The sequence below is a fragment of the Glycine max genome, chromosome 7 (genome assembly GCF_000004515.6).
Source record: "Glycine max cultivar Williams 82 chromosome 7, Glycine_max_v4.0, whole genome shotgun sequence".
Lineage (NCBI taxonomy): Eukaryota > Viridiplantae > Streptophyta > Magnoliopsida > Fabales > Fabaceae > Glycine > Glycine max.
In genome coordinates this window covers 7,350,654-7,421,803 of record NC_038243.2, presented here as the reverse complement: position 1 = coordinate 7,421,803, position 71,150 = coordinate 7,350,654, and the positions used below count along the sequence as shown (strand labels likewise).

Sequence of the window (71,150 nt, the reverse complement as noted above, 5' to 3'; positions counted from 1 at the left end):
GGCCCAGGCCCAGGCCCAAGCCCAAGCCCAATCAGACCCGTGGCTCCGCGACTATGTAGACTTCTCAAAAACCTTCCTCATGGGAAGCAGCGCCGGGGGAAACATCGCCTTCTTCACAGCCCTAAATTCTCTCTCCCTCTCACTCTCACCTCTAAAAATCCTCGGTGTAATCATGAACATCCCTTATTTCAGTGGGGTCCACCGTTCCGACTCGGAGCTCCGACTTGTCGACGATCGCATCCTTCCGTTACCGGCGAACGACCTCATGTGGTCCCTCTCGCTGCCAGAGGGCGCGGATCGCGACCACGTGTACTGCAATCCGACGGCTGTGGATAACGAACACGGCGACGCGATCGGACGGTTGCCGCCGTGCTTCATCAACGGATACGGTGGGGATCCCTTGGTGGACAAGCAGAAGGAGTTGGTGAAGATTCTGGAGGCGCGTGGGGTGCGCGTGGACGCGCGTTTTGTGGAGGACGGGTTTCATGCTGTGGAGCTCTTTGATCAGGCTAAGGCATTTGCTTTGGGGCAAAACATTAAGAACTTTATACTTTCTATTACTTCTCAATCCTCCATGTGACTTCTCCTGGAATATCCACCTCGTGTGATTCTCTGGGTATAATATCATTTTTGTCTTTTATATTTTAGTATATGTTGTTTAAAATAAATAAATATGTAATCCAGGTTTTAATTTCCAAAGTTGCATTGTTATCGATGAAGACTAGAATTCTTCGAGCTGTAATGGTTTCGATCTGAATTTGTTATGCATTGCTGTATGTACTCTTGTACTCTTGTTGTATTGTTGTGTGACTTCTACATATGTTAATAGTTAAATAATTACATATATTGACAATAGCTATAAATATTGTTATATAATGTAGTATATATATGCAGTTGAAAATACCGATCGATCCTCACACTATAATTACATATTGAGAAGAGCTATTTGTTATGGAAAGTTTTACACGGATAATGTGTACATCCTAGCTTGTTAGTGTATATATAATTCAGATTTTATTGATTTTCTTCTCGGGAAAAGTAGGTAATCAATCAGATTGTATTTAATTACTAGTAACAATACATTTTTTTTTATCAGCAAAAAGTATATTTCATTGTACGGGTACCAGTGGACTAGTAACAATACATGAGTACTGGATGAGTGATTACAGTATTAATGATATTATGTCTTAAGTTTTCGTAGCATTGAAAAGTATGCATAACCTATTTCACGCCCTTAAGTAAGGGTTAATGTGGATAAGGATTTACTAGATGCAAACTTTAGACTTTGTCAAGGTAGGAAATGTTCCTTGTAATAGTGTCTTGGGTATGGTGTTGGTGCTAATCAAAGGAAGCTAATCACTTTGCAGCCTATTATTGACTAGTTGAAGCCCAGGCTTTCAAGAAAGGTAAGCATTTGTCTTGGTGAATCATTTTGATTATTTCTGTTTGAATTAGTCCTTCAATTTATATCTTTAAAATTCCTCAAAGGTGCTGAAAATCCTCCTTATCTAGTTTCAAAAGATCTTTTGCGGTGGTTGTGATAGTACTGCTAAAAAAGTAGCTTGGGTTACCAAATATAGTGATTTGTGGCTAGGCCTAAAAATTAAAGGAGACTCGAGAGTTAAAAAATTCGAGTGGTTTAATTTAAGTCTTCTTGTTAAATGGAGGTGCAGGGTGCTTTATGAGGACCTGCATATGCTTTATGGTGCAGTGTCTTGAAGGCTAGATGCGGTTTGATTTTAGTTAATTTGCAAGTCTCAAAGTCAAAACCTTCTATTTGATTGAAAAACATTTGTAAATTAGGTTCCTATAAAACTTGAGTATTAGGACCAGTTTTAGCTAGGTAGGGTTGAAGAGAAACAATTAGGAGTGGATCGTAATAATATTTTTTTTGGGAGAAAACATGTGGCGGTGGCTAAATTAAAAGACCTTTTTACCTAGACAATTTAATGCTACTATATATAGTATGTCAATTGATAAATACAAGAAAGTAGATGAGATTAGTTATTGGTCATAATTAAGACGGTTGGGATAGGTGGCTAAACTGGAGGCATAAATAGTAAATCTGTTTTCTTCTACCAAGCGTATGAGAGGAAGTTTGATGTTTTGATGTTTTGGTGTTTAGCATATGAGTGGAAGTGGCAGTTGCACAATTTTCTTAAAAAAAAAAATTCTTCCAATTTAATTAGCCTATGCTTTGCTGCAAATTCTATCATCTTTCCAAGATGTTTGGCATATGGTAATTTCTCGACTTCAGAAATGTTTTGGAAAACATGTTCCACCATATAAAAAGTACGTATACTAGCCTTCTTTTGGCAATTATGTTATTGTTTTCCCACGCGATTAAATGTTTTTAAGAAATTAATTCTATAGGAAATTCACTGTTTTTGCTAGCTCGTATACCACAGAAGGTGATTGCATTTATTGTATACTTGCATGTTTGCTCATTGTTGTACGTTTGGATGGGATTTTTTATGATTTTGCCTTCAAATGTAAAAGATCACTACTTGTAGCACAGGGGACTGTTAATGTAAGCCAAACATGATTAATTAACTATGGGTGGTTTGTAATAACTTTTTTTATAAGTTCTTATAATTTAGTTGCCATTATTTGCTTTTTTAGTTGCTTTATTTCTTATAATTATGTAAATGCCATTTTAAAGATTGGTCATAATTCAATTAGTTATTAGATTCTATATTAATTGTGTCAATTTATTTTATTAATTGACAAATAAAAATACTTTCAAAGGTCTTGTAAAAGTAAAATTAAAAAACTTATAATTAAACTGTCAAAATGATCCAAATCAGATTGCAAAAATTTAATTTAGTCGATTGAATATTGATTCATCTTTTGGTAGTTGCTTCCAAAATCTAGACACATTCTTCTTTTTAGCCAATTGATATGTCATTCCAAATTTTAAAGAAGATGTCAAAATCATATGATAGATTTTAATCGTTATAAGTAATATCATAAAATTGTGACAAATAACCTTTCTTCTATTTGATGAAAGAAAATTGTAAATTAGGTTTCTACAAAACTTCTGAGTACCAGTTTTAAGGCTGAAGAAAAAAGAATTAGGAGTGGTAATATTGTTACTTTTTTGGGAAAACATGTTGTTAGCTTGGTTCTTTGTAGCCAAAAAGACCTTTTCCCTAGACTATATGTCAATTGATAAATACAAGAAAGTAGATCATGAGGTTGATTATTGGTCATAACACGGTTGGAGTCATGACTTCTTTTAGGAAGAAGGTTTACTCACTAAACTACACTAAATATTTCTTCTATTAATGTGCTACGTAAAAGATAAGGCTGACAAGAGGAAGCTGGACTATTAATAATAAAATAAAATTCCAAGTTAGCCTATGCTTGGTTGCAAAATCAATTCTCTTTCCAACCTAAATGTTTGGCATATGATAATTTCGTTTCTTCCAAGAATTTTCGGAAAAGCATGTTCCATATATAAAAAATAGTACTAGCCTTCTCTTGCAGTTTTTGTTACAGTATTCACGCAAGATTAAATATGCTAAAAAAGAATGTATTGTTTATTCCATAGGAAAATCACTCTGTTTTTTGCTTATTAATTGCACAGAATATTCCTTGCATTTGTTCTGTACTTGCAGGTTTGCTCGTTAAGTTTGGTCACTGCTGTATGCTTGTATGGGATTTTATATGATTTTGCCTTCAACCGCAAAAAAATCACTATTTTATTTGCAGCACTAGGGACTGTTCAAATGCAAAACAAAAGCTAAGTAGAAATTAACAAGTTGGTTTAATTCTCTGATATATGTTTCTTTGGTTTCCTTGGATTTTTTGGAATAGTAAAATTTTGAATATCTTGAAAAATATATATTTTGACCATTTTAATCCAACTCAATAAGATATTAAATCATTTTTGGTATATTATGATTTTTGTGAAAAACTTTTAATGTAACGATAAATTTTATCTAATTAAATGGTATAATAATTAATCAAAATTATATTGTAATTTAATCTATTTTCATTATTTTTAAATGTATAATATATAAATGATAATTACAATCTTAAGAGTGGATTCAAATTATATGTCCATTCTTTGTAATTCACGATGCATGCATGGTCTTATTATCCGACTCTTGCATGTTGCTTCTAATGATGAATATTGATAGTGTATACGAAAAAGTTTATATATCCCTTATTTGTGTGTTCCAGTTCATGTCTCACAACCACAAAATTGACATATTATTTTAAAGTATCTACTTGCATTCAGTTTTCTTACATTACCCCACGAATAGAATTATATTCAATGAATTTTTTTTTTTATTAGTGAAACAAGAATAACAACATAATTAGGATCAGACAAGTGATTTAGATTAATCCTTAAAAGAAAAGTCTAATATAACTCAAATAATGTTGACTTATTGGCACATGCTGATCGACATGGTTACAAAACTTCAGAATCATAATAACAACATTCTTAAAAACTTCAAAATTGCAGCAAAGACTCAACCAAAAAAACTTAACAAAACTACAAAGCTTTACAAACCAAGCAACTCAACCAAGAATAAAGTCCTTGGCAATATTTATAATTGAACTAGCCCTAGCAACGTCCACCATGTCAATATTATGGAACCCTACTTGGTCAAACCGAGCTTCCACCTGCACCCCACACTTGACCAACATGGTCACAAACTCCTGTTGTCGATCCACCATGATGTCCCCATTGTACCCAACAACGAGGCACTTCCTCAATTTCCTCACATTATCAAGGTGCGGTCCCTTCATCATAGGGTTGCAATACCTATGGTCACGGTCTGTCCCCTTAGGCAAAGTCAAATTCCACATCACATCCAACACCGGCAAAGGCAACGTTTGGTCTGTCGCATATCTGAGCTCCGACGCCGTTCTCTTTTCCCCTCCAAACATGGGTTGGTTGATCACCAACCCACGAATCCTTAAAGGATCTAAATCCAAGTCAGCAACCTGCATGCATAGTGGCTCTATATTATTTCTAGTCCTTTGTATAACAAACAAATGAAAGCAATTTTGCTTCTATTTGTAAGAAATATAGTCCTATTTTAAGATGAATTAATCATGGGTATGGCAAAAGAACTCAAAGATGCTTGTTTTATAAACTATTAGGTGGAGGCAAGAACAATTTGTAAAATATTCATACTCGCAAATACCCAGACTTTAAAATTATTAAAATACTATGAATTATATATAAAATAAATGACTCAATTTATTTTTTGTATAAATATATATGTTTCAAAAATATCTACTTTTTAGCTTTTTTTATAATTTTTGTCTAACATTTTGAATTTTAACAAATATTCACGCACGGATTATATGATATTTTAGAAAACAAAACTTGTTCTAGATATCATTTTACAAAACTAATATCGCATTAAATATTTCTATGAAACTATCCTTAATTAATATTTAGTGAAAATAATATATGATAAAATTAAATGAATCCTTGGTTAAAAAGATAAATGATATATTAAAAAATAACTTAATGTATTTTATGAAATTTAAAAATTAATTATATTTTTTAATAGCTGTAACAAAACCTTAAACACTAGAAGAGATGAAGTATATACTATAAAATTCATGAAAATCTTTTTAACATGTAGCAGTGTAGGACACTAGAAGAGATGAAGTATGGAAGGACTACTACTTATACTTGCCACATATTTCACTCCACTCATTGTCTTTCCTAATTTACTAATATTTTTATTTTAAATTATTCTTTTAATTTGTAATGAAGTCTATTAATGAGATACTAATTCATTTTTCATATAAGTAAATATATTCAGATGGATCTTAGCTAAAAAAATTATTGGCTTATAAGAAAAAAACCTGCATGGAAACGTTGAAGGCTATGTTTGCCCCGGAGTCACAGCCATAAATGTAGACCCTAGAGGCATCTCCATAATCTTTCAGCCACTGCTCTCCGTTGGGGTCGTTCATTTGTTCTTTCACCCACAAAACCGCGTCGCGCGCGTCCTGGTACATCGCCGGGAGACGGTTCTCCGGAGCGAGGCGGTAGGAGGCGGAGACGACGATGGAGGGGAAGTCGCTGGCGATTTGCGTGCATTTTTTGTGGCAGCCGGGGGCGGCGGGGCTGAGGAACAGGAAGCCGCCGTTGTGGAAGTAGATCACGATGGGCAACCGCGCCACCGTGTTGTCGTTGGAAGGGAGCCTCGTTGGTCGGAAAATTCGAACCCATGTTTCTTTATTGGAGTCTAGGGTTATGTCTTTGCTGACGGTGGCGGTTCCCGGTGATGGGTCGGGGTTGGCGTCGACGGTCGGGGTCTTGACGGCGCGCGTGACAGTGCCGTCCGGGTTGATAGTGATGCCAAGGTGCGTGTAGGGATCGAATTTGGACATTTTTTTTTCTTTCTTTGGGTGTGGTTGTTTCGTTGAAGATATAATGGAAAATGTTGAAACTGTGAGTTTTAGGTTTTAGGTTAATGACACATGCATGCAACCACGTATGGTGAATGATAATTTTTCTTGGTGCGATAGAGTAGGTCAGCCTAACATGTGTAACGTTTTGCACCAAGTGAATGGACAAAATGTGTATGTGTGTGTAGAGATGCGCGTGAAAGGTTTCCCTGTTCCTACGCAAAAGGGTGTAGGTGTATCGTGGAGTTGCTAAAAAATTGGGGTTGGTGGTGTAGATTTCATATTACTATTAAGTTTCAAATATATTTTACAATATTAACATGATAAGATTAATTTATGTAAGATATAATAGAGTTATGATGAAGCTGGTACGCTCCAAATAGAGTGGATTAATGGATGTAAAGAAGAGAAAGATAATTAAGAAGACAAAAAAAGATAGGGAGATATATAACATAAAAATGCCATAAATAAAGTGATTAAAAAGGAGAAATATAAAGAAATAGAATGGAAATGAGATGAAAGAGAAATAAAATATATTTTGATTATATTTCATGATAAGTAGTTATCCAGAAAAAAAATATTAATTGGTAAATTTAAAAATTAAAATTTGTTTGACATATGATAAAATTTATTTAATTAGAAAAATATTTATCCAAAACAAAAGAAATGATTTGAAGATATAACAAATTTTATCAGTTCTTGTATTTTAAAAATAAAAAAATACTTAATTTATACTTAAATTTATCTTTCCATCTCGCTTTCATTTTATTTTTCTTTCTATTTTCTATTGCATTCTTTATCGCAACTATCAGTTTTACTATCTTTTTTTTTCTATATGCCTCTAAATAGAGTATAATTTTACCATTGCTTAAACACAAAAGATGACGCATGCATGCGACATGTATCATGTATGTAATTAGACACCAAATTTTTTATATATCTGAATGTTTATAATTTATATATATATATATATATATATATATATATGTATATATGTATATACACTAAAATGTAAATTTAAGTTCTTTAGGCCCACCTTTTAAAATGTGGATTTAATTTTCAATAGTTAATTACTTCTCTGTTAAGATTTTTATTCCATCGATATCTATTGAATATTATTTTTCATTTAGTAAGTATTGCTTTTGTATGTGATCAGTAAAGGGGTCGTACATTGATAACTTTTTCAAAATCTACTGCAAAAAGCTTGGCTTCATTGCCAGTGATTCCTCCCCGCTTTACCTTCTTTATATATTTCTTTCTTGTATATACACTATTGATCAGCCAAAAGGAAAGCCCATTAATTTGCTTTTTAATAATTACTATATCATACATATACACCATGCATGTAAAATTTCTTGAGAATGACAAATTAAGAAATCCAAGTTGTTCATTTAGTGGCAGCGACTACTGGTGATATATACAATGGTAATTTAATGATTGAAACATCACTGAATGTTGAATGATGTGATATATTAGTGGAATTGGTACAATGAAATGGATTTGCAGTTTAAGTACAAACAAAAATCTATATTCTCGATCACTTTACTTGATGCAAACCAGAGAAGGTAATTGAAGGTAAGCTGCCCTTGTAGTTTTCTATCAATTCTTCTCCAATACCTCGTGTGTGTATATATAAGCTGAAGAATCAAATTATATTGGTCTAATAATTATTATATTATTTTATAATTTTTAATTAAATAATATTTTTTAAAATTTAGTATTTAATTCAAAGTTATTTTCACATAAATTATATATATATAATTTTATATTAATATTAATTTAAATATATTTGTTATCTTATTCATATAAATTAAAATTGACATAATATAAACATTTTAAAATATATTAAAATATAAATTATTTAATTACTTTTTTTCCGTTCTTAAATTTTAACAAAATTAACACAAACAATCTTAGTAATATGTAAATATAATTTAATTATAATTGAATCAATTTATAAAAAAAATATAATAATTATCAAAGTTACATTTATCTTTTATATATAGAGAGCTCATCCTTGTCATACATGCTATATATACTTAATTAGCACAATCCCTGTGGATATTTTTCAATGCAGTGCATGAAGATCTTATTCAATAAAAGCAAAAATTCTCTTCTTGCTCACTTAAACATATTAAATACTAGTTAAATTATATGGATTGATTTAACATTTTATTTTGGATAAGCCGCCAAATTATTATTAGAAAGTAAACATTTTACGACGCACATTCTAAAATAATCATTTGTGACCGTTTTAGAATGTAACGTGGTAACAAACTTGTAATAATAGTATATGACAGTAACGTCTTAATGACACAAATGTTTTCTCCTTCGTATGTACATTCAACTCGTGATTGGATTGAAACACGAGATTACTAGCCTAAGAAGGCAAATATAAGGTGCTCAAATGAGAGAATTGATCTTGTGCTTGTAGTCTGAGCTATGTTGTGAAATGAAAGAACAAGAATATCTACGTATGGAGTTAAAAAAAATGTCATTGGAAATTGCTCTTTTTGAGTTCTTGGATAGATATTTTGCCCATAGGGATAGAGACTATGAGGATCGAGAATTTTGTAGTTCGGTAATTGAGGGGAATATTAAACAACTTGAGTATTGAAAACCAAAGAATTGGATGCTGCAAAGGAAGGCTTTAAAAACTATACTCAGGAAATCAAAGGCCAAATTCATTGTGATAAAGAAGCAGAGTTTTAGAAATGAAAGACCAAGGTTTGGATTCTTATATGTTTCTCCATGTTATTAATTTACACTAAATTTTTACTGAAAGCTTTCAATTCAATTTGTTGTAATCGTATAAAACTTTCATATATAGACCAATAAGTAGCTGATATGAGCAAAAGTGGATTCGGTTTAGTAAGCAAAATCTTGAGTTTGAATTTGTGGATTAAAAAAATGTGATTAGAATGAGAGACCTTATTTAAAGTGGTTACTAAAAAAAGTGGTTAATCTTGTGAATAGAAAAAATTATGATGGAAAGAAAATATTTCACTAAAAATGATTAATCTAATTTTCAATGAAGATTAATCATTAATAAAATTGATGAATACTATAGACTAATCTCATGATAAAAAAAAACTATTATCATAAATCCTATTGTCCTATGCCCATATCTACTTTTATTATCACAATTCTTGTTAATGCATGTTTAAGGGAAGGCAACCTAGATGTTTGGTGCAACTCATTGAAGAAGTCCTCAGGGGACATTATTCAACATTTGAAAATATTTTTCAATGGTGGTGGTGATAGTAGTTGTAAGAATGATGATAGTGATGATGATGACAAATTTTTTGTATCCGTGTAATAGTGACGATGATAGAAGTTGTTATACTATAAGGGTAATAATAATAGTGACAATGTTAATGACAACAATAGTAGTATTGGTAACAATATTGATGGTGATGGTAGTAGGGATGAATTGTGAGAGGAAGAAAAGATAAGAAATACTATCTTATCTTGTTTTTCTAGCCTAGCTCCCAACTTAGGATAAAAAATACTATACCAATAGAATAAGATGTGTGATAAGATAAACAAATCATATCGTATTAGTGGACTAAACAATTAGTTATATTATATGATAGATTGATATCTTGGACACCAAACATATTTGTATTTTTCTCTTTTTCTTTTCTTATCATATCATATACTTATTATATTTATCATTTTTTTATTTCTTTTCTTTCTCTTTCTAAGTGTATATTAACATGAATATTCAAAGAATATTTTGCTAAAAAAATATAAATATGAGAAGTGATATAGTGTGATTATATATCATTATTGTTCTAACATTTAATTGTTTTACTTTTTGGGCGACTAGATAATTCAACCCCATACATGCATAGCAAATTAGCAACAACCAAGTCATTAGATACCCAGTTTACTATATAGCATAAAGAGGAAGAACTTGAGAAAGAGATGATGGGATGTATGAGTGAAAATAAAAGAGAGAAAAAAAAATAGAACAGAAAGAAAAAACTATAGAAATAACAAATAATGGAATAGAAACTGAAAAGAGATATAAAAAAAAGTTAAAATAAGATTTCAAAATAAACAAATATTTCTGAACAAATTCTATTATAATTAAAATTTAAAGTAAATAAATAAAAATCTATAAACATATAAATTATATTTTATATTTAGATAAATAATTTAAGTTGTAATACAAAAGTTTTTTAAACTATTGTCAATTTCTTTTAAAAAATAAAATTCAATATAGAGATAGAGATAACATGGATTGATTGGTCAAATATATAGTTGAAAATATTATAAAGATAAAGATCCATATAAAACAAATATAAAGATAAAATTCAATGGTTAGTTTTGTGAGAAACTAAGAATAGTGTGTAAAATACATTCACAAAAAAGATGGAATAAAATATTAAAAATTGAAAATGTCTAATTAAAAGAGTAGGGAGGGTGAGTTTTCTATTTTTTAATTGACTTGCGTATTCAAATTTATAACATATCTATTTCAATATATAATTTAGATTCTTTTGATTGTTTAATTCTTATTTTACTTTTTTTACTAACAATATATGTGAAATAAAAGAATAAAATATATAATAAATATAATAAAAAATTTCCAAAAGTTTTTTTGTTTCAAAAATTTAAAATTTATAGCACCGTAAAAAATATATACAAAAGAATAAATGACATACAATACTCTTTAAATCAAGGGGTTTAGTTCTGTTGTAAAATCATGATATATTTAATTTCTACGGATCAAAATAAAATACTCTTTAAATATGAAAAAATACAAGTTAATTATTTATGAATAATTAAAAATTATTACAAAAAATAAATTATAAAATATGTTTTTAAACCCTCAAAATATTTTAGAATATTAGTTTTAGTCCCTTTAAAATTTTTATATGTTTTAGTTCTTACATTTTGATAAAAAAAACACATTTTTTTTGTCTTTAATAAGAGATTAAAATCACACCCGACTTTGATAAATATAGGAACTAAAAATATATTTATATTTTTATAAATCCTTGTAGCATTATTTTTTATTTATAAAATCAAGCCCACTTATAATCATTGTAACATTTTTTATTTAAATAAAGCACATTTTTGTCCTATTCTAGTAAGTAAAATACTCCTGAGTATCCTTCATCAAATAACAGTAAAACAAGATAAAGATTAGCAATAAAGATAAAGTATAAAAAACAAAAGGAAAAGTATTACATCCAATATGCTATTATACATCCAGTAAGATAGAGAGATAAAAGAAAAAAATAATATAAATATTATAAGTTACATGAAAATAAAAAGAGAAATAGAAAAAAATTATAAGTATTATTGGGGAATTAGAAAATGTGGATGTATTATTATTTTTGAGTGTTTGATTTTATGTTGGAGAATTAATTTTGAATCTAAAATTAGTTTTAGATATATTTTTATATGTTTAATTTTATATTGGACAAAAATTTAGAATTAATTATAGGTTCGAAATTTATCTAAAATTAAAATAATTTTAAATAATTTTTGTGTTGAATCCAAAATTTTGTATTTAATTTTATTTATAACTTAATTTTATAATAAAAATATCTAAATATAAATCATTTCACATCAAAATTAATTTTAACTAAAATTATTTTTTTTTTCCAAATCTTATATTTAAATACACCATTCCATACCTCGTACGATCCAAACTTTCCACAACTTTATAAAAATTCAATCTTTTTTTTAAGAATAAAAAGTCAGTCTTACGAAATCACATTACCAAACTTCTCCTCCAATTTTTTAATATATAGTTTGAGTTTTTAATATTTTTTTTTGTTATAAGTAACTTTCATATTTTATATCCATAAAAAAATTTATATTTGATATTGCATTAAAAAAAAACTTTCATATTGGTTTCACCAATAATAACTCGAACAATGTGTGCTTTATCTTCCAATAAATAAAAATATTGAAAAGAAAAAAATTAATAATATTTCTTTATTTATGTCACAGTAAAACCTATCTTATGAAAAATATTTAATGTATACTTGGAACTTGGAACTACCTATTTACAAAGTAATATTAATTTATTTTTGTCAATTTTCTAAAAGAGTGTTTTTAAACTTATTTCTCGAAAGCAAACTAAATAAAATCCACACTTATCATATTATTTAATAATAATTAAAAATAAAATTTAAGAAAATATATATTAAAAATAAAAAATAGGATGTACACAAACAATATTTTAATAACAGATTACTATGAAATATACTAGCGGAAACATGGCCTCATAGATCATAGAGTCTATGCGTCTGCATTTTTGTGTGTTGTTACGGTGTTTTCATGTGCTGAAATTAACATATTATTATGTATTGATGTATGTGTTAATTTTATTATTTGATTTAATTCATTTTGTTTCTTTTAATTATTATTTTTTTGATTTATTTTTTGACCACTTACAATTCTGAAAACAGTACGTAGAAAAAAGTCAATTTAAAATTAGTTATCTTTATTATTTTTCTAAAGAGACTCAAGAGAAACAAATAATTAGAAAAAAATGTTGAAGAAATTGAAAAACTTTCAGGAAATTGAATTGGAAACAACTATTTCTAGAGTAACACATAAGTTTTTTTTTATATAAAAAAAAGGTTTTCAATTTTAAAAAATATATATTCTTTCACTTGAAAGTATATATTCTATAAAAACATCTTATTTAAATTGAGAATCTTTTTGGAAAGAGCAAAAATAATAACAAATAACACTACAAACTCAACAACTACACATGAACAATCCTACAAAATCATTTACTGAATTTTGTCACATGCATTACTACTCGTTATTTAACAAAGAAATTGAAAATAAATCATAATTCTTTATGGATTAAAAAATTTGATTTCAAATTAGAAATTAACAATGAAAAAATTAAAGAAAAAGATTCCAAATTGAAAAAAAATTTGATTGTTATGATTTAGCAATATATTAAAAAACATTTATTAATATAAAAAGAGATCATAAAGTTGACAAGATAAAATAAAATAGATGAAGAAAAAGATAAAATATTACAATAGATGATGAAGAAAACGATAACAAAAATAAATGAAGAATAAAAAGAAATTAGAATTTTTTTTTATAATAAAAGTTGATTTCAAATTTAAATGAGAGTAAACTAAGGGGGTGTTTGGTTTAGTTATTTTTTGTTTTCATGAAAATGTATTTGGTGGATTTTTAAAAATATTTTCAGTGAAAATGAAAACAAGAAATAACAATCTCATTTTCAGTCGAATACATGAATCTCATTTAGGGTAAAATGGAAACGCGATGACAATGAATGTAATTTTAAACAAATATAAAAATACAAAAAAACAAGAAATCAATATATCATAAATTTTCAGTGTTTTTATTTCATGAAAACAAAAAATAAGAAGTCAAACCAAACATGTTTTCAGAATCTTAATCTTTTGAAAATGAAAATAGTTTTCAGTAAATGAAAATAGAAAATGAAAATACAAATCAAACACACCATAAGGATTTCAAGTTGAAATTAAAATTAAAATAAAAAAAAATAAAGGAAACTAAGATTTTCAAATTGAAAAAACATTTCTGATTATTATGAGTTAGTAATATATTTTAAAACAATATTGATTAATATGAGAAAGAGAAACCAAACACTTGATCAGATAAAAAAAAATAAAAGAAATATGACAATAGATGATAGAAAAGATTAAAGATATAACAAGATAATTCTTTGCTACTTCTTTCTTGCTTGAAGCATAGAGTATGCTATCATTGGTGATCATGAAAGTTTGAATTGTATCAAATGTGTTAAATTGTTTTCTAGCATTTATCAATGTGACACTTGGACAACACCTAAACAATAGTAAAAAAAATGGATCTTGAATGCATTGTTATAATTAACACATAATATTTATTCTTTTGAATCTAAACAAAATGAATTTTCAGAAAACGGAAAAAAAATGAAAATGTAATAAAAAAGAAAAAAATACAAATAACAAAAGTGAAAGACGAATGAAGAAAAAGAAATAATAACATTATGTCTTAACAAGTTGATTTAAAGGAACAAAGATGTCTATATAAAAGTGGAGATAAAAACAATTTTTAAATGAGATATTTTCTTTATCCATAATATAAATATGTGATAAATTTATTACCTTTAATGAGAATTATCTTAAAAAATACATTCATAATATATTTTTTTTTGTTAAATTATAATATCACCAAACTTGACTAATTAGTATTAAATTGTAAACTGAATGTATAACTATTAAACTCAATTAAAAATATAAAGATTGTTATCTTATTAATTTTCACTTGTATTTATTAACTATCATAATAATTTAACACAAATATTAATCAGTGTCCTTAAGATATTAAAAGTTAAAAAGAAAAATCTTTCTATTAGAATACATAAAGTTATGTGATTTATAACTTTTTTTTTTATACTTTTCTATTGTTTTTATAATAAATATTATATTCTTTTAGATTTTTAATCAATCTTCTAAGAATACTTGTTAAACAAATGATAGTTCAAAAATATTTTCTATAACAGTTTTAAGTCCTCCTCGATCTTGGTTCCTCCTTAAGGTTATATTATATGAAAAATGAACTTAAGTCATGTTTTACAAACACTCCTTATGTGTTGTTAACGAAGTTATTTCAATATTTTTTTTAGGTAACGTGTTACTCGAGTATGATAATTTTTTATACTATAAAGTATAATTTCATGAAAATTAAAATCTTATAAATAATTAGTAGTATACTTTGGATATTCATTAAGCATTAGCTACTTTAAAACTCTCTTAAGAAGTTAAGAGTATCCTTTACCAAATATCAATAAGATAAGATAAGGATTAGCAACTAAGATGATTTTTTTTCCCATTAAAACCAAAATTTCCACAAAACTTTTTATATTTTTATATAAAGTCAGTCACACACTCCCATTCACAAACTTCCCCTCTTAAGTTTCTCTCTACAAGACTCTCTTTCCTTCCAACCTGCAACCCAAACTGCCACGTCACCCTCTCCCCGTCGCGACCCGCCTCAATGAACGGCGGTGGAGGTGACTTGCCGCCGTCCAACGGCGGCGAGTTCCTCCTCTCTCTCATCCAACAGCGCCCCCACCAGCCCCACCCCCACCCGCCGCCTCAGTCTCCGGCGATAGATCCCGCCGTCGCCGCCATCGGTCCTACGATCCCCGTTGCGCCGCCGCTGTGGCAAATCCTCTCCGCCGATCATCCCCACCACCACCACCACCAACCTCACCCTCACCATCTCCCACCACCCTGGTCCCACTCTCTCTCTTCATCTCCGCTTTACCCTCCGAACTTCTTCGGGTTGCCCCATAATGCGTTTCCCCCTCCTCGGACCCACTTCCCCATCACCCCTAACTCCGTCGCTAACGGCGTCAACGCTAACATTAACCTCGCCCATGATCTGCGAAATCTAGGTTTTCCAATTGAAGAAAGCCACAACAACAATAATAATAACAACAAGGTCGATGGTTTCGTTCATCATCATCATCAACAGCAGCAGCAGCAGCATGAACTGAAGCTGCAGTTCGGGTCTTTACCCACGGTTGCGTATTCCGCCGCCGAAGTTTCCTCCAATGGTGGTGACTCGTTGCTCAATTTGAAGTTCAACAGAGTGGATCACCCCACTTCAAATTCGAGTGGGAATGTGGTTGTTCAAGGTAACCATGATGCTGTGGAGAGAGAAAGAAGAGGACTTGGGGGTTATAGGGCTGGTGGTTCGTTACCCCCTGAGACAAGTAGGGTTCCACCAGGGTTTGGGAACAGGACTAGAGGGAAGGGTTTGGAGGGTAGGAATGAGAATTTGTATGATAGGAGGGAAGGTGGGAGAATGGTGTCTGGTGAGAGGAGCAATGTTAGAGGCAATGTGGGCCATAAAATGGGGCTTGTTGATCAGCTTGATCGCCCCGGGCCGCCGGCCGGGAGTCACCTCCATTCGGGTTCGGGAAATGATGCTGGCATTGGTGAAGTTGGTGGTAGGGATGGTAAACATAAGGAAATTGGGAGGTTGAGGATGGAGGGTGTTCCTGAGTCTGGTGGAGGGGGTGCTGATGTTGATGTCCTTGGGGAGCAGTTGGCTGATTCCTTGTTGGTAAAGGATGAGTCTGATGACAGGACTAACTTGAGGCAACGCCGTCGAGAGAAGGTCAATAGTTATATTTATTGATGTTGCTTGTAGCTATGGATTGTTAAATCATTCTTAAAAGCTAATTTTTCAACTAAATTCCATCAAGTACTTTGAGAACTATTATTTGTTGATAATACAATGGAGTTTTTTTTTTTTTTTATTAATTTAAATTTGCTTGAACGCTGAGGGACCGTTTGTTAAAAAACCTAGATAGATTATTGAGTTTTACAGTTATCTACCTGTTATCAAATTATGAGGTTCATGTGGTTTTTATTTGTTTTCTCATAGTGTGAAAAGTAAAGGATTCTTAAATTATGAGGGTTACTTACACTTGCAGCATTTATTATCAGGATGTTAGATTGTCGGATTCAAGAGGGCAGCAGATCATGAGCCAGCGGGGAAGAATGTACAGAAGGCAGATGATGTGTCGAAGGGACATTGATGTTTTTAATGTTCCTTTCCTTGCAATATATGGGTCTCTAATACCTCCTGAAGAAGAAAAACTGAAGCAAAAGAAATTAGTGGCGTTATTGGAGAAGTTAGTTAGCAAAGAATGGCCAACAGCTAAGCTTTATCTCTATGGATCATGTGCTAATTCGTTTGGTGTTTCTAAAAGTGACATTGATGTTTGCCTTGCTATTGAGGAAGCAGACATGGAAAAATCTAAGATTATAATGAAATTGGCGGATATTTTGCAATCAGATAATCTGCAGAATGTGCAGGTGAGAAGATTGCTATGCTTTCTTTATTGCTATTGTTTATCTTGGTAGTTTGTATTCATTGACATATATTTACTTATATGAAAACATGTTCATTAACTGTTTAGGAAAGCAGGAGCTGCTTATAATCATACTAAGAAAATTTCATAAAGGAGATGTAATGACTTTTGTCTAATATGAAGAAAAATTTAGAATATTTGCTACAGGGAGATTGACCTTGAATTCTGTCGTAGATGATGGAAAAATAGTCTCTATTTGGTAGACATTGCTAGGGTTTTTGTTAGTTATTGTTCACTAAATACATCCCCACAGGCAATGAGAGTATATGAGGCTTAATATTTTTGTAATGGTAATGAGAGAATATAAACATGGGGACAAACAACAATGAATCCATACAGTAAGGAGAGCCTGCTAGCCTCCTTGCATATCCAATAAAGAAACCCCTGACTCTAATGTAGTCATTATCCAAGCATTAAAAACCTAAGGTTACTTGATTATGTATTTCTCATTGAAAAGCTAATAAAGAGGTTTATTGAAGGGAATCTTCTGACATTATTTTTACTATATTTTCTTGGCATGGATGTTGGACATAATATGGTGTTTTTTTGCAGTCTTTGATGCTTTGATTACTTTCTAACTTATGGATTGCTTATAAAGTGCCCATCTATAGACTTGTACAGAAGCTATTGGCCTCACTGATCATTGCTATTGTCTAGACCAACATGTTCTCTCTGTTATTCTTTCCCTATTTTTTTTCGGTAACCACCGTAATTAGGGTGTCTTTGGCTCCCCGGTGGAACTTGGAGGTATCCCCACAAGCTTTGGTCTTTGGGCTAACTATGGGACTAATGTTCAATCCAGGGTTAGTCATCATAATTCTTTGCCTCTATTGGAGTCTCTTCACCGTCTTTTCTTCCTTAGCATCTCTAATCCTTTGTTTGGTTTGATAGGTGTACCCCATAGAAACTTAAAAGGAAGAAAAAAGGTTTCAAAAACTAGATGGTGTCTATTATGGTGAATCTTCATCTTTATAAATTTGGTTGAAGATTGCATGCTTGATGTTCTAGTGTTATTTAATTTCTTGTTCGTTTCTGATTTGGAGGAATGTTTATTGTTTTACTGATTTTAGTCATATTTTATAGTTGTTAAATAAGTGCTTGTGTACACGCGTAACAAGAAGGCACTTTCCATAGGAAGTTTCTTGAATGCTGTGTACTGTAGGTTTTACCAATGTGTTGGTATGCCAAGGATGTGTTGAGGGATGATAAAAAACTCGGATACGAAAGAAGAAAATGATAAAAGATAGGATAAAAGGAGTGAGAAAAGAAAAAGTTCTTAAATTAATTAATTTTTGATATGAAATAGAACTTCGTGAGAAAAAAAATAAGATTTGGATATATTAGGAGAATTATGACATGGTTAAAAGAGTTGTATGATGAGTTAAACATCATGGCCAATCTTTTGAAATCTAGAAAAAACGGAGAAGTAATAACCAAAAGAAAAGTGGATTAATAAATTGGGAATATTACACAAATGATTGGTAATTGACTGACTGAAGTTTTCCTAGAAGAAGCTAATTGCTGCTGGCTTACTGCTTTTGGAAACATTCATTTGAAGTAATTAAATTGAAATGTTCTTGGGAGTCCTTAATTTGAGTTTGTTTATAGGCATTGACGCGTGCACGTGTTCCCATAGTAAAGCTCATGGATCCAGTGACAGGAATATCTTGTGACATATGCATTAACAATCTCCTAGCTGTTGTGAATACCAAGCTTCTTCGGGATTATGCACACATAGATCCAAGGTTGCGTCAGCTGGCTTTCATTATTAAACATTGGGCTAAGTCAAGAAGAGTCAATGAAACTTACCATGGGACCTTGTCTAGCTATGCGTAAGTTAACTTCTGATACTTTTCTTGTTTAAAAAGATTTTGCTTTGCCTTTATCTAATTTAGGCAAGTAATGTTAATATTCACAAAAATCAAAATAGACTTGATTGAACAATTGAAGTTCAGATAAATGTGGTGACTGGATATTATTCGTAAAAAATAAAATATGATTTTAATTTCAGGTATGTTTTGATGTGCATTCATTTTTTACAAATGAGAAGACCTGCTATCCTTCCATGCTTGCAGGTGTGTACTTCAGTTTTCACTCTTGTATTCGAATATTGAGATATATCTGTATGTAGCCATTTTAGAAAGTCATTGTTTATGCTATTCATGTTTCAGAAGTATCCTTTATTTTTATCTGAACATAATGGTTAGTGTGTCCATTTTCCATAGAATGAGAAAATTAATTTAACCAAGATTCTTGGTTTCTTTTCATTTTCCATGCAATTCGATGCAAAAGCACTTAAGAAGTTTGTGCTGTAGCAAAGCTTGATAGTTGTTATTGGAAAAACACTTTTTTTCTGAGGAAACTGCTTTACCAATGGCATGGCTAATAGTATTATACCATCGGAATAACATTTTTGCAGTATTCAAATCAAAGATAATTAATTCTTCCTCATTAAGAATTCCATCAAATATCACTTGAATAAAGTTTGTACATCATATAGCTAATTTTGTAAATGTATTTAATGATTGAATACTACTTTCTATGTAGGAGATGGAGACAACATATTCTGTAACTGTGGACGATATTCATTGTGCTTACTTTGATCAAGTTGAAAAACTTAGTGATTTTGGTCGTCATAACAAGGAATCAATTGCTCAACTTGTGCGGGGATTTTTCCATTATTGGGCATATTGTCATGATTATGCAAATACTGTTATATCTGTACGCACTGGAAGCATAATCAGGTAAGAGAACTCGGTATCTGTGAATATTTTCTAGTTTCCTTTTATGTTCCATTAGTAACTGTTTGCCTTTTCTTTTCTTTTTTTTTTTTTTTGGGGGGGGGGGGGGGGGGGATACTAACATCTAACATTGTTAACAAACTCAGGGATGGGGTATGCTTTGTTGATTTAAAATTTTCATGCTGACTTTATAATCTAGACAAGTGTAGGGGTTCAGACAAGTTGTTTTTTCATTTAATTGAATATATGATGCTCTTTTTTGGCGTAGCAAGCGAGAGAAGGACTGGACGAGAAGGATTGGTAATGATCGCCATTTGATATGTATAGAGGATCCTTTTGAAATATCTCATGATCTAGGTCGAGTGGTAGATAAACATAGCATCAAAGTTCTCAGGGAAGAGTTTGAGCGTGCTGCTGAAATTATGCAGAATGATCCAAATCCATGTATTAAACTTTTTGAGCCCTATGTTCCCAGTTAAATTGACTATTTTGTTTTGAATATAGATTTTATAGGTGAGGTAATGGACACTCAGCTGGTAAGGCTTCTTTTGCCTCACATCTCGTATATTAACTAGTATCATGTTTATAAGTGTATTTATTAGTTAGGGTTTTAAATATGCCATCTCAATGTAAAGAACTTTTTGGCTTCTTTGATCTTTTATTTGAAAGGCAAGAATTTTCTGTTACGTTGAACGAGCTCCAAGGTATTAAATGGCTGGTGAGTAATTAATTATATAGTCACAATGAAATTATTCTATCAATTTCATGGTCTTCTGGTACGGGTTTAATTTGTATGGCATGCATTCTGGAATTGGAGTGTGGTTTTGGTGTCTACAAGAGGTTAATTAAAATATCACCAGAAATTTTTTAAAATGTTAACTTATTGCCCTATTTTCCTCTTATAGGTGCAAATGTTAGGCTCCAAAAACAAGTTGTTGGCTTAAGAACCCCTTGATATTGATAGCACTGATTGAAAATGTTAAGTAGTTACAAATTATAGAAATATAACATCAAATATCACCTGAAAATTTTAAATATACCAAAGTTAGTGGGCATACAACGAAGATATCAAAGACCAGATAGAATACTGCTGCTTCATATTTATACCTTCAAAGGGCATAGTCTAAGTAAAGACAACTCAAATAATCGTGAAACAAGACTTAGAAAAATATGAATGTAGCATGTCTTTTTTAAGAAGTGGCCTTTGGTAGTGTGGCTCCTGGAATCTTTCCTGAAAGAATGATCTGACTTCTGCCTTGACTTGTAGTGGGGAGTCAATCCATATGCCATCCACATAAAGACCTCTTAAAGAGTTCTTCCTCCTCTTCCCAGTTGATTAATGAGTGGAAATATTTAGAGTTAGTATCTCCCTCCAATAACCATTTGGATCTAGACTTCTGCATCAATAAGGATTCATTTTGTCTGGATACCAACCAAAAGATGTCTTGCAATTCTATTATTCTTTGTTTCTCACCATCGGTCAAAGGTAGAGCTTCCTCCTTAATATCCAAGGCATTTAGTTCAACCACTGTATCTTTGATTCTCCTCTGAATATCTCCAAAGTGTACCCTGCTCCACTCTTTCAAACCCTCTTTGGTCCCTTTTAATTTCTCCTTCAGTACAAATGCACCCCATCCTATTGTCTATTGTTCCTGCCATAATTTCCCAACAACTCCTCTGAAAAGATTTATCAAGAAACCAATAGTTCGGGACTCTGAACGGTTTGGGCCCCCAATTAGTGATCATATCTGTCAGTAGAATCAGGCAATGTTTTGGTATGTTTCTGTCCATAATGCACTGTGTCGCTACCGGCCAGATATCAAACCAACTTCTGCTTACAAGGAACCTGTTGATTCTGCTCTTAATCATCCCATTAGGCTTGTACCAAGTGAACATTCTCCCAACTGATGGTACATCTTCAAGTTCTGCTTCCGAAATAAAGTGATTAAATGCTCTACATTCTGCGGAGGAAGAAGAAGTTGACACCATATTATTCTCTTGCCTCTCAGATTCCCTTCTTATGTTGTTAAATTCCCCCAAAATACACTAGAGTTTAGAACTAGAAGCTCTTCTTCTCTGGATGATATTGTTCCATGCAACTTTCCTTAAGGACAGTTTACATGTGCATAGATCGTTATCAAGGTGATAGAGTGTCGCCCTTGTAACCACCTGCCCTCTACCTACACAAAACTATTGCGAAAAACCCAAGATGAGATGTCAAGTGAGTCTTTATTCCAAATACATAGGATACCCCCTACTCAATTAACTGCTGGCTTATGTACCCAACCTAAATTTCCACTCCCAAAAAGTGTTGAGCAAAGCATACCGTTCACATCCTTTCCTGAATAGCCAAAAAGTCCACCTCCTTATTGATTACTAAACTACTAATTACCCTCCATTTGGCCTTGTCACCTAGGCCTCTCACATTAAAAGAAAGTATCTTCATCAAGAACCAGAGGCAGCACCTCCAGTTTTGCTAATCTTCACCTTTTGAATATATTCTTCATCTTTGAGTTCTAAGGTAGCTAGCAGCTTGATAATTTCTCTGTGGTCCACATCATAAGTGACCTCCATCAAGAACATCTTGTTTCTTCTTTTGATGTCTTCATCTTCTACATGGCCATCATTTCCAGTAATCACTCTAGTCAACCTTTTAATTGCAGTAAATCTGTTCCCCCCTCCATTGTTAGTCCTTTGTTTTAATTCACTAGAGGAAGAGGAAGATAGCACTTGTGATTTGGTTTTAAAAGGATTTCTCTGTGCCCCTTTCGAAAGAGAATCCCAAATCTTCCAAACCAATATACTCGTTTGAGGTTGCACCAACAGGAGAATTAGGATTGGTAAGGGCCTAACAGGAGACACGTCCCCTATCTCACGTGCATCAATAATAAGAATCAGGTCCACTTGCTGAATGTTCCCGTTAATCCTTAATGAGGAGTTGCGCATAATCAATCCTCCTCATATTATTTGTTTCTTCCTCATATTATTTGTTCCACACATTCAATGGGACACCGAAGCACCTCACCCAAGATAGTCTGTGTGATGTGAGAATGGTTGGGCTCCATTTCTCTACTGAAGGAAGCTATCATCTGCCTGTTGCAACATATCTTCAACTTCTTTTACATTCAAACCTTTGATTAGTATCAAGTCATCACCAAGGTAGGACATTTCGATGCCTTCAGAGCCACCTATAAAGGCTATATCAAAATCTGCTATTTCTCTCAATCTACCCACCATACAATCCTCTAACTAGTGATTGTTTTCTTGTACATTTATAGTGCATCCATTCCACCTCGCTGCCTGTTTATACTTAGCTTGAGAATCTTCATGCTCCACTAGTTTTGGTAACCAGATCTTCTTAGGTTGTACATGTTGCATTTTGCCTTGAGTTATGTTTTCACAAGACATGGAACCCTTACTATATGTTGTGTGAATGTATATTTGCTTCTCTGGGGAAACGTTGATTTCCTATTGTTGAAAGCAGGTTGGTGGTAGGAGGTAGATTCCTCCCCTGCTGGTCCATAGTTGGAGTCCTTTTGCTATTTGTTTTGTTCATACTACTACTCCTTCATAATTCCTTTTCCTTTTCTGTATTTAGGAAGGTTAACATGCATCTTCACCTTCCTAATCCAAATAGTATCAAGTTGTTTTTCAAGCCAAAGCACATTGGAGACCTCCAAGAAGCAGACAAACCCATATCTATGACCCCCTTTGTCTCTTCTATAAGCTATAAAGATGTCCCAAACTCTCCCCCACCTTTGGAATACCTTCCATAGATCAAACTTTTCAAAATCATCTAGAAATCAGGAGAAGTATGTTGTGATGTTACTATTTTGCTTCCCATGGGGTTTCTGACGTTCACTACCCTGGTATTGAACCCCAATCACATAACCTCTCACTCTCTCTACCTCTCTCTCTCTCATGTGACACATTCTTACTTTCCTAGTAGTACACTGGTTTTGGGTTTTCATGTAGTAATGTTAATTTGCACAATACAAGCAAAATAACGAAAAAAATCCCAAACCTTATTCACATATGCCCGCATGTATGCAGAATTTTAGATTCTGAATGTGCATTATTAATAATTAACAATTTGCCTAAGTAGAGAATATATGGTTGAAATTCGAATAGAAAATGTGACAGCAAGAAACATCACAAATTTCACTAAGTATATACATTTACCCAATATATGTTTTCTCAAACCAACCAAGTAAAACAATTTATCCAAGAAGGATTCATCGAGGGGGTAGACAAAAATGTGAGAAACAATCAATACTGTGTTTTGTTCCACATTTTATATGTGATTTTTCATATCTTGAATGTGATTTTGACAAGCTAATAATTATAAGTTCCACGTCCGAAACGTGATTCCTATCAATGAGTTGGAGTGTCCAAGCATGCACTAAATCAACTATATGATTGGAGTAATTAGAGGCTTGTTAGAGAAAAAAGCTTCTAAATTGCGTCCCACAAGTTGACAAATACCATCATGAGACTCTAACGTGGAAAAACCTGCATGTGGAGATAGAACTACATTATCCAACGAAAAGAACTCTTCACACACAAGAGGTTCATTCTCAAACACATCCAAACCAGCACCTCCAATTTCCCTTTCCATCAAACACCTCAACAATTCCTTTTCATATATCAAAGCCCCTCTTGCCACATTCACGATAATTCCTCCTTTTCCCAGTGCCAACATGACTTCTCTGTTGATCATGTGCCTCGTTTGGTCATTAAGAGCACAACAAAGAACAAGTACATTGTTGTTAGTGGCAAGCTCAACAACACTAGAATAGAAAGGGTAGGAAACAAAGGTTTTTTTGCTCCTAGAGTTGTATGATATCATGCAACCAAAAGCCTCAAGCCTATGTGCCACTTCTAAGCCAATTTTTCCCAGACCAACAATTCCAACTTTCTTTCCTGTCAACTGAAACAGACATCAATTTTATGCTTACAATTAATGATTCAAAATAAAGCATAAGCATGCATTTAAACATAAAAAAAAAATTAACATTGCATGTGATAGTCTTTATTTTTCACTTACTTTTTCTTCTTATCTTTTTTATATACAAGTGTCAAAAATAGACTGAAATTGAAGTTTACAAATTTAATTTAAATTAATTTCATTTTGCAAATTGAGTTTGTAAGTAATTCTCATTTTCGTTTTATTTCGAATCGAGCTTCAAACTTACATTGAAGTAAAACTCGATTTATAATCAAATTTAACTAAATTAAACAAGAAACTTTATTAGTTTTACTTTTGAGCGGACATTAAGTTCTCCAAACCAAGCGCGCCCTTCCACTTTTGTTGTACAAAACTGATTTCCACAACTAGCATTCAATGAAATTTCATATTCACATGTTATTTTTTGATCATGAATTCATGATTGCTGGTGTTTTTATAAAACTATATCTACTGTGTGGGAGAGTATTACCAATGCTTTCTTTTTTCTCATTTTTTGTTTTGTTTTTAGCATATGGTAGACTTAAAATATCTATTAATTTTATTGATGATTAATTTTTTATTGATGATTAATTTTCATAAAAGAATTTAGTTGGTTATCTTTAATAAGTCTTACCTTTTAATTATATTTGTTTTATTTATAAACTTAAACTTAAAATCTTGTTGTAAGAATTTGAACTCATTTTACCTTAGATGAACGTAATATTAATAGTATTTTTGCATCTCAAATTCGACTAGATACTAAAATTTCAAAATCGAATAAGGTCCTTGTCCTCGAGTTAATTCTGCTTGGTGCAGAGTCAATTTCAAATTTTTGTCATCGACAAAGTTGATCTGATATATATTCAAATTTTCGTGGTGTTGCGTTGTATCTAAATATTCATCCCAAAGACCACTACCTTTAAAAAAATCAAGAGTAACGATCTCCTCCTGGACCTATAGAAAACAATAAAACGAAAAGTAATTTTCACTCTCAAATGAATCATTACTGGATAGAATAAATAACATATTAACATTGAAAGTTTTAGAATCATATATAATAAGACAAAAAATATTTTATAGACGAAATGAATTATTTTTTCTTTTGATTTTGTTTATCACTAATAAGATGTTATCCAATGATGCTCATTTGAGTAACTCACTTTAAATTTTTAAGTAGTCAAAAGTAAGTTTCACTGTACCACATCACTTTTAAACAATTTACCAACATTTTGTCTTAATACTAGTTAATAGTGTTACTTTTTTTTTACTGCAATAGTACTACCCTTAAACAATTCATATTCTTAAACTTTTTTTTTTTATTTACACTTAGTTCATTAAAATATTATTTTTTAAGTAACAATTTCTTTTATTCATAAGCAACAACTCTTTTTATAATAAAGGAGACTGAAATTTAAGCAACCCATCCTGCTAACTAAGTTTACAATTTAGTCTTCTTTTAATTGTTATATTCTTTTTGCTTCGGTTGATGTTGCGTTGTTAATGGTGAGGAAAAAAGAGAAATAAAAATGACACATAAAAGAGACAAATAAATGATATTGGATGGATTCTTTTTGAAAAGATAATTGTCATTTTTCATAAATTTCGTAAAAAGCTGAAAATTAATCACCGATTCGCAAGTGGAAAATTACGAAATTGCAAACCTTAAAAATAGAAGCAAGTGGAAAATCCCGTGAAACTACCAGAATCCGTTCTCTCAGACACCGATTCGCCGCGGAAATTTTCATCATCACGTCAATCAACAAACCCACCGCTAAGTCGGCAACGTCCTCAGAGAACATGTTTCCGGCGCCGGCGACGCGGACTCCCAGGCGGCGACACTCCTCCAGGTCGACATGATCGGTGCCGGCGCTGGCGGTGACGAGAAGGCGGAGCGAAGGGAGGAGGCGGAGGACGTCGGCAGTGACGGGGTAGCCGCCGTCGCAGAGCACGGCGGCGACGGAGGAACAGTGGTGGGCGTGGGTGGCCGCGAACTTGTGCAGGGGAAGAGAAGAGTGGTTTAAAATATGAAACTTTTGGGAAAAGGGTGGTTGGAGAACAGAGGAAAAACCTGGGGGACCGTGAATTAGGACTTTGGGGAGATTAAGGTTTTTTAATTGTTCGTCCCTTGTAGTACACTGGTTTTGGTCTTCCATTGATGGTAGTGAGTCAAGATGATAAGATAGAGTGCATGAATGAGGTCTTGGCTTAATATTGAGTTTTTGTGATTTTGGGGTGTCACTTCATGGGCAAATTGACCAAATTTATTAGTTTTAGAAATTATTTCTTTAAACGCAACTTTTTACAAACTATTGTTGGAGGGGGTCTATTTTTTCAAAGCGTTCTACTATCACTACGAATAAAACACCACGTGACAACATGATATGCGTTTCGCCATTGGTGTTAGCGAAACATGCTGCAATTTTTTTTCAGTGTGGCATGGGTCTTGTCACTGATGTTGGCGAAATAAGCTTGATAGGGTTTCGCTAGTGCCACTAGCGGCACTAGCGAAACAGGTACAGGTACGGAAAATTAATTTTGCTTGTAAATTTAAAACGGGTGTAACTTTTGATAGAAATGTTCGCTTGAGGTCCATAATATGTCAAAATGCTCAAAATTGAACGAGAATTCCATAGGCGAAGGGGATTTGATCAACTCATTTTTCCAAAAAATACCTCTAAGTAGGTGAAAAATAGGATTTAAGATTTAACCACCCGATTTTTCCAACTCATTTTTCCAAAAAATACTTCTAAGTAGGTGAAAAATAGGATTTAAGATTTAACCACCTGATTTTTCCATTATTAGAGAATAACAAAACTTGAACAAAAATAACTAGTGTGTGATATTTTTGTCAGGGGATTCCTCGTTCAATTTTGAGCATTTTGACATATTATGGACCTCAAACGAACATTTGTATTAAAAGTTACACCCGTTTTGAATTTACAAGCAAAATTAATTTTTCGTACCTGTACCTGTTTCGCTAGTGGCACTGGCGAAACCCTATCAAGCTTATTTCGCCAGCACCAGTGACAAGACCCATGCCACACTGGAAAAAGTTGCAGCATGTTTCGCCAACACCAATGGCGAAACGCATGCCATGCTGCCACGTGGTGTTTTGTTCGTAGTGATGACAGAACGCTTTGAAAAAAGAGACCCGTTTTGAGAAATAGTTTCTAAAACTAACCTAGTTTGATCAATTTGTCTCACTTCATGCAATAACCAGATGACATAAAGTAAAACAAGATAAACACTCTTTTATGCATATGTAGATGAAAAATTCATACAAAATAGCATTTTTTTTACTGATTAATTGACAAGCATTTTAATGTTAACAATCATTTTTAAGTATTTTGTTAGGAGATATATATTTTTAAGTTTGTTATAGTAAAAATTAATAAATTTATTATAAAATATATGTGGTGATTTTTATACGTCATCTAATTATAAATAATAATGTATTATAAATTTATTGATTTTTTTAATAAAAATATATGCTAAAAAAATATTGCTTGTCTAAATAAATCTTTATTTTTTAAGGAGTTAATCACTACTAGAGAAAGCATTTTCTACATCGATTACAATTGACATATTACATTGGTTATGAGACGTCATTGTAGGCTGTGTCATAAAAAGTAGGTGGGCCTACCACGATAGTTTAGGGAGACCGTCTTAGAATCTTAAGGGGATGAGTTTAGAATACACTACTTTCTATATCGGTTCTACGTAAAACCGTCTTAGAAAGTATTACGTTTTAAGACGGGTGTCAAAAGGAGACCGTCTTAGAATATAGTTCTTTCTACATTGCCTTAGAAAGAATTTTGTTTAATTCTATTTTTTTTTGTTGAGGCCAATTCATTAAACCTTAATCATTGCAATTTTGTATACAAGGAATTAGTAAGAAAAGCATGCTCACTGGGGCTGCTCATTTCGATGTGTGACTCATATATTTTAAGTGATTTTGGTCTCTTTGGCTGTGGATGTTTGAAGACATATTTTTTCTGTAAAAAATAAAAAAAAAAGAAATAAAACCATTGAACACATTAGTGCACTAGTACATGACATTAAAATGGGATGAGTTTAGAATACACTGCTTTCTATATCGGTTCTATGTAAAACCGTCCTAGAAAGTATTACGTTTTAAGACGGGTGTCGAAAGGAGACTGTCGAAAGGATATAGTTCTTTTTACATTGCCTTAGAAAGAATTTTGTTTAATTCTATTTTTTTTTGTTGAGGCCAATTCATTAAACCTTAATCATTGCAATTTTGTATACAAGGAATTAGTAAGAAAAGCATGCTCACTGGGGCTGCTCATTTCGATGTGTGACTCATATATTCTAAGTGATTTTGGTCTCTTTGGCTGTGGATGTTTGAAGACATATTTTTTCTGTAAAAAATAAAAAAAAAAGAAATAAAACCATTGAACACATTAGTGCACTAGTGCATGACATTAAAATGAAAAATTTAAGTAACCATCACATAGTATTTTGTACATATAACTGGAATTATTACTATTAATAGATATTTCTTTCATTTCATTTGCTAATAGTTTAACACTGCTGCCTTCAACATTATTCTGCATTCGGCCAATTATGAAACATGGTTAAATATTGTAGTATTGACTATTTTTATTTTTGGTTATAATTAAGGAGATAAATTATATACATCTATTATAGTATTATCCTTTTGGGCAAAGGAGTGGGGATATTTCTTCCTAATATAAGAAAAAAGCGAGGGTGGCAATGGCTTAAAAAAAAAACTACAAAACTTTCAACATCATTGCATATCAGCATTAAAAGTTCTGTTGAAACCATGATGAGTACTACAAAGAGAGGCCATAGATACACTTCTATCCCATATCTCTTCCGAGGAATCATAGTATATTCCGCTGTATGGAATTTCACCAGGAGAAAACTTAATCCAAGCAGGGATGGATTCCAGAGTACACTCTACAACTCACAAACTTGGCGGCTTTGTAAGTGCAAACCCAGTGCCCCACTGCATCAACTCATTGGGATGATATATAACTTGTACTCATGCTCACTTACTATGATCGGACAAAACTATCATTAATGCCATTCTTCACTCTTCAATTAAAATTCATGTTAAATACATTCTCAACATGAAATAAGAACCAAATTGACAAATCACAAGGAACTGAAATCTAAGCATAATCATGAAAATCATGATTGAAGATACTTCCAACGTCATAATTTTTGGGATTTAAATGCCTTGTTTAATTCTGGAAGTTGAGCTTAATTGTTCATCTAAATTCTTTGTTATGATTAAATAAACTATTAAATTTGCATAGCATGTTGTATATATATATGCCAATTACTCAGAGGGGGTGCTGGCTTTTGATAAAAGCTGTTATAATTAACATAATAATATATGTGAATGTAGAAAATGATTGAGACAGAGATGTACAAAATAATATATAAGATTCTTCACGGCTCCCTTGGAAGTGGCTTGGCTCCGAAATACAAGCGGCATATAAGATAGAAGTTGAAGACACCTCATTCCATTCATATCCCTGTGTTGGGCTAGTTTTTCATCCATATTCAATAACCAAATAACAACATCTGTTCTACAAAAGACTCATTAATTCTTGAGACAAGAAATATAAAGCACAAGATATCTCTTCTTTTACACACACACACATATATATATATATATATATATATATATATATATATATATATATATATATATATATATATATATATATATATAATACTACCTCGCTCTTGATCTTATTTATAAAAAAGAAATTATAGTATAAAATATACTAAACTTATTTCTTATAAATAAAAATAGAGATGATATATAACACTCTATTCATTGCTAAGTGACAACATTTTATAAGGAATGAAAGGTATAAAAACTAAAAGACAGTGACGTGAAAGAAAAATAAAAATTAAACCTTATCATAGTTTATACTCAATTGGGATATATATATATATATATATAAGAGGAGTGAGACACACACGTACCAAAAAATTGTCCAAGAATACTAGCGTGAAGAATGAAATGTTTGTCAAATCTAACAAAAAGCCTTCGAATGTCACCCTGAGCATGTTTGGCCATATACTTGACCATCTTAAGCATGCCTAGTTTGGCAGCCCTGAAGAGAGGGGTTTCACCTGAGTCATTTATAAAATAAAAAAATAAAGACTCTATTGCAATAAAGAAATGAAGGAAAAAGGCTCAACTGAGATTGATAGTAATAAAATAAAAAAGGCTCTATTGCAATAAAAAAAAAAAGTAAAAATGAAGAAAAGACTAGTGCAATAGTCCTGAGTTGAATAATAGGGAATTCCTCCAACATAAATCTTTGTATTTGTATTAGGAACATCACCATTGTCTTGACTGAATATATATCACGGAACACATAAACAATTAAAACAAAAATCTCACACTCACATTAAACAGTAGCTATTTACAATGTATGAGTTTAGCAGCCACACCCGGGGGTTTTTAATACAAACACACTTTTGCCTTTTTAATATATTTTTAATATAAGTTGTTTTAATATATTTTTTAATAAAAAAAGTTATTAATATATTTTTTAATCGTAATTTTCAATAAAAACTTTGTTTTTACCAAAACAACACATAACAAGAACCTGTAGTGTAGTGTATATTGACATAAACTATACAGTGACACTTAATTTTCCTACCTCTACCCCATCGGGGAAGCAACGCCAATAGAAGTCTGGGCGAGGCCCGCCAACTTCATTTTTTATTGCATCGGTGAAGACCTCAGTTATCAGAAAAGCAAATTAAATAACAAACCTGCTAGCAATGAAGCACATTAACACCAATTCACCAATTTCTCAACTAAATGCACATGACAGAAAAGACACCATTCACTACGAATTAATGATTCAGTTTTTGCTGTATGTGATCCTCTATGTGTCCAATAAGCATATCAGAAAAATTACATCACCAATCCTGGATATAACATGAACAACACCAGACAAAAAAAACAGTGTTCAGATCCTGAACATAAAAGACTATAAAGCATAATTACACCATACAGCAGAGCATAAAAGCAACACCAGCTGCCAAAAAGTTCAAGCAAACTTGAAATTATTTAATCCAACCAAAAAGGCCTCAGCCGATAACCAATCAAAACAACCAGGCGCACATTAAACTAACAAATTGAAGAAGTTAACTTCAACATGCAGCTAGTCCCTCCAACAAATATTCTAGCTGTGTATGGTAATTAGACTATTAAAAACAACATAATTAATTTAAGTAATTGAAGGAAAGAGAAATAGGTAGTAAAATTTCTTTTATTTTATTTTTGTCTCTCAGATTAGAAGGTTTTAAAAAAACTCCAAGAGTTAAAGCTACAAGCAATATCCTTAACATGTTATAAATAGAACCTTAGACTGCACACATTGAGTCTATTGGCATTTTGGCACGTGATAAGCTTCTCCATCTGGTTTTGGCTATAAAATTTATTGCAGCTAGACATGATTCTATTGGCATTTTGGCACATGAATTATATGATGTTATTGGTTCTGTTGCTGTAAAATCCCTTCTCGCTGCGTTATGGACGTTGCTGCCATCCAGGGAAAATTTCCAATTCCCACCGCATCTGATTGGAGATTGTTAACGCTAAAGTAGCTGATTGTTAATGCTAAATTGCTTAAATTTAAATTGAAACAATTTGTGTTAGATGATAATATCATTATAATTTGTTGAATGTTATTAAATTTGGATTGATCATTGATTGAGTTGGAATACTAAATCATTGAATTTAAATCCAACGATTATAAAAAATAAGAGTACAAAAATATATTATATAATTAATTTTGATAGAGTATTATTCGATCTGTTCAATGTTATTAAATTTAGATTCATCATTGATTCGATTAGAATACTAAATCATTGAGTTAGATATCACTCCAATAAATCATTAAATTCTGAGTCAAGAAGCAGACCCAACTAATCCAAACCGAGTCCAATAATATCAGTTCTGAAACATTAGACATTCCAAAAAGTGAAACATAACACACCCTGCATGCTAATAAAAGAATAATAATACATAAATAATTATTTATTGATTTATTTTAAAATTTAAGCATCTGATTAATATTTATTTTGGTATCATATCATAAAAGTAGATATAATAATTTTTATTCTTTCTTACTTTCTTGTCTCTACATGTAAGATAACACATGGACCATCAAACATTTTAGCCCCCTTCCGTGCCCAACTTTCTCTCAGACCCGAAAATGAAAGACCTCTTCTAATGGCAGAAGAAGCACACAACAGCAACTCCATGAATGCCCTGCCAAAGGTTCTCGTTCTGGGTCCCCCAACGTGCTTCATAACCCTCCAACCTCTCTACTCTCACAAGTTCCATTTCCTCAACCCCCACACCTCAAGCCTTTCACTGCAACACTTCCTCCACCACCACCACCACCACCCTTCCTCCGTCTCCGCCGTTCTCTGCGGTGCATCCTACTCCGTCACCGCCAACGTCCTCTGCCTCCTGCCCGCGCTCCGCCTCATCGTCACCACCAGCGCCGGAACCGACCACATCGACCTCGCCGAGTGCCGCCGCCGCGGAATCCAGGTCGCCGGCGCCGGAGAGCTGTTCTCCGAGGACGTCGCCGATATGGCCGTCGCCCTGCTCACTGACGTTATGAGGAAAATTTCGGCGGCGGATCGGTATTTGAGGACTCAGCAGAATCACGACACTACGCCTTGGGATTTTTTCACATTCGGCTCCAAGGTTTGTGCTTTTTATTTTTAATTACTATTTTTTAAGTGATATCTAATTTGATTTATAATTGTTTGATATATAGTCTGTTTTTTTTTTTTTGTTTTTTTTTATTTTATAGATTGTGAGTCTGTATAAAAAGTTAAACTCTATGAATATTAAATATTATGTTTTATAAAACTTTTTATCTTTAATGTTTTATCTACTGTGGTGGAAATGCTGGCTAGAATTTTCAAAAAGAAATGATTATATATATATATATATATATGATGCCACTGAGTAAATTTGAGATTTGATATTTACTCAATTATGAAAGGCATACGCCAACTATGTTGGTAACTGGTATGAAGTTTGTAAAAAAATAATTGTAGCTACGATTGCATGACAAAAATATTTTTGAGAAGACAGGCTCAAATCATAGTGTCGGCTAAAACTTGAATTTTTTGTAATTTTTGTCCACACTATGATTTTGCAATTTCTAGCTGAAATTCAAGTGCACATTTTGAATTTTTGATATAGATTACATGTTTATTTTATTATAATCAATCTTATTTAACTTGAATAAAATTATCATGAAAAACAATAAATGTATTTTGTGTCTGATGTGATCTTATTATTACTAATTTTAAAGTGAGTTTATGTTTTGTGAGCTACATTTAGTATATACATTTGGATTAATTACATTTTAGTTTCTTAATTTTTTTTGAAATATGATTTTTACTTAGCTTTATTTTATTAAGGATTTTAATCCCTAAACTTTTATTTGATCGATTAATGTTTTTAAATTTTTTAAAATTTCAATTTTTAGTCTCTAAACAGAAGTTTAAACTCATTATTTATATTTATTTAATGAGATTTTAAAAATTAAAAATTTCAAAAATTTAAGGATTAAAAACTTTAATATAAAAAAGTTGAAAGATTTTAACCAGTCAAACTTTTGTTTAGAGACTAAATCAAATTCTAAAAACATTTAAGGACTAAAAACTTAATTAATCCAATAAATTTCCATCTATTAAAAGTGATAAGCGGGAAAATGCTTATTCTTACGTTAAAGTAAAGTTGTTTTTTTAAGGGACAACTCAAAGGTAGGTACATTATACCCTTGAATAATGCATTAAACCATCGCAAAAGAATTTAAAAAATGCATGAACAGTGGTATTTATTGGAGGGGAGGGGGTTGAGGGAATTTCAATAGTACACAAACTATTTGAAGCTTCATTCATATAAGGAATAAAGGATTGTTGTTTCAGTTAGCAGGTAAGCGAGTTGGGATTATTGGACTGGGAAGCATTGGCATGGAAGTGGCCAAGAGGTTGGAGTCTTTTGGTTGCATTATCTTATACAACTCTAAGCATAAAAAAGCTTCAGTTTCGTATCCTTTCTATTCTAGCATGGTGGATCTTGCAACTACTTGCGACGCTCTTGTGTTATGTTGCGCACTAAATGAGCAAACAAAGCACATAATTAACAGGGAAGTCATGTTGGCATTGGGAAAACAAGGATTTATTGTCAATGTTGGAAGAGGGGGTCTTATTGATGAAAAGGAATTGGTCAAGTGTTTGATGGAAGGTGAAATTGGAGGTGCTGGTTTGGATGTGTTTGAGAACGAGCCTCATGTTCCCAAAGAACTCCTTGCAATGAATAATGTGGTTTTATCTCCACATTCTGCTGCTTTTACTGTGGAATCTATGATGAATTTGTGTGAACTTATGGGAGGCAATTTAGAAGCCTTCTTCTTAAATAAGCCCCTAATTACTCCTGTAATGTTGCCTCAATAACTTGTTCTTTTGATAACCTAGTATCGTACGTGTGGTACAATTTTATGACATTCCTGCAATGATTCTGATTAAGTTTTAAATGAATTTGTTCTATTCCAAAAACCATCTCTGCAAAGTGCCTTGGCAAGTGTATTTCAAACTCTGTTTTGATCAAGGGAAGGAAATAAAGCAAGCTCTATTTGATCAGTTTTTAAGCTCATTTTTATATGGAAACTCTATTGTGCCGTTACTCTGTTGCTCATCTTCCTATTCTAGTTATATCATGGTTGTCTCCAATAATAGTTACAAAAGTTATTGATAACAATGGCTGGACGATAGTAATCTGAAACCAAATTTAATTGTTGGCAACAAAACTAATATTGACAAATAAAATATCAATTTGCAACCACATTTATGTATTTTTAATTAAAAATATATATATATCAAGAGAGTCTAACTTAATTAATTGAATAAAATACATGAATTTGTTATAAATTTCTTACTATTTATTTTCAATTTTTATGTTTAAAAAATATAAATAAATACACCGACAATGCTTTTGTTGCTAATTATTTTTTAATATTTCACTTTTTGATTCTCTTGCAGTATGATGAAAGTAGTGTGCTTCAACATGCATAAAAAGCTGTTGTTCTAGCAAATATGGTTTATTTAGAAACCTTATACCTTGTTTCGTTTTTAATATATTATACTTTAGATTTTTGCAACATGTTTTAAGGAAAGTAAGTATTCAAGATTTCACATTGACTACAATATGATAGAAATTCGTTTTTAATATATTATATTTTAGATTACTGCAACATATTTTAATGAAAGTAAGTCTTTAAGATTTCACATTGATTAACAATATGATAAAAATGAATTTATCTAGAAATCTGATTCCTGGTTTCCTTTTTAATATATTATACTTTAGATTCTTGTAACATGTCTTGATAAAAGTAAGTATTCAAGATTTCTCATTCATCAACAATATGATAAAAATAATTTTATTTAGAAACCTTTATACCATATTTTGTTTTTAATATATTATAGTTTAGATTCTTGCAGCATGTTTTAATGAAAATAAGTATTTAAGATTTCACATAAATTAGTAATATGATAAAATTAAATTTTTTAGAGTTGTATTAGATTCAAATTTAAAATTCTAAGATGATAACTATTAGATTTTATCCAGAGATGAAACCAAGAAAAATTGTTAGGTGGGAGGCGGACAAAAATTTGCCACATAATAAATAAAATTAATAATGACTAATTTTTACTCTTAAATTTTATAACTACTTTTGATTGGACTAAATTTTTCAATGTAATTATAAGTCATTGAATAATAATAAATAAAGAATTGAAGAAATTTTCATTGGAGAACAGTAGAAATTTATAAATCATTTTTCAATGTAATTATGATTCCCCTTTAAGTTAAATTATCCCATGATTCTCCATTTCTCCTCCACACATGGTCGAGTTGGGACTCTAGTGGTGCTAAAGTCGAACTTAATCACTCTGTTTCTCTCGTTACCGTTCTCTATCTATGCCCATCTCTTCAGGTAAGCAATAATTTCTGTTTGTTGTTTATATGTCGTTTTACACCACTTTCTGCTCTCATACTCGTTCATCGATGGGTATAAATTAGTGTGTTGAAATTGCAAAACAGAAAATGAAAAACTGGTGTTGTGAATTGAGGCATCGTAAATTGACTCTTTAAGTTGTCCTCAATGACCAAACTTAAGGCCACTCCTATTCTTCTATTCTGTTATTAAAATTGTCGGAGTATTTCTTTGTGGTTATTGTAATATTCTCATTTTATCTCTTAATTAGAGAGACAACTCCATGGCCATGAGTTTCTTGTCAGCATATAGAATACAATGGTGCTTAATATCATATTGCTAAATTTTGGATAGCTTTAGTTTTACCATGTTTGCTACTTTTGTTAGTTTTGTAAACACTACTATCAATAACTATTCCATCAGTCTGAAATAAAACATCCCCCCATAACATGTTTTGAAAACAAAAAAAAATGTAACGTTAGCCTTTACATGGTGAAAATACGTTAGTTTGATTGTGTTTTTTGGTTATTATAGCCTGTTAGGTTTCACATCTAGGATGTGATTTTAAAAGAGCTAGCTTCCACATTCTAAATGTTATTTCTTACTTCTAGTTTGTTAGGAATAGTTGTTAATTGTCATAAGATCTGTAAAGTAAATAGAGCCTAGATAGTCTCATTGTATTTTTTTTTTCAAATCAATCAATTGCACAATGAGTTACTTTTGTGGAACTCCTTTGCCATTCTCTAAGCTCCATGTCTGACCACAAGGTGTGATATGCATCTCAAAATTCTGATACTATTAGAATAAAATTGAAAGGAAGAATAAATATTTGGAGTGTTTGATGGTACCATTTTACTGGAACTCAATCATCAAAGGCAATGGCAAACAAACAGCACAACCACAATGATAACAACAAGGAGCTTCAACCACTCCTTGTGCTTGGTCCTCCTTTCATGTTCCCAACCTTTGAAGCTCAAAACCTTCACAACTACCGTTTCCTCAATGCCTTTTCCTCCCAAATCCCTCTCCACCAATTCCTCGCCGAGCAAAACGTTGACCCTTCATCCATTCAAGCCATACTCTGCAGCCCTCGCCAGAAGATCTCCGCAGACGCCATCCGGCTCCTCCCATCACTCAGCCTCATTGTGACCACTAGTAATGGAACCCGCCACATAGACTTGGCTGAGTGCAGCTACCGTGGCATTCAGGTTGCCTCTATTCCAGGAGATCAATTAGCCGTGGATGTTGCTGACATGACTGTGGGGTTGTTGATTGATGTCATGTGGAACATTTCTGCAGCTGATCGACATCTTAGGAAATGGGGTCCTTCTAAGCCCTGCAATCTTTCTTCTGGTTCCAAGGTATCACTCATTTTTCTGCATTATGTGCATGTTCTTTTCATATTATTGTGCACATGTTTCTGATGTTCTATTTTGATGAATATTTTTTATAAGACAAGTATTAGTAATACCCTTACCAACACACTTTTTCTAACACATTCAACTAGGTAAAAAGGTTCTCTCAGGTGGAAAAAACTTAGATTCTCAAGTGTTATGATCTCATGAGTGGAAATGTCACTAGAGAGGATTCATTCCCCACTACATTATTAGTTTTAAATTTATTCAAAACTAAAAAATCATGAGTTACACCATTAAATAGGTAGTGTAACCTACACAATTTTGTGATTGTCAATAAAGAATAAGTAGTGAGTTGCTAACATTTCTCTTTTAATAATTTCAACTAAAATAAACTGTGTTAAGAGATGTTTTGTGGGTAGAGGATAATCAATATATTTGTTTTCCATATATGACAGTAGTGTTGATTAGAATTGACAATTAAAACATCAAATTCTGGAGCATGATTGATAACTGGCACTCAGCTTTGAGTTTCAGCTAGAAGGCAAGCGAGTAGGCATTGTTGGATTGGGAAAAATTGGCAGAGAAGTTGCTAAAAGGCTGGAGGCCTTCGGCTGCAGAATTATGTACAATTCAAGAAACCAGAAGCCATTTGTCTCGTACCCTTTTTACTCTAATGTTGTTGAGCTTGCTGGTAATAGTGATGTCCTTGTGCTTTCTTGCTCATTAAATGAGCAAACAAGGCACATAGTCAAAAGGGAAGTGATGTTGGCATTGGGGAAAGAAGGAGTTATTGTGAATATTGGACGTGGAGATCTAATTGATGAAAAGGAATTGGTGAGATGTTTGATGGAAGGGGAGATAAAGGGTGCTGGCTTGGATGTGTTTGAGAATGAGCCTAATGTTCCCAAAGAGCTCTTTCCTTTGGATAATGTTGTCCTTTCACCTCATGCTGCTTCATTGACTTCACATCGTATATATGATGTTTGTGAACGTGTAGCAGAGTGTCTTGAAGCATTCTTTTCAAGTAAACTACCGGAGTACCCTGGTCTTGGATGACTAAATTCATCTTTAAGGGCATTTGTATGAGACTGAGTTATGATCTTCTTCTCTCTCTCTCCTTTATCTATATTTATTTCACAAGTAGTTAACCATGTTAAGAAGTAATTAAAATGTCTAATAAAAGTTAATTACTTGTGAATCAAAATTAATCATATTTATATATTTGGACATGGGATGTACATTTGAAAAATGTACAACTATCAATATTCTATTATCTATTACACTTATCACTTTTTCTTTTTTGTACCTTTTTTATTCTTTTATTCTCTTTATCTCTCTCCATTTTCCATCCCAATCCCACCCAAAAATGGGGTGATGAATATCAGGACTCCCTAAGCAAATGCGAGAGTGGAGTGATTTTATGTAATATAATTTACAAAATGTGGATTATTTAAATGTAAAATACAAAATTTGAATAGATTAAGTTGCAAATAATTACTATTTTGTAAATTCCTTTTAATAAAATTTATGGAATGTAGTTTAAAAATTATTTTCATGATATTTCATAAATAAATTGGGAATATCTCAATCTTCCGTTTCTTTCACAATCAAACGCACATACATATCCTCTGTAATGTAGGGGTCAAACAATAGTTTATCTACAACGATGAACAGATCTAGTTTTTATATATTAATTCAGAACACATCTTTTTAATTGTTTATTATATATAATATATAATTTAAATTAAATTTACATCTCAATGATTCTCCTCCGCACTTGGTCGAGTTGGGAATGTTGTGATGCTAATTCAAACCCAATCACTCTCCTTCTCTCCCTACCTTTCTCCGTCTATGCCAATCTCTTCCGGTAAGCAATTAATTCTGTTTGGTTTAGATGCAACTTTTGTTATTAAGGACGTTACATGCATCAAACTTTACTTCATTGTTTGAAAATGTTAGTGCGTGAACCGTTTGAGAAAATGTCCAGCTGGGAACTTCTGCATTGTTTGGATATGGTTTTTCAACTTTTTTAGCTCTCATACATATTTCCTCAAGGGTATTAAATTTTATTCCAGTTTTTGCCAACTCATTCATGGAATGTGGATGTGTATTACATATACATGGCGTGTTAAAATCTGAAAACAGAAAATGGAAAAAATATGTTTTTGATGAAATGGGGCTTCGTGAATTGTCCCAAACTGACCTTAACAATGCTATGCTATCATAAAAAATTCCACTAGTCTGAAATAAAATAAATCCCCATAATGTGTTTTTGGAAAAAGGAAGAAAATAAAGTGAAGTTAAGCTTTTATGAAAATACATTAGTTGGACAGTGATTTGTTTTTAGAATAATAAAATTGTAAGGAATAATAAATATTTCGGTAGTCTTTGACAGTACCAGTTTCCTGGATCTCAGTCAATAATGGCTATGGCAGAAAAACACAACCACATTGATAATAAGGAGATTCAACCACTCCTTGTGTTTGGTCCTCCATTAATCTTCCCAACTTTTGAAGCTCGAAACTTTCACAAATACCGATTCCTCAAAGCTTTCTCCTCACAACTCCCTCTCCACCAATTCCTCACCGAGCAAAATGTTGACCCTTCATCCATTCAAGCCATACTCTGCAGCCCTTCACAGCAGGTCTCTACAGATGTCATCCAGCTCCTCCCATCGCTCTGCGTCATTGTGACCAGCAGTGCTGGAACCGACCACATAGACTTGGTTGAGTGTAGCCACCATGGTATTCAGGTTGTCTCTGTTCCAGGAGATCAAGCCAAGGATGTTGCTGACATGGCTGTGGGGTTGTTGATTGATGTGTTGTGGAAAATTTCTGCCGCTGATCGACATGTTAGGAAATGGGGTCCTTCTATGCACCGGAACCTTTCTTTTGGTTCCAAGGTACTTCTCATTCTTCTAATTTATATGCATGTTCTTTTCATGTTATGGTAATATGGTCTATGTATATTGTGCAAATGTTTCTGATGTTCTATTTCTATTTGGATGAAGGTTTTAAATAAGAGGAGTGCTAATAACACATTCTTTAACACAATTCTTCTAATACATCTTCTATTGGTAAATATTTATTGGAAAGTACAAAATCTTGAATGGGCAATCATTAAATAGGGAGTAAGACCTACTCAATTTTGTGATTTCTAATAAATTTCAATCAACAATAAAGAGTGTTGTTATCATTTCTTTTTCAATAATAGCATCTCTAATAAAGTGTGTGCGTGTGGTGGGATCTTGTTTTGATGATAGAGGACAATCAATACATTTGTTTACCTTATATGACTGTAGTACTCAATAGAACTGACAAATAGAACATAAGATTCGGTAGCTTGAATGGTAACCAGTAATCAGCTTTGTGTTTCAGCTTAAAGGCAAGCGAGTAGGGATTGTTGGATTGGGAAAAATTGGCAAAGAAGTTGCTAAAAGGCTTGAGCCCTTTGGTTGCAGAATTATGTACCATTCGAGAAACCAGAAGCCATTTATCTCGTACCCTTTTTATTCTAAAGTTGTTGAGCTTGCTGGTAATAGTGATGTCCTTGTGCTTTGTTGCCCACTTAACGAGCAATCAAGGCACTTAATCAACAGGGAAGTGATGTTGGCATTGGGGAAAGATGGAGCTATTGTCAACGTTGGACGTGGAGCTCTAATTGATGAAAAGGAATTGGTGCGGTGTTTGATGGAAGATGAGATAAGGGGTGCTGGCTTGGATGTGTTTGAGAATGAGCCTAATGTTCCCAACGAGCTCTTTCCATTGGATAATGTGGTCCTCTCCCCACATGCTGCTTCATTGACTTCAGATGGTTTCACTGAAGTATGTGAACTTGCAGCTGAGGCTCTAGAATTGTTCTTTTCAAGTAAATTACCAAGTATTCGATTGTTGGATGGCTAAATTCATGTTATTCTATTTTAGAGTTTTTCTTTCCATTTCCATTACCTATAAACTAAAAATATGTCTTACCCATATTTTATTTTTTTGGCAAAATCACTTTATATTAATAGTTATGAGTGTACTTCTTACCAAACATAGAAGTTAGCAGCCAACAAAATTCAGTGTCCCATTTCTTTTGATAACTCTATAACTACAACAATTGATGTCATCTACTTGTGCATTTGAGAGACACTCTTGTCATGCATGCATAATAGTGAAGTTTGTGGCTTTCAAAGAAAGCTCAACTGATGTGTGAGATACATGTAAGCTACAAAAGCTGTAGTCCTACTTTTCTTGCCTTAATGAAACTGATTTGTTTCTGCATGCATTATGCTCATCTAGTGGAAGATGTTATAATACTCCAAGGCTTTGACTGAAATAAACTTGTGGTCAAACTAGCTTATAAGCTAACCATTTTGAGCTTGTTTGGATATTTTTTCTTTGTCAACATTTTCCATCTCAAATGAGCTTGAACATCGAAGAATCAAACTTATTTAGACAACAAGTCAATGCTAGTCAAGATGATTTCACACCAGCCTAAAGTTAAAGGACCAAAAGTTAAATTTTGAGGCAGAGGAAAACCTTCTTGGCTTAACCAACTTCCCAAGTTTTGCAAAGGTACTCATCCTAAAATCACAAAAGTCATCACCTTTACGTGTTGGTGTAACTGTAACTCCATATATCTTAGGGCACTTATTGTCCATGGCCTAAAAAAAAGGAACAACATCATGTTGGTGCAATTGCAAGCCTTAAGCGGCACTCGCTGCTTGGTATCACAAGACCACCTCATTCTTAGGTTGATGACTTTACAAGACAACCCTTTCCAGGATGGTGGGTTCACAAGACCACCTCCTTCCCAAGCTAGTGGGAGAAATATCCTTTCCAACTTTGTTGGTTAACTAGTCTATAGGGGCATTTGCATTGCTCCCTAAATTCGTAAGAGCAAGTGTACAGCTTTTCATGTTGGTCTTATACCGTGGCTGTAAGTATACTAGTTGCCCACCTCATGAGAGCAAATGATACCTGATGCCAACACTTGCATGTGAAGATAAAAGATACCAAGATGAAGAGGCAGCAAAGTTAGACACACATCCGATTTCGTCATTCAAGCAACTTAGGATACATAAAATAGACAACAAGAAATCAAAAAGGTAAAATGCTAATTATTATTTCATTCAATACTAGATGCCAAATATACATTTGAGACTGACATCCCGATCTATAAAAGGAACAAAAAAGTTACAATGTTTGTCAACATCCCAACATTTCAAGTTTTCCTTGACTTAGATCAGGATTAGCAATGGGGGCAAGCCACTGTTGGGAGTAGTAGCCCAACACAGGAATGCCCAAAGGTTAATGTTGACATTTGTGCATAATAAATATCACATTTCAACTTTAACGTTGGCATACATTAGAACACGTTGACATACATAACTTGACACCTCATACTAACATATGCTACCAATTTGAGGGACAATTAGTGAGTTCATTTTTTTTTAAATGTTATGTTCAACTGTAATGACCAACATTACCTTATTGACCCCGCCATCATCATTATCTTCTTTTTCTTCTTTGAATTCTTCTTCCTTCCGAAAACCTAACACTTTCACTTTCAAACTCAACCTTATGAATATCAATTTCAATGTTTTATCGGAATCAAACGTCACCAACAAACTTCACAACCTGGCTTCCAAATTCATTTCTCTCTTGAATTAACCTAGTGGATGAAGAAAATGAAGAAAGTTAAGGAAGAATGAGGTAAGAGAAGAGGGATTTACTAATTTGTGGATTTTTCTTGTTCTTCATTTTGTAGCGATTTTTAACCTCAGAAATCACTCACTCACATAGTCATGAATGAAACCAATGAAAGAATGATACGTAGATTTGGACACCTAACCCTATGTTCGAGCAAAAAAATAACAAAAATTAACTTTTTGAAGAAAAAAAAAACTCAAAATTTTGTAAGGACGAATTTCGAACATTTCAATATTTATAGGAACGAAAAATATATTTTAGTTCTAGGTAAAAAAAATAACATATTTCAATTTTACGAAGATGAAAAACATACCAAAATTTTTGCAAGAACAAATTTCAAATTTTTCAATATTTAGAAGAACGAAAAATATAATTAACATTTTTTTTTATGTATTTGGCCACTCCTAGTAAAACATCTTATTGTTGTCATTGTTGGCAATCTTATTGATTGATATGAGATCTTCAATATCACCGATTATTATTATATTCAGTCACTACAAAACATGATTGCTCATAAATTTGGGAAAATTAATTATATGCGGAAGAATTTTACTTAGGGTCAATATGGTGGAATGAAAGGAAATTAAAAGAAAATAAATTGAGATGAAAATTTTGAATTAAAATAAAATATAAAAATATAAATTTTATCTCATTTTACTATATATTCATTTACCTTCATTTTTGCTTTCTTTCAACTCAAACGAAAGGAGCCTTAATGTAACCGATTCTACCACTGTCAAGGACGAAACCGTATCCAATTGATTCATAAAGACTTAACTTAATATATAAAGTTCAAAATGTAAGATGTAAATCCAACGTGCACTATCTTTTAGGGAACAATGATATTGATATGTATACTTTAAATAATTTTGAGCTTATCTCTAATCATTTATATTTTCCCTTTCTTCTCTTTGACATGTTGAGTTAGGAGGGCTCGTCGTTTCTGCTGTGCTTTTGTTTAAGCCTCGAGTTATACAACCTACGCGATTCATTATGTGTACTCATGATAACAGCCCTTAATAAATTAAGATTAATTTAAATACTTTTTTTTTATGTGACAGTAATCCAATAAAATTATATTTCCATCAAGAGGAATAATGATCAATATATAGGATAACTATTATTATATAATTATGAAAGGGACAAGATTAATTAGCCTTAATTAATTGCATTTTTTCAAATTAAATAACGGTATATTTCCTTTCCTAAGTTTTGGTATTATATATCTCTAATACTTTGGAACGACGTTAAGATATAAGTATATTTTTTTTTACCAATTATGGCATATACATGAATTCTTCTCTTGAATCATGAACAGCTCGATCGGTCTTGCATTGCTAGAAACAAAAGTTTGCTGCTATAGTTAAAGATTAATGGCTTATATTATTTGCATGCAGTGTCCAACTCGTTATTAAAGTGACATTTTGTCGTGTTGGATATGAAAGCAACCAACTGAGTCCAAATGAGTCCAACCCCAGTCGGTGAGTTTTGAATTTGTGTGCGATGATTTTAACATAAGATATTCTTCTTACTGTGCGGTCCTTATCTGATGGAAAATAATTCATTATTAATTAATTGCATCCTACCATGTGAGAGTATTTTGAAATCGCATTAATTACATCATACATGGGTTGATTTGGAGGTTTTGTTTTCAAGTTGGAGCATATATATATATATATATATATATATATATATATATATATATATATATTCACTACTACGAAATAAATTTCAGACAACATCAATTAATATATAGGTTTTTATATAGTTTGTAGTATATGGGTCATAATTGATCTTATCTACGAGGTATAGGAACCTTTACGTAATTAATTTCTCACTTCAATTAGTATTGCGTGCAGAAAAAAACATAATAACATGAATAAATCAACACACACAAGTAACTTCTTGTTTGCGAGAACAAACGTTTAATTTACATGCCATAAATTTATGGACTCATACAATTTTTTGGATAAGCATTTGGACTGATTCAAGACTTATATGAAATCATTGAAATACAACGCGACAGTGAAATATTCTTTAAAAGTAAAATCATAAAATATGAATTGGAATGTGATTAGAAAAAATGTGAACATGATTCTTTTGGATAATTCATACTAAAAATCAATTCCTCACGAGTTTGGAAAATAAAAAAATTTCAGTTTTATGCTGATGGTGCGTGACAAACATATACACACACGTCTATGATTAGTATGGACCGATTGGAGGTGATTGCTCTAACTGATTGAAATAAGAGGGAACATTTTTTGTCCCTAACATTCAAATTTGCTAAAGGAAGAAAACATTGGGAATTGATTTAGTTTTTCATTATTTGGACTATCTGATTCGATTGAGATTATTTTTAAAGGTATATTATACCTGACCCTTAATGAGTGATTTCTTAGGTAATGTTTGGTGAGTCAGTGAGTGGATGGGTCAGAACAGAACACTCTATTTTCTGTTTTGTTTACTTTGGTTCTACTCTTGCTAGCATGAAACTAAAATATATCGCTTTTGAGTCTTAATTATACTTTATTTTGCTTTTTTTCTCTCTCAAAACGCATAATCTTCTATGCAGTTTCAAATTATCTAGAAAATAAAATATAATTTGATGTTAATAACTTGTATAGCTTTGTTTAGTAAAAATTACACTTTAGATCCTAGCATACTTTATTTCTCTATAGAATTCATTAATTAAAAGGAAATTCCATTGAATTTTGTTAGAAACTTTGAATTCCAAATATTTTTTAAAAAAGAAATTCAAAATAAAACTATTAAGTCCCCAAAAGAAGTTGACAGCTACGTCAATATATGATTGGATAAATTGCTTGCATGACATGCCAGCATTGTCCGTCAATTGGCTGTATATGCATTTGGAGCATGTTGAATTAAGAGTCAATTAAATTAATTAATGTTTTTGGACATTTCAAATAAAAAAATCATATAATTCTGATGACAGAAAATGCAATGCAGTTTATTATTAATTAATTAAAAGTTCTACATACATGCATATCACATAACTACAACATAGTTCAAGACAACTAATAATGCATAAGTAGTGACAACATCGAATAACTTCACTACACAAATCAACTCTCTTTATTCCAAAGAATATGGCCTCAGTTCTTCTTCCATTTGCACCATATAGGATTCTCCCAACACTAACACCACAACTAATTACTGATGATTAGCCCTTCCCTTTTTGATGTTTCTGTTATCTTTTTCTTCACAAGTCGACCCACCAAAAGCACCCTCTTTTTCACTTTATATGATGTCATATCTTCCTCATTCAAGCAGATGCAAGTTAAAGCTCAGTTTATAGATTTTGTTGGCCATGGAACATTTGTGGGGGCACCCCTGTTCGGATTGTTTTTTTCTAGTAGCCATCTCGAGAAAGCATCAAGTGTTTTTGTGTCAGATCTGTAGTGTTTCTGTGTAAATTCAAGAAGGCTTGGCCATGTGAAATCTGGGTATGTTCTTGAATTTTCGTAGCTGATTAGATCTTTTGGAGGGGTGACCACTTTGTCTCTATTTGGACATAGGAAGAAAGCAAGTGATTTTCTCACAATTTTGTTGTTTACAACTGCTCTATGCAAGCAACTCTTGAACATCCCATTCGATAGAGCCTGAAAGATAAGTCACAACACATTATCATATATTTTTTTCAACTTTTAACACCAAAGCTTAGAAAAAATGCATAACAACTATGGTATGATTGAGAGATAACTATAATTCTAACATGGTATGATATAGTTGACAGATAATTATAATTCTTAAGTTTGTGGTCAATGATCTGATTTTCAAATTTGTGTAATAGAATAGCATATGTTTAAAAAAACTAACTCCTTAAATAAATCACAGTATCATAAAGGATTAGTTCCTGAGTCTCGGTCAGAAGGTCAGACATACTTAAAGTTCATCCAAAAAATAAAAAAGAATGGTTGCATGATATAACTAAGTAAATTCATCTTAATTAGTGAACTTATCATTGATGTATATCAAGTGTTGTAATTAAGTTCATTAGTAGAAGGACATCATAATGGACCTACAAGACATATCAATAATTAATTGAGTGTCGATTATCATGCAAAAAACGACATGTCAACCTTGTAATTATATTATCCATACCATAAATGTGTCGCCAATATTGACAACGAAAGCATCTTCTTTAGGAGCGACAGAGTACCATCTTCCATCAACAAAGACTTGGAGGCCCTCGACTTGATCTTGGTGGAGAATGGTTAGGGATGTAGGGTCACAATGAGGTCCAGTTCCTAAAGCTAACTCAGGTTTTTGGCATGGTGGGTAGTAATTCAACCTCATAACCGACTCATTTCCTTCGAAGAAATCTCTGAAACATTCCCTGCCAACTCCTAGGCTCATCCCCAGAAGCTCCATTATCCCAAGAGAGAGTTTGCTCATGGCTTCACAGTATTCTTGGAACACACTCCTATTGCAAATCAATGGAAACATATATAAAGTACTTCTTTAAGGAAAAAAAATAAGGTCTAATTACTTATTTAATCTCTATAATTGTTTTATGAACTTTATGTTTTAATATCATCTCTTTTATTCCTTATATATACTCTTTTTAATTCCTATAAATTTAGATGGAAGAGACTAAAAGGAATTAAAACGGCATGTACGGGGATTAAACATATCATGTGCAAACATAAAAGATAAAGTTAGTGAAATTGGCCAGGAGAGGGTACATCAATGATTCATCTGTTTTTTTAGTCTATATACGTGTGCTTGATATGTGTGTAGTGTAGATACTAAGAGAGATGAGAAAGGAAAAAAAATGAACAAAGGCAAAGCATAAGGTATGTGTTGCTGCTAATAATTAATTCTAAGTTTTTTAACTTAATGGATTTTCATAAGATTTATCACTGGTTTAGCTTTCATAGCAATTCATATGATTTATTTAAAAACGAAAAAAAGAAGCTTGTGGAAAAGAAGAAAAGTTAATAACAACAATACCCTTAAAATGAGCTTTAATATCGTTTAGAGGTCAGAAACTCAGCAACTGAGTGTGTAAGAAAACTGCATTCTATAAATCTTACCCAAATTGCTTGAAATCTTCCCCCATGACATTAAGGAAATAATCCTCCACAGTTTTTCTGGATTTATCTGCAGAATAATGGAAAGAAAGTGTTTCCTTCCAAGGAAGTTTGGAGGAGAATCTTCCAATGAAGCTATTAGCATAGCCACAATGTTCTCCAATCTTTCTCTGAGCCTTCTGCTTCTGTGAGAGTTGCATGCAGAAGAAATCATCTATGAGCTTATGAGCTTGAGCTATGAGCTTGCTATCAACTCCATGGTTGACAACAAGGAAGAAGCCATGCTTCTTGCATGCCTCACTCAATTCAGCACAAACTGTTGACAAAGCTTGTGGATCTGCTGAGAGAAAGCACTTCAAGTCAATGGGTGGAATTTGGAGTTCTGGTGGTGTTAGGCATGGTTTTTCATGATCAGGCCATATGAACTGGGAGGGTATGTTGGATTGGTTTGGCATCAAAGATCCATCAAAGTGTAGTTTCTGTCCTTCCATGATGTTGTCATGATTTTCTACGGTGTTTTGAGGTGCAATTAGCATTGAAGGATGAGGAACTAGCATGTTTAATTAATTTGAAGTGCACAACAACAGCTAAAGTGTGTGTATTATTTGATGGAATTTTTGTTTGATATGTTGTAAGAGTTGAAATTTGGAAGTTTGAAAGAGTGGTTGGAGGTGTGGAGAGAGAAGGAGGAGAGATCAAAAGAGTGTTAAGAATGAATGGGAATTAGACAAAGGAAGAGGTTAATAAGGGTGGTGAAATAGAGTATTGAGAAAGGCCAAGAGAGGATTCATTGGGGAAGTCGGGGAACAGATATGAGAGAATCTTATTAGTTTGTTTTGCTAGATTGCTATCTTTATCACTCTCCCTTTCTGAAATGTGTCCGTTATATATATGGAGATCATACGTGCCACTATTCACATCATACAAGTGGTTTGCATTAGTGTTTTTTTTTTATTGGTTGGGAGTATTTGGGTCAATAGGAGTGAGTGTCTAAGAGAGAATTGCTGGCATTTCTTTTTTTTTTTTTATGTTAAAGTTGAAAAGCATGATTAATTTTTGTTTTGAAAATTTTAACTGATTATTTTTAATAAATTATCTTTTTCTCAACTACATTTTTATTTAATCAAAGACTTTATTTTAAATATATGAAGTCGATACTGTAAAAATTCTTAAAGGGTTTCCTAGACTATCAATTATAGAAAACCAACAGGATCTTAAAACCTATGATTCTCACAAATAATCAATAAACAATGATGTGTACCTTTCTTCATAGGAAGACTCGTATCTTTCTCCATAGGAACTTCTATCTGGTGTACTTTGATTTCCTTGAAAAATGAGAGAAATAAGATTTCACTTTCTTTGGTCTTTCTTTTCTGTCTCTCTCCGTTCGTGATGACTATGGGTGAGAGAGAACACTTTTCTGGTCAGGAAGGGAACCTTATTTCACGTTAGTAGGTATTAAACCCCTTTTATAACCACTACTCTCATCAAGTAGCAGTTAATTTTAGAAACTTCTCCTATTAAGCCCAATTACAATTTAACTCTTAATCGTTAATTATTTATTTATTAGTCCCTACATAAGTCACATGCCTCTCACATGAGACATTAATTCTTACATTCTCCCACTTGGCTCATGTGACATTAATAAACATTATGTACTAAATAAATAAATAGATTAACTAACATAATGCGCATTAAAAATGACTAAATTGTTCTGTACATTGGGTACATCATAATTTCATGATTAAGAATATGAACCAATTCGAGTCATGGCGGTTGTACATCATCTAATCGATATAGTCCCTTCCATATACTACAAATTAGTCTTCTTCTTAATATGACCATTAGTTAGGAGTACATAATTGGTCCAACATAATGTCTTCATTCAAGACAAAACCTGTTAACATTACTCTAACACAAACATGCATGCTAACATAGAGAACAAGTAATCAGAAACATATCATAATTGAGCTCAGAGTGTCAGCAAAATTACATAAGGTAAATTACACTTAATGATTATCAATAACAATAATGCCCATACTTTCAACATGTTCTATAATGTCTTGGGCAATAATCCCTTATTCAAAGGGTCAACTATCATAAGGTTTGTGCTAATATGTTCTATTGACACTCTTTGTTTCTGAACTTCTTCCTTCACGATAAAGTACCTCAATTTCATATGCTTAGCACCCTTAGAGTACTTGTCGTTCTTACAAAAAATATTGCTGCGGAGTTATCACAATACATTTTCAGCGGCCTAGCAATACTGTCGACAATTCCAAGCCCTGAAATAAAGTTCCGCAGCCAATTAGCCTGAATTGTAGCCTCAAAACATACTACAAATTCAGCTCTCAGATGCAACAACAACTGATGCATACAAAATTACTTTCATTTGTTTTCGTTTCATATCATTTCTAGGACATTGTGTGAGACTAACTCTGTTTCATTTCTAAATTAGAATAGGCGATGTTAAACACCTTTCCATCTTGAATCTCTCTAGCACTTTATCGATATATATACTTTCTGAGATAAGCCTAACAATCCTTGTGATCTATTATGGAATATTTCTATCCCTATCACATAGCTTACCTCACCCATATCTTTCACTTCAAAGTTTCTAGAGAGAAATTTCTTAGTCTCATGAAGAAGACCAAGATCGTTAGCTGCAAGCAAGATATCATCAATATACAGAATTAGAAAATAACCTTACTCCCACTGACCTTCAGATACATACACCGATAAATAGTATTTTCCTTAAATCTAAAGAAAATAATGGTATCATTAAACCTCAAATACCATTGGCGGGAAGCTTGCTTTAAGACTGTATATTGATTTCTTTAGTATGCACACCATGTGTTCATTTCCTTCAACTGAGAACCCCATTGGTCGGTCCATACAAACATTCTTCTCTAAATCTCCATTAAGAAAGACAGTTTTCACATCCATTTGATGTAGCTCCAAGTCATACTGAGCTACTAATGCCATAATAATCCTAAAAGAATCCTTTCGTGAGACGGGTGAAAACGTCTTTTTATAATCAATGCCATCTTTCTGAGTAAATCCCTTAGCAACAAGTCTAGCCTTGTAACGTTCAAGGTTGCCATGAGAGTTACGTTTAGTCTTGAAGACCCACTTACAACCAACTCTCTTACAACCCTTTTGTAATTCTACAAGGTTCCAAACACCATTATGTTCCATGGAATCTATCTCTTCTTTCATGGCATTTAACCGCTTCTCAGAACTATCACAACTTACAACTTGTGAAAACAAAACTGGATCATTATCATTAATGCTTAAGTTTGTTTCTGTTTCATGTAGGTGTACCACATAATCATTCAAAATAACTGGTCTCCTTTTCTATTTGAGACCTTCTTAATGCTACTTCTTGTGGTTCCTCCATAATAGGTTCATTATGCATCATGGGTTCATTATTGTGTTGCTCCTCTTCATTAATTTTGTAGCAATAATTGAAGAAACAATCACCTTACTGTTAGAGGCACAAGCTAAAAGGACTTACACTCTAACTTCTTTAATTTCCATTTCTCGTGGAACTGTACTCCCACTGATTTCATAATTTCCAATAAACCTTGCATTTCCAGTTTTGACAATTCTCATACTATGATTAGAACAATAAAACATACACCCTTTTAACTTTTCTGGATAACCAATGAAATATCCACTGATTGTTCTTGCATCCAATTTTCTTTCTTGCGGATTATAAATCCTTATTTCTGTCTAGCAACCCCAAACATGCAGGTGCCTTATACTAGGTATCCTATTTGTCCACAGTTCAAAAGATGTCTTTGGAACTGCCTTACTAGGAACCCTGTTCAACAAATACATGGTAGTTTTCAAGGCATACATCCACAAAGATACGGGTAAAGTCTAATTGATTAACATACTCCTAACCATATCCATTAAAGTTCTATTACGCCTTTCTGATACACCATTTTGTTGTGGTGTACCGGGAATTGTGTATTGCACACAAATGCACGTTTCTGAACAAGCTTAGCAAATGGACCTGGGTATTGCCCAGTTTCATCATATCTTCCGTAATACTTATCACCTCTATAATATCTAATAATTTTCACATTTATGTCTAATTGCCATTTTACTTCATTGTAGTAAATTTCTAAGGCATCGATTGCCTAAAAAATCTCGGTCAGTAAGTAGACATAATCGTAACGTGAATAATCATCAATAATGGTGATAAGGTATCATTCCTTTCCCAAAGAACTAACATCAAAAGGTCCACAAATATCAGTATGCACAATTTTAAGAAGCTGAGTGCTTCTTGTAGCTCTTTTCTTTGTATGTTTTGCTTGTTTTCCCTTAATACAACCCACACAAATATTTAGATCCATAAAATCTAGATAAGGAAGAATTTCATTCTTTATTAATCTTTCCATCCTTTCTCTAGAAATGTGACCTAAACGTTTATGCCACAAGAAAGCATATCGTTCATTCACTAAACTATGTTTAGTGCCAACATTATGATGCAGAGTCAAAACAGTTTCAGCATACAAACTGTCTAATTTCAATTTATATAAACCATCATAAAGGATACCAGTACCAATGAGATGATTATGCTTAAATAAATTGAAACATTCATTACCAAAATTAAAAGAGTATGTAGTAACATTAAGTTTAGATAATGAAACTAAATTCCTAGATAAATTAGGTACATAAGGAGTTTCCAGTAAATCTAAACGATGTCCAGTGTTGCGTTTTAAACAATAAGTCTCAACTATTTCCACTGGAGCTTTCACTTCATTCCCCATGACTATGGGTGAGAGAGAACACTTTTCTGGTCAAGAAGGGAACCTTATTTCACGTTAGTGGGTATTAAACCCCTTTTATAACCACTACTCTCATCAAGTAGCAGTTAATTCTAGAAACTTCTCCTATTAAGCCCAATTATAATTTAGCCCTTAATCATTAATTATTTATTTATTAGTCCCTATATAAGTCACATGCCTCTCACATGAGACATTAATTCTTACAGATACTACTTAAACCACTAAAGCAGTACATAAGGGAGTTGAATTATAAATATTTTATTGATAGACTATTTTCATTTTTTTATTTCTTTTTGTCATTTCATATTATCAATTATATTAATCACTTATTTTTCATCTTCGGTGAGTTTGTTTAATTTTTTTAATAAAATAAACTGTTTGTCAATTTTTTTGTAGTATTTGTGTAAATTATTTTTATTTAAAATAAATAAATTTTTTTTCATAAATAAATGTTTTCTATTTCTTAAAACATTTTTTAAAATACTTATTTATAATTATTTCTTTTAAGTTTAAACAAACTTGCAGGTTATTTATATCAATATAAATGAAAAGTTGCTTTTCTTTTTTAGTTACAATATATTCCAGTAAAAGTAATCATGCATTAAAAATTATGAAGAATAAAAAAATTCACGTGAAAGTGTGAGATAGAATGCAAATAATTAACTTCCGTGATTCTATATTCAACGTATAGGACAGAATAATAACAATAATATTCCTGCTCTCATATATATTAAGTACTAAGAGAAAAACCAATGATCCTGCAAAAGATACGCAGATTTTAAAAAATAGTAAAATATAAATGAAGAAAAAAGGTAAATGGATAGGATATGATGCAAAATTTAAAATCAATAATAATTAGAAAAACCTTTAGGAAGGAAGATCTAACCTAGAGTTACAGCCTACAGATACCAAATTACAACTAGGATCTGGTGGGATCCGTTTGCAAGTGAAATATATATATATTAAAAAAACAAAAGATAAAATTTATCATATGTGGAAATTAATATGATACACAGAAATAGATAGCTTTCATAAAACTGAATCTCCGACTGAGACTCATGTCTGCTTTGGACGTGCCAAATAATAAGTAACTTATGCCAAGGTTTTGAAGGATTTTCTTCTTCATTTTGCTTCTGCATGCATTTTGAACCTCTAGCCTTCCCAGCAATATATAACGTGATGATTAGTACATGAATTATTTAATATGTTGGAAAGTAAATATAGAAATATTTTTTTATTTATTTTTAGAAATAGAATAAAAATGCTTTTTGAATATAAAAATTCTTTAAAATTTTTATTTGCAAATAAAAGTTAAAGGTTTAGTGTTTTTTTTATATTTGTGATAACTGAAGACTCTGTTAAAAATTTATGATAACTCACATTGTTCTATCAACTGAATTAAATACCTTAACGGTTAAAGATTTAAGATTATCCTTGTAGATCAATGAAAATAAAACTATTAAAATATTAATTATAAAGTTAATAACTGTTTTTTTTAAAAAAAATTGTTGCCATAATTGTCACCACGATATCATGTTCCTCTACATTTGTCATCTCTACAATATGTGCTATCATGTACCTCTATAATAGTCACCACTACAATAAGAGTTATCATGTACCTCTACAATTGTCACCCCTAATCTTACTACTATGCCACAACTATCACCTCAACTACTAAAGTTTCTAGTACTCTTATGTTCTTAAAAAAATTATAAATTCATTATTATTTTATTTTAATTAAGGGTATTTAAAAAATAGATTATATTCTTAGAAACATTTCATTTGAATATATCAAACTTGAAAATAAATTAGTTAAAAAACAATATATTATATATTCCTAAGGAACTAAGTTAACTACTAATTAAATATATTTAATAAAATTTTGTAAAAGTTCATTCACTTTCCGAACAAATGATTTAGTTTAGAGTAAAATAGTTTTTTAAATATCACTTAAAGTTGATGTACAAATATCTTATATATGTACACGTACTAATATATATAAATATTTAAATATGAGATGTTATAACATGTGATGTACGTTCTCCTATTTAATATGGGATCCACACACATGTATAACATGTTACTTACTATGTTACCACACATGTACGTACTTTAATATTATAAACATGAACATTTAGAAAAAAAAAATTTACATGCCAAATTTTTTTCTAATATAATGATAATTTCTGTAGAATTTAAACAAGCATCCACAATTGGGGTTACACTTATAACTATATACATATTATTATAGGGCTACTTCACCATTTCCAAAGTAATTTGCGATTTGGCCTCGCTGGTTTTGTCCTCGTGATTTGTTTCATATATTTTTTATCCAGTAAAATAAAATAAAAGTATGTATTGTAATAAAAAAAATAGGAACAATTTTTATGATATCACCCATTTTTTTAATTAGGAGTTTCTAAAATAATAAGAAGTGAATAAATCTCACAAAGAAATTGTTAAGGACAAAAGCGAATAATTTCAAATGAAAAGAAAATTAGTGAAACAGTAATACTAATATTGTTAATTCACACGTCTCTAGTTATTTGAAATTATCATAAATTTGAAAGGATATCATATATATATATATATATATATATATATATATATATATATATATATATATATATATATATATATATATATTCCACAATATACATCTCCTCGGGGTGGTAAATGAATATTAGTAATTATTTTCAAGGTGGTAAATGAGTATTAGTAATTATTTCCAACTTGACAATAAATTCCTGAAATATACTAATAGGAGCCCCTTAATGGATATATTTGCCACTTGGAGCCTCCTAACAAAGTGTTGTAATTATAAGATCATTATCCAATTTTTCTTTGATGGATTCTCTATCAATCTCTATATATTTTGTCCTTGTTGTCACAAAACACAATTTCATGGGTCCTTTATATTTAATTTTGAGGTCATCGAGAAATTTTTTTATGTCATGTGCCATAGCTTGAAATTCTGCTTCAACACTAGACTGAGCTATTACATTCTGCTTCTTACTCCTCCATGTTATCACATTCCTTTCCAAAAACATGTAATGATTGGAGGTGGATCTTAAATTTATGACTATCCTGCATTGTCAGCATCAATATAAATCTCTATGGATAGTGTACATGCCTTCTCTCCTAAATGACAGTCCTTTCCTTGGACTTGCATTCAAATATTGGAGGATCCTATCAACTGCCTGAAGGTCGGTATCTATTTCGAGGGGTCATGCATAGATTGACTGACTACACTAACAACATATATAGGCAATATCAAGTCTATTGTAAGATAGACATATTAGCTTCCCTACCAATCTATGGTAAAGAAACAAGGTGGAGTTTCTTCACCTTCAATTTTGTAGTTATGTTCAATGGGAACCCTGAGGTCTTACATCGTAGTTTTTCTTGTTTCTTTGATATGATCAAGTGCATACACTTCCTTAATTTAGGAAATAAAGATGCCCTTTACAGAATAGGTAACCTCTATTATGAGAAAATACTTCATTTGATCCATGTCATCTACATACACTAGAAGAAGGGCGATTTTTCTATCAAAGAAATGTATTTGAAGAAAGTACGGTCATAATTGGACTCTGATTGTACCCTATGGATGTCATATATAGCTCAAGTAAATTTCTAAACCACTCTACAAAAATTGGAACATTTCAAGAACACTGAGAATTGATCAAACCGATATAAAGTCAACAAAAATCGATCAAGAATCGATATTAAAAACCTAGTTTGAACCGTTATTGTTTCAAACAAATATTTTTTTAAGTTTTTTTTTGTAATTTTAGTTTTAAAATAAAATATTTAAAGATGAATAAAAATAAACATTTAATAAGAATTACAAATAGGTATAAATTATTTTAATAATTATTTTTGTTATAAAACATGTATATAATTTACTTATTTATATTAATTTATATTTTTTATATCTTGATTTCTTATAATTTTATATTGTATTAATTTATTATTTTATTTTACTTATTCTAAATGTAAATTTGTTATTGTTAATAAAAGTTGTCAGATTTTATTAAAATTTAAACTTAGCTATTATGATATATTTGATTTATGTGTACTTTAAATGCTAAGAATCTTAGAAATTATATTATTTAATGAATTATTTAATTATTAAATCTTATTAAAATTTATTTAATTATGATTCAATTACGGTTGAACTAATGAATCTTCAATTAGTATTTTGACCAATTCATCTGTCGATCCAAACTTAAAAACATTGATTAATTAAAACAACTCTAAGCTTGATATTTTTAATTAATCACTTTTCTGCCTTAGTATATGTAATTGTGTTTTTTTTTTTAGGAAAAAAAGTTTTATATCACTTTTACACTCCAATTTGGATAGACAATACATTTTTATATTAAATATCATATATCATTTATTAATTTATATTTTTTTCTTCTCTCTTTATATATATATATATATATATATATATATATATCTTTCTCCATGTGTCAGTTATAATTTGGATTTATACCATCATTTTCCATTTTGATATTGACATTAATAGTGTATTTCTTATTTCTTTATATGCAAAACTTACAAACGATTTTGCACAGAAGAAAAACGGCTGGATTAAGATGCAGAAAAGTGAAGAAAACGCAAAATCGACATCATTTCCTTTTTCACGATATCGGTTGATTATACATTTGTCTCATTTTCTGCCTAAATAATCCCAACATGAAGAAGCAGCATATTCGGAGTTTCGGACCTTATAGAGTTATTTCATTATACATGCCATATTCATCGATCCCAACTTTGTGCTCTAGCCACTGAATCTATGCTTGTTCAATAATAAGAAGTGGCATGTACAAGCTGGGATATGATATGATCGATGATGACATGTCGACCAGAAAAAGCTAGCAATTCATGCATTTGCAGCCAAACTTTGGATAAAGAAAACTCATGGCTATTCTTTACGTGGAAAAAGTGGTTCAGAAACACAGCTATCGCACTGGCCCCAGTTTCTTGGCTCAAGCTGTCAGTCTCTCTATTATAATGCAAGAAAAAAGTTGTCGAACATGACAAGATTTCTGTCTCAGTAAAGTTAGCATTATTTTATTTTTTTTCTATCACAAGGATCTACCATGCAACATAATTTGTTTCCTGCAGATAATAGTTTTTTCTTCTCCTTTTTTTTGCCGACTGTACGTAAAATAGCACTAAACATATTTGAAACAACAAAATCAGCATAAATCATAAGTAATAGATAGCTCAATCTTTTAAGTATGCTTAGTCAAGTATATGAAAATTGTTTTGGTAGCAATAGCATGTAAACTTTGTATACTTCGATTTGAAAACGTATACATGGCAGGACCCAAAAAAAGCCTTAATTTGGGGTAACTTTTTTTCCCAAAAAAGGTAAAAAAATTATCAGTACGTTTATGAAAAATACTTAAAAAGTAATTACTTTCTGAATCGTAAACATCCTCAAACGAGCCTTAAAAGGTAATAAGAAAAGGCTGATTGACATGCCCTGAACTTGTTATCATAATGGTTACGTTGGTGATTCAAGTCAATCTTGGCCACTTATTTATAATACATAGAACACCTCCACATGTTGTAAGTATTTAATTTGAGAATATACATGGACGAAAGAAAAATAAGACATGTATTTTTTTTATAAAAAAAAAAAACAGATATATAGTATCTATCCATTATGTTACTTTATAAATATCTATTTCAACAATTAATTTTATTAAATATTTCTAGTTGATTACACTAACTATATTCCATAATTAAGTTTCTAGCTAGCTAGAAATTTATAGGCACACTAACTATATTCATAATTAAGTTTCTAGCTAGCTAGAAAGTTATAGGCTAATTCACTGAATTACAAGTACTTGATAAGAGTAAGTTGATGAAATAGATAATGAATATGAAATGAAATACAAAGAAATTTTATATGCTTTTATGAGTTTTAAATTTAAGATAAAAATGTGTTTTTAGGTAATTAGGTTTTAGAACTTTTCTCCTAATTAATTTTAAATATTTGTAAAAGATAAAATATTTTATTTAAAATTAAAATAAATAGTTTGATTAATCATTAAAATAAAAAATTATTATATAGAGAAAATAATTAAAAGTTTGGTAGTTAGAGAGAGAGGCCATATAGAAAAGTGGGCAATGTAAAAAAAATATTTATTTTTCTTTCCTTTATCTCTGTTTTCTTTTCAATAAAATAATTTCTAGTTTTTCCCTCTTTTTTTGCTTCTCTCAGTTTCAAGTTCAAACACAGGTAAATCTTTAAAGGATATACTGAATGTGTACGTGCAAAGCAAGAATCAAAGGCACCCAGATAAGATTTGGAAATTGATACGGTTAGAATATTGAAAGCTGAGTAAGAAAAACATAGTAAAAGATGTCAAAGTGGTCCGTACCAGAAGCACAAGACTTGCCAAGTACGTACTGTACGTCTATCTTAGCAAGCACTTCAAGCGGCTGGGAAACGAAGAATCGTCTTAGGGCACTACTAGAAAATAAGGTTTTAACATCGGTTATTTAAGACTTTCAACATCGGTTATTAATTGATGTTGAAAGTACCGATGTGGAAAGTAGTATCATTAACATCGGTTTTTCAAAACCGATGTTAACTAATAAATACAACATCGGTTATTTAAATAAGCGATGTTATATGATACGAATTATGAAAAAAAAAATTATAAACCTATAAATTAACATCGGTTTTTTAAAAAACTGATGTTGTAAGTGACATTTAACATCGGTTTTTTAAAAAACTGATGTTGTAAGTGACATTTAACATCGGTTGTTTAAAAAACTGATGTTGTAAGTGACATTTAACATCGGTTTTTTAAAAACTGATGTTGTAAGTGATATTTAACATCGGTTATTTAAATAGGCGATGTTATATGATATGAATTATGAAGAAAAAAAAGTTATAAATCTATAAATCAACATCGATTTTTAAAAAACTTATGTTGTTAGTGACATGTAACATCGGTTTTTAAAATAACCGATGTTAAATGTGATATTTGACATCGGTTTTTAAAAAACTGATGTTGTAGGTGACATTTCACATCGGTTTTTAAAAAAACTGATGTGAAATGTTACTTACAACATCAGTTTTTTTAAAAACCGATGTTAAAAAATGTTGAGGTAAGTGACATTTAACATCAGTTTTTAAAAAAACTGATGTTGTAAGTAACATTTCACATCAGTTTTTTTAAAGACCGATGTTGTTTTAGAAATTTATTTTTAACATGATGTCTGTTTTTTCAATAAATCCCAAAAATAACCTGCAAATTTTAAAATCAGACCACACAACATATAATTTTCATTCTGTTTTGAAACAGTTTTTACCAGAAAATTCAATAAGAAATTTACTAATTACTATGAATTTAAAACATATTTAATGTTGAGACATGAATTGTAAATTAAGTAAGTAAATATAAACTACAATTACAAGATTGTCTAAACATCCTAAGTTTCATTTTTCACTTTCAAATAGTACTTTGCCCACTGGTTGCGAAGTGCCTTCAATCTTTCTGGTTCCAATGGTCTAGGATCAGTGAAATACTGCATGATATAATAAAACATAAGTTAATAATATATTAGCAATCATAATAATATGAAATTTGGTGAATTAAAAATTACCATTTTCCAATTATTCTGGAAATTTCCTAAGATTATAGTTGACATCCAATGCATGACGTAATACCCACACTCAGTGCTTCCTTTTTGTCTATTACACTAAATACATTATGAAATTTAGATATGCAACGTTCAGTATATTATGAAGGTAAAACAATAAATTAGGTAACTAACAATAAATTAGGCAAAACGACATGGACGAGATGTCCTAAGTTTTTATATTTTAAAAACTACAGTTACTAATTTATGAAAAAACTATGAAGCTAATCCTAATTAAAGTGTTTGTCTTCGTTCAATATCATAACCTTCAACATATTTATGACTAGATATATGTATTTTTTTATTGTATATTCAATACTAGAATTTGAGAACATTAGTTGAGCTAAAATAACACTAGTTGATCTTTGAGTCATATATTTAGTGATATAAATTTTATAATAGTGTTAGAGGCAAAACGAAATTTTATAATAGTGTTAGAGGCAACATAAGACTGTAGTAAATTTTCGAAATAATGTTACTGCAGTAAATTTTATAATAGTGTTAGAGGCAACATAAGACTTTAACCAATAAAAAAAAGAGAAACGAAATAAGACAAACTACTGGAGTAGGCAAAACGACATGGACGAGATGTCCTAAGTTTTTATATTTTAAAAACTACAGTTACTAATTTATGAAAAAACTATGAAGCTAATCCTAATTAAAGTGTTTGTCTTCGTTCAATATCATAACCTTCAACATATTTATGACTTTCAAAAATTAATTTTCTTTGTCCCATCTTTTAAAGTCTTAGTCGCGTTACCTATTTAAAAAAAAAAAAAAAAGTCACGTTACCTTGATCGCATATGAAGTTATGAAACAGTGGAATGAATTAGCAGCCACTCTCATGAAAAGTAAAAGCTTATATCCCTAATTGAAAGTGGCTATGTTGAACTTACACAATCTTTATAGAAATTCTTTTTAATGGAAAGTGGTTTTTGATCGTACATCACTAATTGTATTGTGTTGCTTTATTTAAAGCAATAATTAATAAATGTTACTTGAAACAATATAAAATAAATTTTGATTATCGCAAAAAAAATACTATTTAAAATGCTACTTAACAATTTTAATGTAAGATAAACATGTAAGCATTAATAATTATTTCACATTTTTTATCCGCTTTATCTTTTTTTTCTTAGACAGAAATGTTAAAGGCATCCGTCTACACAAGTAGCTTGATGCATGTTACTGAAAAAATAATAATAACTTGCTAAAGTGAATTATTAAATAAAATAAACTAATATCCTTGTTATAATTAAGTTAAATTATATTTCTTTAACCTAATAGACATTTATATTATATTTTCTATTTTTAAATTTTGAGTTAAATATTTTTGTATTGTCAACCAAAACAAATAAGGCATTCCGTTATTTAAATATGAGAATATTCTGATATTAAATGAGAATATTATCATAAAGAATAATTGAGAATATTTAATCCCCCGAGTGTCAGTATAAATTAATAAATATTTTAAATAAAAAATAAAGATAATTATATACCGGATAATTTATACTTAATGCATAATTATTCGATTTTCAAATAACGAAACTCTATCCAGTATCCATGCAAGGCTCCGTTCAGTTCGGCAATGCGGTTGTGACTTCACTGACTTGTGAGCAGTGACAACATTAAAGTGGGGTTGTTTTGTTGAATAAAATAACACATTAAGTGTAAAGTGATTTTTATCTATCATCTAATTACAAAGTTTTATGCTTCAAGAAAGTGGGTGAGTTTATTAAATTTTATAATAGTTATTACAAAAATTTTATTAAAATTAATTTTTTAATTATTTTCATACAGTTTTTGTTTTAACTAGATATATGTATTTTTTTATTGTATATTCAATACTAGAATTTGAGAACATTAGTTGAGCTAAAATAACACTAGTTGATCTTTGAGTCATATATTTAGTGATATAAATTTGAATACGGTGATAATATATAAACTATATACTACTTTATTTAAACTCTAAAAAAATAACTTCAGAATGTTATATAAATAAAAATTTAAGACATCCAAATGATATAAGAAAATAAATAATGTTGAAATAAAAATATTATCATCTTAGGTATATTCAAGATTTTTCACGAAAATTTATCATTATTTTTTACATAAATAACTTCATGACAACAGTATAATTTTTTAAAAAAAAAAACATACAAGTGATACAACAAATGCGGTCACGGTCGCATAGTCGCATGACAGAATGAACTATTTAAAAGAAAACGACGAGTATATGACCAAAAGGGTTGACACACAAGTAAATAAATAAAAAGCAAATACTAAATAGTAAATATTATGACAGAAATAAAACAAATACTGACCCGGCAAAAAGAGCAGAAGAGGAGAATTATCCAATCGCGAAGCGCACTCCAACGGCGAAAACCACCGCGGCGGTCCACCGTCCGGTTCAATCAGCTCCTTCGAATACTCCAAATACTCCTTCCAACCGTTCATGCGTCGATTCTCCTTCTCCTTCTCATTCTTCTCTTCCCTACGCTTCTCTCTCACCACCGCACCATTTCCTTCTCCGCTCTCCGCCGCCGCCGCCGCCGCCGTCGACGCCGGAACCCGATCCACCGACACGGCGAGGCGAGGAGTCGTACTCGAGATCCGGCTGGAGCTCGGTTTTCCAGCCGGCCGGCGGAAGAGCGCGGCGGAGAAGAGGCATGCTCCGGCGGCCGCCATGGCGGCGGAAGATTCGAACGTGAGTAGCGTTTGAGGAAGTTGATTATTGTTTGCGGAAATGTTCGAATGAGGACTCAATGATTGACAGAAAATGAAAATCTGAATCTGGAAGTGAAAATACAAATCAGCGTACACTTAAATAATAATAATTATTATTATAATAATAATAATTATTTAATAGTAGGTGTACGGGATGTGTGTACCGTGTCTTTGCCTATTTCAGTTGTTATTTGTTTTTTCACACACAAAAAATTATTTTTTAAAAATATATTAATGTTTTAAGGATATTAATTTCAAATCAATGCATAAAAAATTATCAAAAATTACAATGAAATTACATTATAAATTGAGTAAATGGTTTACAACAATCCACTGAAAAAAAAATTTACAGCAAACTCAGTCGAAAATTTTATAATAATTATCTTTAAACTTAAAGTTGTATTTACTATTATTTTGATTAATGGATGATGTAATTTTTTTTATCTTTTTCTTTGTGAATCTTAATATTTATTACTCTAATTATACGTAGAAATAAAGTGAACTTTTTAAAATATATAAAATTATATTATTCATGATTTTTTTTTTACATTCTCATATAATTTTTACAATAAATATTTTCTTCTCATTAATTAATGATGTAAAAATAGTTGTTAGCATAGAACAAGAAATAATTACTTATTTTGAACTGTAACGCAGCAGAATCGTTTTGTGAGTTTCACATTTGGAAAGGATAACACACAACATGGTTGGTTCAGTTAACGCGTTATGTTAATTAGTTCGATTTTCATGGTTTAAATGTTTACCTTTTGAATTTATAATTGTTTCTTAATTATTATATATTTTTAATTAAAATATAATTAATAACGCAATATATGATTTTTTTAAAATATATAAAAATTAAAAAAAAAATTATATTAACATCGGTTTTTTGGAAAACCGATGTTAACATATCATACGTTAACATCGGTATTTACAAATATGCCACCGCGTTTAACTTAATTTTTTTTAATTTTTATATATTTGATGTTAATAAGCCGATGTTAAAACTACTTTTTGTAATAGTGGGGCAAGTCTGAGCTACTTGTTTTCCATAAAGCAACTGTACAAATCCCCTTATGCCATGTAATAACTATGTAAGAGTTATCCTTTTCTATTCGTAGCAACTCCACCTTTTTTCTTAATTACTGTCCCACCAATTTTCCAATTATATGTTTGTGACAAGAACAAAGGGCCCTTGCACGTTTTGCTGCCCACAAAATAAACCGTTAAATGTTGCACTGAGTTACCATTCTCAAATTTTTAATTTGTTAAGTTAAAATTTGCTCACCATACATTTGAATTTTTTTGTTGTTGCACACAATGCACATCAATGCTTAGCTGGCTTGATAAAGTTGTTGTAGACTTTTATTGTTTTAAGTTAGAGATCATAAGTGTTCTCCAGTTGACTGAATCAGAAACTAATGTCATTCATAGTGTATATTTGTCGTTGGTGCAAGAAAATTTTATCTACAAAAGAAATCAAATATAAATTAAATCCAGCTAATAAATAAATCATTTTTTTCCACATATGAACATAATGAAGTTTTACATCAATGTATTAAACTCGTTTGGATTAAATTAAGTTGGTGTAAACTATAGTACAAAAGAAACACTTTAATGTTACCATTAGAATTTTACATAGGTTATTCAAAAATGGATTTAACATGTGAACCGTATTTTTTTAAGTTTTAAATAACCTTTTGCTCCTTATAAAATTGGGTGTTTTTATTTTGTCCTTTAAAGTTTGTCTTTAGTTTTTTTTTAAAGATTTAAAAAAAATTGTTTACCATTGTTATCAAATAATAACTTTAACTGATAACATAATAATGATATCGACAATTTATTGACTTATTACGTCATCAATAAGTTTGACAAAGACAATAACATGTAACATATTTTTAGCAAATTATGTTTTAATTTTTCATTTGTTCAAAATAGTTGATGATATCACATTAGATAATGAGATATTAGAAACATAATATTTACCAAAAAAGTATATATAATTGTTTTATCAAACTTATGGATAATGTAACAAGTCAATAAAATATTAATGTTATTCTTATGGGTTATCGCTAGCTATTACTTGTAGTAAACACTAAAACAAAAAAATTTAAAAGATTATTTACGCCTTTTTATGATATTGTAATAAATATTCTATATTAGTTTATTTAAATATTAACATTGGAATATATTAAATTGAAATAAAAAAAATAAATGAAATTTAATAGAAGTGTGGAATAAATTATTGGGATGAAATAAAAGTTAATTAAATTGAGTAAATAATAAATAAAAATATTTTTTAAGAGAAGAATAATAACAATATTGCAACATTACCATGAAAACTATATATAAAATTACTTTCAACACCTTAACAGAATTACTTTAAATTGCCTTTTACGCCCACAGAACTTAACAGAATTAATTTAAAGGTCGCTAGAATACCAGGATATACAGCCAGTGCCCCACTTCCCTCTTCGAGTTATATTAGGGTTTTAGGGTACGCAGCTCCACGCCTCACTAATGTAGAATATATATGTTTAATTCAGTTTATGCAAGGAAAATAATTTTCGTTTTTTATTCGTTTTTTGTTGGACCCGTATAAAAATGTAAGTATTTATTTTTCCTGAAAAATCTAGTACCAAACATGGGCCATAGTCATTAAGGTGCCTACCCTTTATATATTGTGGTACAACCCATCCCCCTATAAATAGTCGAACTCTCTAGAAGCCTCAATTATGCTTAGCTTAACTCTATTGCCATTACAGCATTGTTACTGACTCATGCATGCATAAGCGTGTTCATATATACATTCCCCACCATGAACCACCATAATCTAGGAATTTTTGTTCGATTATTTTTTCATGTTTTGTTTTTATCTTATGCATGTGTATTAATCAATAATTTTAAATGGTTAATTATTCTGTTGGACTTCTAGATAAATAGTCTATAATATGTTAGATTATTATTATTTATATAAATGTCACTTGAGAGACCACTACTGTGAGTGTCATCTAACATGAGTTTCTTGTTACATTAAATTATTAGATCAGAAACTATTTCATGCATCAGGTACATGTAGAAATATCTCATATCAGATCTGTCTCAATTATTAAGGTGTAGCTTATACATACCTGTTAAATAATACTATTGCTTGCTATTAATTATTTATAAGATCAAATTTAAAATGATATCCTGAACTTTTGTTTTTTTTGTTTTTTGCAGTATATAACAATAATAAGATAATTTGAACTCAGAATTTTGTTCAAGCTACCTAGCTAAACACTCTTCACTTAGACTGACCCTAGTAAATTTTTAAAGTTATAGCTCCTTTCTATATATTATCAATTCTAATAGGCATTCCTGTTTTATCATACAATATTTAACCCTAATTTTATTATTCCAGGAATGAACACGCTATAATTAATATTCATATACCTACTAAGGTATAGATTCAGTGGTGGGAGAAATTGAATAGTTTGCATAAGGTTATATGTGGATTTGGAAATTATAAAGTTAATTTAGAAGTGAAGAAGAGAATGGAGGGATCGGAGAAAGACTCCCAACGAAAAGAATATATATATATATATATATATATATATATATATATATATATATATATATATATATATATATATATATATATATATATATATATATATATATATATAACTTTTGTGAACCTAAGAAAAAGGTTTAACTCGCCTTGCCTCAAACATGACTCTAGGAAAGAAGTTGTGAGTTTTAATTTTTTTTAATAAAAACTAACAAATTAACAATTATTATTTATTGATAAAAAAAAGTTTTAACCTCAATATTTTCATTGTAAAAAAATATAATTAATATTTATGTTTGCAGTAAAAACTCTTTAAATTGGAGTCCAAGTAAATACTATTATGGTCATTTTTTTTATTTAGATCATAGGTATTTCTTACTGAAAATAATCATATTCGAGTCTAATACGACTACTATGGGTAAAAAAAGATGTTCCTCCTATTATTTAACATAAATGCCTATTTAGAATTTCAATTCTAGATTTCTTATTAAAATAAAATAATTTCACATCAATATTTAGTGGTCTATTATCATTATTTTTTTTTATTTTATAAAAATTACATTTAAAAAAATAAGAATCGGATGCAAATCCTATATATTAACTGTAATACTAGTTTGTATAATTATTATATAATTGAATTAAATTTTTTTAGAATTTTACTCCATTTATGTTCTTTGCATCCATCAAGGTATATATATCGTCCAACCCTGCACAACGCATTGCTGGCATGGGTTTCAAAAGCCTTTGCAATATGATTACCATTGTCTTTTGCAATTATTTTGATTGAACATGTCAGGGATGATCAATTTCACCACTGTAGAATTCATAATTCTCTAAATACCGAAGTAGAATTCCTTACGAGTTGGAATTGGTCATGTCAATGGCCACTTTGGTTTATGTACTATGTCCTTTTTACAGAAACAATAATTAAAATCATTAAAAAATACATTGGATGTACGTGAATTTGCAAGAGAACCTAGCATTGAATTATTTAAATTTGGATATTAGTTCTAGAGAATTAAAAATATCAATTATTACATTGACTTCCATTCTTAATTTTGATTAAAAATGATAAGATATTATATGATTCAATTAAAAATTATATTATAAAAGTTTTATTAATCATTACAATTATTTAATTATTGAGCAAATAAATATGTTGTTGATTTAAGTAAAATTTGACTCTCTCTTACTTAAGGTTATACGTTTGAATCTTATAAATAAAAAAATATAATTGAAAAAGAATATTACCAAAGGTAATCTATCATATTTTTTAATAAAAATTAAACATCAATAAAATTAATAAATATTTTGCATTGATGTCATGATGAAAAAAAAAAACTTTAATCAACTTTATTTATTGGATGGCTTGCTTTATTTTAAGAAACGTTGTTGCTTAACAATTTTTATTAATTATTGGAGCAAATGATGTCATCTTTACTTATATTAGCAACCTTGCTTAACTAATTTTAAATAAGAAAAAATGTATTTTCTAAACTCATAATCATTTAATGGAATGATTATGTGAGACTCATTTAAGTAATTCATTTAATGTTTCCTGTTGGAGAAAAAAAAAAAGACCTTAAGTCTAAAATGAAATATGGCACTCATTGAAAAATCATTAACTCAATAAGCAACTATACGTCTATACTTGCATTGTGGATGTTCTGATTGTACTCGATTTCAAATGAGATGATTGCATTTTAATTGTTGGGGTAATTAATGGTAAAGAAACATGATCATAAAATTTATTATTTTGGAGACATTTGGTATGGAGAAAGTTTTTTCCTACCTAGGAGTTATGATTTGTTGAAATGACTAAAATTGACCATACATATTATTAAGAATATTTGTATATGTTTTTTGAGAATTAATGATTTTCATGTTTCTTTAACACATTTGTAATTTTTTTAATATTGAGCCAATCTTCAACAATCAAAAACACATTTTACTTTAATAATATTTTTTTAATAAAATAGTCGGTTAAATAAATTTAAAGCAAAATTTAACAATAAAAGGAAAAGAAAAAAAATGATGAAAAATGTGCACACATAGAACAGTATGATAAGTATAAGCATTAAGCAAAATTGAATCATAATGTAAGAGAAAATTGATGCATTAAAAATAAAGGGATAAATATTTTGTTCCTCCAAATATTAATTGATCCATATTAGTTTTAGTTCTCTAAAAATAATTTTACTGTACTTGATTTTTAAAATTTTCAAAATTCTCCTTCCAAGTCCTTTATTTAATTTGTTAATTTTTCTGCTAAATATAAACTAATGATCTACTTGTTGTAGACAATGTACTTGCACTACCAAAAATGCGGTGTTTAATTAGACATGACAAATTACTATAAATCAAGCAGATAAAATATTTATTGGACTTTTCTTTTAAAAATAAAGGGATGTATAAGTTAGCTACGATTAAACCGTGGCAAAGTTTAAAATTAGTCATGGTTGAGCTATGGCGAAATATTGAATTTCATATTTTTATGAACATTTTAGATAAATATTTCATATTTTTATGAACATTTTAGATTTGGTTCAGGAGTGGCTTACTAAAACTGTAACCGTGGTTAAATAATATATCTCGCTTATTTTAGCAACGTTCCAATTTGTCACGATTAAGTAAACTGTGGCTAACTTTATTTGTCACAATTAAATGATTATTTTGTGATGGTTCTAGGCATGGTTAAACACTGGTTTTCTTGTAGTGTTTTGAGTCACTCAGTCAATGCTTATGTTTCTGCTCACAATCAAGCTCCACCACCAACAAAGATAATATTAGAGTTTAATTGTAGGTACTTATGGGAATATTAGAATCATAATCTGATTTTTTTATTCTTGTATGACACCTTGAATGTTAATGTTGGAAATAAAAATGTTAATGTTGAAATAGTTATTGTTGTAAACTTTTAACAGAAATGAAATGTGAGGAAAATATTTTTGGAAAACTAAAACTAATATGAGTCAATATTTGGATATTCTTCTTGTGCCAATGTCATGTGTATCGGGTCTCCTCCTTCTTTATTATCTACTCTCTATGTGTCGCTATTTTGCTTTCAGATATCTTTCTCTCATGTTTATCTACTCTAATCTTTTGCTAACTTTTTTCTTTTTCCCTCCAGTTAGTGTCTCCTTTACTTTCACACTCATATTTTTAATAATTATTAAATATGTAAGTTAATTATTTAATATTTAAATAATTTAAATAATAATAGTAAAATTGAATAAAATGTTTTTTATCAT

General features: G+C 31.0%; 9 protein-coding genes across 19 annotated transcripts in view; 5 read left to right on the top strand and 4 right to left on the bottom strand.

Moving 5' to 3' along the window:
• LOC100814398 (probable carboxylesterase 8) overlaps positions 1-834 on the top strand; it is a 1,360-nt gene extending 526 nt beyond the window's left edge. Inside the window, exon 1 of the mRNA XM_003529937.5 lies at positions 1-834. This exon is cut by the window's left edge and continues 526 nt beyond it. Coding sequence (XP_003529985.1) covers positions 1-580 — 580 coding nt within the window. The 3' untranslated portion in view covers positions 581-834.
• A 3,504-nt stretch (positions 835-4,338) lies between these two features.
• LOC100813863 (probable carboxylesterase 9) lies at positions 4,339-6,519 on the bottom strand. Its single transcript, XM_003529936.4, has 2 exons — positions 5,839-6,519; positions 4,339-4,959 (listed from the first exon to the last, which is right to left on the bottom strand). Exons 1-2 carry the CDS (start codon positions 6,367-6,369, stop codon positions 4,531-4,533), a joined length of 960 nt encoding a protein of 319 aa, XP_003529984.1. The 5' UTR covers positions 6,370-6,519; the 3' UTR covers positions 4,339-4,530.
• An 8,785-nt stretch (positions 6,520-15,304) lies between these two features.
• On the top strand, positions 15,305-20,726 carry LOC100812787 (UTP:RNA uridylyltransferase 1). The gene is made up of 6 exons (XM_003529934.5): positions 15,305-16,539; positions 16,872-17,243; positions 18,908-19,131; positions 19,311-19,374; positions 19,847-20,043; positions 20,309-20,726. The coding sequence occupies exons 1-6, from the start codon at positions 15,409-15,411 to the stop codon at positions 20,517-20,519; spliced, it is 2,199 nt and encodes a 732-aa protein (XP_003529982.1). The 5' UTR covers positions 15,305-15,408; the 3' UTR covers positions 20,520-20,726.
• A 96-nt stretch (positions 20,727-20,822) lies between these two features.
• LOC100777313 (glyoxylate/hydroxypyruvate reductase HPR3) lies at positions 20,823-27,594 on the bottom strand. 2 transcript variants are annotated; one of them, XM_006583309.4, is made up of 2 exons: positions 26,689-27,594; positions 20,823-24,970 (listed from the first exon to the last, which is right to left on the bottom strand). In XM_006583309.4, the coding sequence occupies exons 1-2, from the start codon at positions 27,139-27,141 to the stop codon at positions 24,452-24,454; spliced, it is 972 nt and encodes a 323-aa protein (XP_006583372.1). In that variant the 5' UTR covers positions 27,142-27,594; the 3' UTR covers positions 20,823-24,451. The 2 variants fall into 2 exon arrangements, with proteins under 2 accessions (XP_006583372.1, XP_003528899.1); XM_003528851.5 differs by having other exon boundaries at positions 20,824-24,970; positions 26,650-27,452.
• Positions 27,595-33,154: 5,560 nt separating this feature from the next.
• Positions 33,155-35,683, top strand: LOC100776772 (glyoxylate/hydroxypyruvate reductase HPR3). The gene is made up of 2 exons (XM_003528850.5): positions 33,155-33,731; positions 34,970-35,683. The coding sequence occupies exons 1-2, from the start codon at positions 33,246-33,248 to the stop codon at positions 35,495-35,497; spliced, it is 1,014 nt and encodes a 337-aa protein (XP_003528898.1). The 5' UTR covers positions 33,155-33,245; the 3' UTR covers positions 35,498-35,683.
• A 1,152-nt stretch (positions 35,684-36,835) lies between these two features.
• On the top strand, positions 36,836-39,692 carry LOC100776237 (glyoxylate/hydroxypyruvate reductase HPR3). Of its 5 annotated transcripts, none has more exons than XM_006583307.4 (3): positions 36,836-37,035; positions 37,838-38,396; positions 38,928-39,692. In XM_006583307.4, exons 2-3 carry the CDS (start codon positions 37,914-37,916, stop codon positions 39,447-39,449), a joined length of 1,005 nt encoding a protein of 334 aa, XP_006583370.1. In that variant the 5' UTR covers positions 36,836-37,035; positions 37,838-37,913; the 3' UTR covers positions 39,450-39,692. The 5 variants fall into 5 exon arrangements, with proteins under 5 accessions (XP_006583370.1, XP_003528897.1, XP_014633339.1 ...); XM_003528849.5 differs by having other exon boundaries at positions 36,898-37,035; positions 37,911-38,396; XM_014777853.3 differs by having other exon boundaries at positions 36,905-37,035; positions 37,852-38,396.
• LOC100812243 (glyoxylate/hydroxypyruvate reductase HPR3) lies at positions 36,940-42,404 on the top strand. Of its 4 annotated transcripts, none has more exons than XM_006583308.3 (3): positions 36,940-37,035; positions 40,789-41,295; positions 41,771-42,404. In XM_006583308.3, exons 2-3 carry the CDS (start codon positions 40,816-40,818, stop codon positions 42,293-42,295), a joined length of 1,005 nt encoding a protein of 334 aa, XP_006583371.1. In that variant the 5' UTR covers positions 36,940-37,035; positions 40,789-40,815; the 3' UTR covers positions 42,296-42,404. The 4 variants fall into 4 exon arrangements, with proteins under 4 accessions (XP_006583371.1, XP_014633341.1, XP_003529981.2 ...); XM_014777855.2 differs by having other exon boundaries at positions 36,943-37,035; positions 40,779-41,295; XM_003529933.4 differs by lacking the exon at positions 36,940-37,035 and adding an exon at positions 39,833-40,260.
• A 4,635-nt stretch (positions 42,405-47,039) lies between these two features.
• On the bottom strand, positions 47,040-49,966 carry GA20OX2 (gibberellin 20 oxidase 2). Its single transcript, XM_003528848.5, has 3 exons — positions 49,150-49,966; positions 48,215-48,536; positions 47,040-47,712 (listed from the first exon to the last, which is right to left on the bottom strand). The coding sequence occupies exons 1-3, from the start codon at positions 49,701-49,703 to the stop codon at positions 47,398-47,400; spliced, it is 1,191 nt and encodes a 396-aa protein (XP_003528896.1). The 5' UTR covers positions 49,704-49,966; the 3' UTR covers positions 47,040-47,397.
• An 11,316-nt stretch (positions 49,967-61,282) lies between these two features.
• Positions 61,283-64,433, bottom strand: LOC100820592 (acyltransferase-like protein At3g26840, chloroplastic). 3 transcript variants are annotated; one of them, XR_415089.4, is made up of 3 exons: positions 63,944-64,412; positions 61,584-61,679; positions 61,283-61,505 (listed from the first exon to the last, which is right to left on the bottom strand). XR_415089.4 is itself a non-coding variant. In XM_006583306.4 (3 exons), the coding sequence occupies exons 1-2, from the start codon at positions 64,305-64,307 to the stop codon at positions 61,616-61,618; spliced, it is 420 nt and encodes a 139-aa protein (XP_006583369.1). In that variant the 5' UTR covers positions 64,308-64,413; the 3' UTR covers positions 61,283-61,505; positions 61,584-61,615. The 3 variants fall into 3 exon arrangements, 2 of the variants coding, with proteins under 2 accessions (XP_006583369.1, XP_003528895.1); XM_006583306.4 differs by having other exon boundaries at positions 61,584-61,671; positions 63,944-64,413; XM_003528847.5 differs by lacking the exon at positions 61,584-61,679 and having other exon boundaries at positions 63,944-64,433.
• Positions 64,434-71,150: the final 6,717 nt, after the last annotated feature.

Coding starts and splice junctions, on each gene's coding strand:
- LOC100813863 (XM_003529936.4), bottom strand. CDS start 6,369: ATGTCCAAATTCGATCCCTACACGCACCTTGGCATCACTATCAACCCG. Junction 4,960..5,838: donor CCTTCAACGTTTCCATGCAG/GTTTTTTTCTTA, acceptor CTATGCATGCAG/GTTGCTGACTTGGATTTAGA.
- LOC100812787 (XM_003529934.5), top strand. CDS start 15,409: ATGAACGGCGGTGGAGGTGACTTGCCGCCGTCCAACGGCGGCGAGTTC. Junction 16,540..16,871: donor GGCAACGCCGTCGAGAGAAG/GTCAATAGTTAT, acceptor ATTTATTATCAG/GATGTTAGATTGTCGGATTC. Junction 20,044..20,308: donor CGCACTGGAAGCATAATCAG/GTAAGAGAACTC, acceptor TTTTTGGCGTAG/CAAGCGAGAGAAGGACTGGA.
- LOC100777313 (XM_003528851.5), bottom strand. CDS start 27,141: ATGGAAGACCAAAACCAGTGTACTACAAGGGACGAACAATTAAAAAAC. Junction 24,971..26,649: donor CACTTGCTTCTATTTTTAAG/GTTTGCAATTTC, acceptor TGTCTGTTTCAG/TTGACAGGAAAGAAAGTTGG.
- LOC100776772 (XM_003528850.5), top strand. CDS start 33,246: ATGGCAGAAGAAGCACACAACAGCAACTCCATGAATGCCCTGCCAAAG. Junction 33,732..34,969: donor TTTTCACATTCGGCTCCAAG/GTTTGTGCTTTT, acceptor TTGTTGTTTCAG/TTAGCAGGTAAGCGAGTTGG.
- LOC100776237 (XM_006583307.4), top strand. CDS start 37,914: ATGGCAAACAAACAGCACAACCACAATGATAACAACAAGGAGCTTCAA. Junction 38,397..38,927: donor ATCTTTCTTCTGGTTCCAAG/GTATCACTCATT, acceptor TTTGAGTTTCAG/CTAGAAGGCAAGCGAGTAGG.
- LOC100812243 (XM_006583308.3), top strand. CDS start 40,816: ATGGCTATGGCAGAAAAACACAACCACATTGATAATAAGGAGATTCAA. Junction 41,296..41,770: donor ACCTTTCTTTTGGTTCCAAG/GTACTTCTCATT, acceptor TTTGTGTTTCAG/CTTAAAGGCAAGCGAGTAGG.
- GA20OX2 (XM_003528848.5), bottom strand. CDS start 49,703: ATGCTAGTTCCTCATCCTTCAATGCTAATTGCACCTCAAAACACCGTA. Junction 48,537..49,149: donor GAAGATTTCAAGCAATTTGG/GTAAGATTTATA, acceptor GATTTGCAATAG/GAGTGTGTTCCAAGAATACT. Junction 47,713..48,214: donor ATATTGGCGACACATTTATG/GTATGGATAATA, acceptor CTTATCTTTCAG/GCTCTATCGAATGGGATGTT.
- LOC100820592 (XM_006583306.4), bottom strand. CDS start 64,307: ATGGCGGCCGCCGGAGCATGCCTCTTCTCCGCCGCGCTCTTCCGCCGG. Junction 61,672..63,943: donor TCTTCTGCTCTTTTTGCCGG/GTCAGTATTTGT, acceptor TTAGTGTAATAG/ACAAAAAGGAAGCACTGAGT.